Source organism: Castanea sativa, chromosome 1, assembly GCF_040712315.1.
Source record: "Castanea sativa cultivar Marrone di Chiusa Pesio chromosome 1, ASM4071231v1".
NCBI lineage: Eukaryota > Viridiplantae > Streptophyta > Magnoliopsida > Fagales > Fagaceae > Castanea > Castanea sativa.
The window spans coordinates 82,969,149-83,041,237 of NC_134013.1; the positions used below are offsets into that span (position 1 = coordinate 82,969,149).

Below are 72,089 nucleotides of genomic sequence, written 5' to 3' on the forward strand. Positions count from 1 at the left end.
ATCATGCTATCAGTCATAAAGATTTGAATAGATTACATAATTCCTCAATAATGTAAGATGGCTTTCATTTCAATCATAAATTTTTAAAATTTTCAATTAAAACAATGTGTAGGGGTATTGGGCCCAATAAGTATATGAAGGATGGCCCAACGAAGTATTTTGGGCTGGAAACCCAAATCCGAAGACATTAAAATGATCGTGGACTATTTAAGTATCCAAATACGTCCGAGGAGTAGATTTGTCCTCGGATTACTAGGCCGAGGACATAGGAAGAGAAGTTTAGTATCCCTGGGTTATATTATAAAGAGTCCTACCATTATGGGGATACATGGTATACGTGGAGGACGATAGGAAGAACGGTGGAATGTCTAAAAATAAAGCTGCTACCACCGCCCATACATTAAAAGCTCTGTAAATTGATACGCTGGCTGTTTAGATGGAAGGATGGGACCTGAGCATAGAGCTTGGAACTTGGTCCCTAATCCCAGCGGGCTTTAGGGAAGAATGGATGAGACAAGTATCCAAAAATGAGGATTGCAACGAGAAAGTGGAAGGTGATGAAGGGAAAGAGAATGATATAAATAGAGGGGAAGACATACGAAGAAAGGAGGACTTTTGGGAGTAGAAGAGATAGAGTCAATAGTAAATGATAATCAACACTTGTATCCAAACTTGAGAAATATTATAAACCATCCTCGGAAACAATCCGAGGACGATTTCTAAGTCTTACTCTTTGCAAACGATTCTTTATTTTGTTCCATTGGGCCCAAAGCCCGTTCTTTTTGTAATTGTCTAAACCATCCTTGAAATCTAAATTACAAACCCACCCTCTACAAATTCATTGTGAAGAAAGGCCTTTCAAGCCCATCTTTCTCCCAGTCGTGGTTTGGGAATTTGAATTGTGTCCTTACAATTGGCGCCGTCTGTGGGAATTTAGTCTTTAGGGAAGTTTAGGACATCATGGTAGGATCAGAACCACAACGCAGCGCGGAGTCCGTGGGCTCCCAGCGTGAGGATCACTCCTTGCATCCTGATCATGGAGAGAACCGAGAAGGAAGTATACATACTACACACACCATCAGAAGTGCAAGTCATTCGCAAGGAGGAAGCAGAGTTCCTTACGAAAGAAATGCCAGGGCCATGCAGAAGGAGATTGACGGCCTAAGGAGGAGATTGCGTCACGAGAGGAGAAGGAGAACTCCTCCGGTCTCTGACCCCTCTTCGGAGGGATCCGAGGATGAAAATTACAGGCGGAGATCCAGAACTCCCCCAGGTGAACATGTCTCTTCCGAGGAAGACAATCTGCATGGAGGGCGTGGCAGAGACTACCCCCCTAGGGGCTTAGGAAATGACGCAATGGGAAGGGCGTTACACCAAATCTCCAGGTCACCCTTCGCGCGCAGATTGGAAGAAGGGAGGTTACCTCGGCGCTTCACACAACCGGCCTTCACTCTTTACAATGGTCGGACGGATCCTGTGGAGCGCGTAAGCCATTTCAGCCAGAGAATGGCAGTGCATTCCAGGAACGAAACTTTGTTATGCAAGATTTTTCCTTCTAGCCTAGGGCCCGTAGCCATGAGATGGTTTGACGGCTTAAGGGCAGACTCCATTGATTCTTTTAAAGAGCTTACTAGGGCATTTGGTTCTCGCTTCATCACGTGCAGTAGAGTTCCTCGTCCATTGGATTCTTTATTATCCATGGCCATGAGGGAAGGGGAAACCCTGAAAACATATTCGGACCGGTATTGGGAAATGTTCAACGAAATTGACGGAGACTTTGACGATGTAGCAATAAGGACCTTCAAGGTCGGCCTACCAACGGAGCATGACTTGAGGAAATCCTTAACGAAGAAACCTGTCAGAAGCGTACGTCGACTGATGGATCGCATCGACGAGTATAAAAGGGTTGAGGAAGATCAGCTGCAGGGAAAGGGCAAGGCGAAGGTTATCCCACAAGAAAGGAGGGATTTCAGGTCGGACCGATACAACAGCAATAGGCCTGCGCGGGATTTTTCCAGGCAAGCTGGTCACATACCCCCACAAGTGGTCAACACCGTCTTCAGGGAGCCGGTGCAGCAGCTGTTGGAGAGAATAAGGCATGAGCCTTTTTTCAAATGGCCAAATAAGATGGCGGGGGACCCTTTGAGACGCAACCAAAATCTCCACTGCCATTATCACCGGGAGAGAGGTCATACCACCGAGGACTGTCGCACTTTGTGGAATCATCTGGAACAGCTGGTTAAAGAGGGAAAGCTGAAGCAGTTTCTGTACCAACCCAACGGGCGGGGAAACCAATCAGGAGTGGCAAACCATGACGGTCCTTCATCCAGACCACCTCTAGGTACTATCAATGTCATTTTTGCAGCACCTGGTAGGACTGGCTCAGCTCCTTTCAGGGTAATGTCAGTTGCTCGAACATTGGCCGAGGAGTCACGGGATCAGCCAAAGAGGATTAAGGCAAGTGTCCTGCCAGTCCTAAGTTTCTCTGAAGAGGACAAGGTGGGGACCATCCAGCCTCATGATGATGCCTTAGTGGTAACCCTCAGGATAGGGAACTATGATGTAAAGAGGGTAATGGTTGATCAAGGTAGTGGTGCAGATATCATGTACCCTGACCTATTTAGAGGCTTGAAGTTAAAAGTTGAAGATCTTATGCCATATGACTCACCCTTGATAAGTTTCGAAGGGAGAGCTGTCGTTCCGAAGGGACAGATTAGACTGCCTGTGCAATCAGGTCCGGAGGTGGTAGACGTAGATTTCATCGTGGTCGATGCTTATTCTCCCTATACGGCTATTATGGCGAGACCTTGGCTGCATGCGTTAGGGGTTGTTTCCTTAACCTTGCATGTCAAAATCAAGTTTCATTCTGGAGACCAGGTGGTAGAGTTACTTGGGAGTCAGTCTGTGGCTCGACAGTGTGTCACAGCGGCAATTCTGCGTCGACCAGAACCAGATTCCCCGGCCTCGGCTAACGGTGAAGCATAGCAATCAAAGTCTCTTCCCATAGCCGAGGTAGATGAAGCAGTATGTGAAGAATTGGAGAAAATTATCATAGACAATGATCCTGAGAAGTTCTTCCAGGTTGGAGTTCAATTGCCGCAGGAAGAGAAGACAGAGCTGATTTTATTTTTAAAGAAAAATATGGATGTATTTGCTTGGAACGCGTATGAGGCCCCTGGGGTTGATCCGAACTTCATTTGTCATCATTTAAAGGTCAATCCAATTGCAGTGCCGAGGAGGCAACCACCTCGGAGGTCCTCAAAAGAACATTCCGAAGCCGTAAAAGAGGAGGTGCTCAAACTCAAAGAGGCAGGGGCTATCAAAGAAGTGTTTTATCCTGAATGGTTAGCCCATACGGTGGTGGTGAAAAAGAAGAATGGGAAGTGGAGAGTTTGTGTAGACTTCACAGATTTAAACAAAGCTTGCCCAAAAGACTCATTCCCGATGCCTCGGATTGATCAATTGGTTGACGCTACTGTTGGACATCCTCGGATGAGTTTTCTTGATGCATTCCAAGGTTATCACCAGATACCTTTGGCCGTTGAGGACCAGGAGAAGACTGCATTCGTCACTCCTACGGGAAATTATCATTATAAGGTAATGCCTTTTGGTTTGAAAAACGCAGGGGCTACCTACCAAAGGATGATGACAAGGATGTTTGAGGCACAGCTAGGAAAAACTATTGAGGTATACGTGGACGACATGGTGGTAAAGAGTAAAGAAGTTTCTGCACATCTGGAAGATCTGAGCAACACTTTTCAGAAGCTAAGAGAGTATAAATTGCGGCTCAATGCCTCTAAATACTCTTTCGGTGTGGGATCGGGCAAGTTTCTAGGATATATGGTGACTCACCGGGGAATTGAAGTGAATCCTGCTCAGGTAAAGGCAATAAACAGCTTACACCCACCTCGGAATCCTAAAGAAGTGCAAAGGCTAACAGGTATGATTGCTGCTCTCAACCGATTTATATCTCGGTCCGCGGACAGATGCAGGCCTTTCTTTCAATTATTAAATAAATGGAAGGGTTTTGAATGGACCGAGGAGTGCGCAGTAGCTTTCCAACAGCTAAAAGAATATCTCTCGCGACCACCAGTTATGTCTCGACCAGAGGTTGATGAGATTCTGTTTGCATATATTGCGGTGGCTAACCATGCTGTTAGTTTGGTTCTTATCCGAGATGACAATAACATCCAGAGACCGGTTTATTATGTAAGCAAATCTCTGCATGAGGCCGAGCTGAGTTATTTGCCACTAGAAAAAGCTATCTTGGCAGTGGTACATGCTACACGAAGACTTCCCCATTACTTCCAGTCTCATACGGTTGTTGTTCTTACACAACTCCCTCTTAAATCAATTCTGCGAAGTGCAGATTATATGGGAAGAATTGCCAAATGGGGAACTGTCCTAGGAGCTTTCGATATCAAGTATATGCCTCGCACCTCTATAAAGGGACAGGTCATCGCGGACCTTGTGGCGGAATTTGCTGAGCCTTCGTTAGAAGACTATCAAGAAGGCATGGGTAAAAAATCAGTAGGCATGATTTCGTGTGAAGGGCCTCCATTATGGAAAGTCCATGTTGATGGAGCAGCAAATCAGAGGGGATCGGGTATCGGACTAGTTTTAATATCCCCAGAGGGAATTACTTTTGAAAAATCTTTGAGATTGGGATTCTCGGCCACCAACAACGAAGCAGAGTATGAAGCCGTCCTCGCAGGGATGAACATGGTTCATAAAATGGGAGGAAAGACGATGCAGATGTTCTCGGATTCACTATTGGTGGTAGGCCAAGTAGAAGGGAAGCTAGAAGCAAGGGATTCCAGAATGCGAGAATACCTAACCCAGGTCAGGTATATGCAATCTAAATTTGAGTCTTTTCTACTATTGCATGTATCCAGATGTGGCAATACCCATGCCGACTCATTAGCCACGCTCGCGACGTCCTCGGCACAATGTCTACCACGAGTTATCCTCGTTGAAGATCTGTTAAAACCCACTGGGACGGATGGTAACTCCACTCAAATTCTTCAAATTAGGACAGGGCCTAGTTGGATGGATCAAATAGTAACATTTCTCAGAAATGACATCCTACCTGGAGAAAAAGCTGAAGCAGATAAGGTTCGTAGAAAAGCCACTCGTTTCTGGTTATCCGAGGACCAAAAATTGTACAAACGTTCCTTTTCGGGACCATATTTGCTATGCATCCACCCCGAGGCAACGGAGCTACTTTTGGAAGAGTTACACGAAGGGATTTGCGGAAGTCACACAGGAGGAAGGTCTTTAGCTCACCGGGCCCTTACTCAGGGCTATTGGTGGCCAAATATGCAGAAATAAGCGCAAGATTATGCAAAGAAATGTGACCAATGTCAAAGGTTCGCTCCAAATATACATCAACCAGGTGGAGTCCTGAATCCCCTATCTAGCCCATGGCCTTTTGCCCAATGGGGCTTGGACATTGTTGGACCCTTCCCCAAAGCAACGGGAAACAGACGGTGGCTTCTCGTGGGAACAGATTACTTCACCAAATGGGTTGAAGCTGAGCCATTATCAAACATCAGAGACACGAAAGCAAAAAAGTTTGTATGGAAGAATATCGTTACCAGGTTCGGCATCCCTCATACTCTCATTTCAGATAACGGTTTACAATTTGATAGCAAAGCCTTTCAGAAATACTGCTGTGATCTGGGCATTACGAATAGATATTCCACTCCGGCTTATCCCCAAGGAAATGGGCAAGCCAAGGCTGTCAACAAAGTAATAGTGAGTGGACTCAAAAAGAGGTTGGGTGACGCCAAGGGAAGGTGGGTGGAAGAACTGCCACATGTCTTGTGGACATATAGAACTACACCACGAAGATCCACAGGTGAAACACCCTTCGCCATGACTTATGGAGCCGAGGCAGTAATCCCCTTAGAAACTGGGTTCCCAACCCTGAAGAAAAGCTCCTTTATTTCAGATAGCAATGATGATCTATTAATGAGAAACTTAGACTTAGTTGAGGAACGGCGAGAAAGCGCCATGGTTCAACTAGCTTATTATCAACATAAGCTCAAGCAGGGATATGATTCTCATGTGAAACTTAGACCTCTTGGACCAGGTGACTTAGTATTAAGGAAAGTTTTGGGCACGATGAAGAATCCTGCGTGGGGAAAATTGGGGCCCAACTGGGAAGGACCTTACCGTATTACTTCGGTCGCAGGAATAGGGGCCTACAATCTGGAAGATTTGGACGAAAACGTTGTACAACGTCCCTGGAATGTAAATAATCTACGAAGGTACTATTACTAAATAAAAGGCACTTCGGCCGTTCTTTGTTGTAAACTACATTATATTCGTTATCTTCATTCGTCTAAGTATCAAGCTGAAACTTGGTATGCCTGGATCCTCGGACCACATACCTCGTCTAAATTGATACTCTTTACTAAGTGTTAAATAGAACCTAAGTTACGTCTGGTCCTTGGATTATCTACTTTGGGAAAATTAACATTTTAAATTTATTCGTCTAAGTATCAGGCTGAAACTTGGTATGCCTGGATCCTCGGACCACATACCTCGTCTAAATTGATACTCTTTACTAAGTGTTAAACAGAACCTAAGTTACGTCTGGTCTTCGGATCATCTACTTTGGGGAAATTAACATTTTAAATTTATTCGTCTAAGTATCAAGCTGAAACTTAGTATGCCTGGATCCTCGGACCACATACCTCGTCTAAATTGATACTCTTTACTAAGTGTTAAACAGAACCTAAGTTACGTCTGGTTTTCGGATCATCTACTTTGGGGAAATTAACATTTTAAATTTATTCGTCTAAGTATCAAGCTGAAACTTGGTATGCCTGGATCCTCGGATCACATACCTCGTCTAAATTGATACTCTTTACTAAGTGTTAAACAGAACCTAAGTTACGTCTGGTCCTCGGATCATCTACTTTGGGAAAATTAACATTTTAAATTTATTCGTCTAAGTATCAAGCTGAAACTTGGTATGCCTGGATCCTCGGACCACATACCTCGTCTAAATCGATACTCTTTATTAAGTGTTAAACAGAACCTAAGTTACGTCTGGTCTTCGGATCATCTACTTTGGGGAAATTAACATTTTAAATTTATTCGTCTAAGTATCAAGCTGAAACTTGGTATGCCTGGATCCTCGGATCACATACCTCGTCTAAATTGATACTCTTTACTAAGTGTTAAACAGAACCTAAGTTACGTCTGGTCCTCGGATCATCTACTTTGGGAAAATTAACATTTTAAATTTATTCGTCTAAGTATCAAGCTGAAACTTGGTATGCCTGGATCCTCGGACCACATACCTCGTCTAAATTGATACTCTTTACTAAGTGTTAAACAGAACCTAAGTTACGTCTGGTCTTCGGATCATCTACTTTGGGGAAATTAACATTTTAAATTTATTCGTCTAAGTATCAAGCTGAAACTTGGTATGCCTGGATCCTCGGACCACATACCTCGTCTAAATTGATACTCTTTACTAAGTGTTAAACAGAACCTAAGTTATGCCTGGATCCTCGGATCATCTACTTTGGGAAAATTAACATTTCGAATTTATTTCTCTAAGTATCAAGCTGAAGCTTGGTATGCCTGGATCCTCGGATCATTCACTTGGGAAAAATTAATACTTCTTTTCTTTTTTGTCAAAAACATCAGATATTTGCATAAACCATATGCCTTATCTTTACATAGTTCAAACTAGAGATCCAAAATGAAGAGTCAAAAACTCAAAATGCATCACTTAATGCAGTTCCCGGCATAATTAAGCCTTCCTGGAGTATCAATTTCAATTCATGTTGTTGCTAATAACTTTGGTAAAAGACAAAAAGATGATATTTATGGAATGATATGATCAACATAAAAAAAAAAAAAATATATATATATATATATATAAGAGTCATCTAAAAAACAAACATTCATTCTTATATTAAATTCCAAAATAGTACTTTTGCACCTATACTTAGGTATTACACTTAGAGACAAAATAAATTAAAGATAAAGAAAGGAAAGACAACAAGCAAGTCACTGTATCAGCTTAATCTTCAGAGGGCCTTTGGGGTCTTGAGGAGAAGGAAGCTAAGCCAAGGACTCAACGGCAATTCCTTTGCCTTTTGGATCATCTATCAAGGTTATTGGGTTATCTTGATCACCCAACTCATCCTTTGAAGATTCCCGATGATCACTTGAAGGCTGTACGTCTACGAGTGCCTTTTCTTGTGCAGGGTCAAGTTGTTCAGGGGCACCTTCAGGAAGAGTTGAGTCTTCAGCCAAATCACCCCCCTTATCCTCGGATGATCCCTGGGCAGCTTCTTGTGCAGCGTCAGGAATGGAAGAAGCACGGATTGCAGGAGGATAGTAGACACTCTCTGCTTTCCAAAGAGTGGAAGAGGCATCAACCCCAGCTTGGGAAAGTGCCTCATTCCACACTTGGAGGCAGTAGTGCCTACATACCTCGGGAACCTGAGCCTTGAAGGTTTCAGTGACCTCCTTCACGCCTATATCATAACCGTCTTGTTCGGCTTGGTCCCTCGAGTTCTCGGCCTCTTCTTTTGCTTTCTCAGCCCTTTTCTTCTCCTCAATGGCTTCTTCTTTGCCCCTGTTGGCTTCCTCTTTGGCCTTCTCAGACTCGTTCAGATCTTTCTTAAGATCCTCTACGAGCCTTCGTGCTACTAAAAGGTTATCCTCAGCTTGGCGAAGCATTAGGCACTGATCCTCGGCCTGTTTAGTCGTCGTTTTCAGATCAGCCTCTAAACCTGCCTTAGCACTCTCAACCTTAGCCAATTTTGCTGTGACCTCCTGCAGCTTCTTCTTATGAAGGTCCGAGATCTTTTGAGCAGTTTCACGCCTGGACTCCTCGGCCCTCAGAGACTTGTAGGAATTGATGGCGATCTCTTCTGCCCTGTGGGCAGATTGAACGGCCTACGAACAAAAACATATAAAACTTAGACATATAGATATATATAGGAAATAAAAATAAAAGTCAAGGTTTTAGAGAAAACTCACCATTGCAAGCTCCTTCTTCAAAGTCATGAAGACGGTGTGGTCCCTTTTCTTTCTCAGCTCAATCATATCCTCGGGGAGTAACAGTGCCTGCTCCAAAGCATCTGCGACGCATGCCGCTGTCCCTTCATCGGAATTTCTAATGGACGCATCCACGGTAATGACCTCGTCGTCCATAGAAAGGTCAGGAAGCCATACAGGGGCACGTACGGCCGCCTGTTGGTCGGTTCTTCTTTCCGACCTAGTCTGTATGGTGCGGGCCTGCTTTGCACCCTTTTCCACCTCGGGCTCCTTGGAAACAGAACCCTTTCCTACCTCCACAATTTCCTTCCCTTTCGGCTGATCCCTTTTTCTTTTGAGATCAGCTATGTTGGTGCGTTGAGTTTGGGAGGATGGAGGAGGAGGAGGAAGCCTAGCTTCAGGGCGTTTGTCAGCACCCTTTTCTTGAGTCCGTGGGCGCACCTCTTTGGGAGGTTCTTGGACTCTAGGGTCCTTATCAGCGCCCTCAAGGACATCTTTCAGGCTGGGCTTAATCTTTCGTTGAATGCCCATAACGTCAAGTTCTTCAGTAATAACCTTTGAGATTTGGGTAGAAGTGCCGAGGATGGAAGTTGAATCTTCAGGAGAGTAGAGTTGATTAAAAACCTCAAACTCGTCCTCGGAATCTGGTACCTCAACTTCTTCTTCTTCTTCTTCCTTTACAGTAAGGTAGGAAGATGCAGCTTCACCCGAGGTTAAATTTGTGGAGAGAGGAACTGTGGGAATCCCAACTGGAACGAATGGTGGCGGTTGGATTGGTTGGGTGACCAAAGTACCTTGAGGAATGGTAGTCCCCCCCGGTAGCAAAAAACCCTCCACGGCAACGCTAATCCGAGGAAGACGAGGATCGCGGGCTTTAATCACGCACTTCGGCGCCTGAAAGGCTTTAGATATTGGAGTGTAGCCGAGGATCAGATGAGCCGCACGGAGTTGGCCGTCGGTGTGCACGAAGATCTCGGCTTGTAGGATCCTATCCAACCGCCCGAAATCCACAAGGTTAGGATGACGATCCGCTGCGTGTGGATCTGCAAGTTATCCAAGTAAAAATGGGTAAGAGTAAGTAAAAAGACGAAAGATAATAGTATGTAAAAGAAACTTCACCTGGAGTCCCTTCCCTTGTCGGACAGGGGAGGCCGTCGTGCCAGTTTCCTGATATGATCAGGAAGTCATTTTTTAGGCCCTTATTTGATTCAGGCAGACATTGAATTAGCCTGACTTCTGGGTGTCTAGACTTTAGGTAATATTCATCTTTTTTGCTTAGGTGATGGAGGTTATAAACCCAGTTCACGTCGTGGTGAGTGAGCCCTAAGTTCATCTTCTCGTTTAAAGCATCTATGGAACCTAGGATCCTAAAGACATTTGGGGCACATTGGGTGGGAGCCAATCTAAAAGCCCTAAAATAATCCCTAGTCACAGTTCCCATGGGGATTTTCATTCCCCCTTCGATGAACGCAATCATCGGGATTACAACTTCCCCCGTTTTTCTTTTTGTATAATACTCTTCCTCGTTACAGTACCTAATGGATACATCCGAGGGAATTTTGTACTTAACCTTAAACTGCTCTATTTTTTCGTTTGAATCCACCAGGGACGCAAATCTACCCATTCTTTTTGAAAAAAGGGGGTGTGAAGAAGACTAGCTATGCCGAGGATGAAAGACACAGTGAAAAAGAGAAGATGGGAAAGAAAAGAAACAAAAGAAACAAAAAGCTGATAAGGAGGGGAAGAGTATTGAAGAACTTACTTTTAAAAAAGAAGAAAGCACGGTCACCTCGGACAGGGTACTTGATAGACAGAGAGAGAGTACGGGGAGATGAAAAGTGTGGCAGGTACGTTATGTGGTTTCTGTAGTGTGAATAATTTTGAAGAAAATTAGTATTTATATGTCAGAAGGTGCTTTCAAGCGGGGGAATTCCCGCCTCAACCCAGGAATCGCTCTCGACCATTGGATATGTGTCATATTAATAAAACGTGGGGGACATAGAAGCGCCAATAATTAATTCGGGGGCGTTTCGCATACCGAAGCATCGGGAACACGCGATGGGTGATTCAGAAGGTATTTCTGTCAACAATATTGCCGAGATTCTGCAGGGTAAATGGGTCTTTTTAAGTCGAGATTCTATTTTTTCTACCGAGGTGAAAAAATAAAGAAACTCGAGGGGCTATTGTAGGGGTATTGGGCCCAATAAGTATATGAAGGATGGCCCAACGAAGTATTTTGGGCTGGAAACCCAAATCCGAAGACATTAGAATGATCGTGGACTATTTAAGTATCTAAATACGTCCGAGGAGTAGATTTGTCCTCGGATTACTAGGCCGAGGACATAGGAAGAGAAGTTTAGTATCCCTGGGTTATATTATAAAGAGTCCTACCATTATGGGGATACATGGTATACGTGGAGGACGATAGGAAGAACGGTGGAATGTCTAAAAATAAAGCTGCTACCACCGCCCATACATTAAAAGCTCTGTAAATTGATACGCTGGCTGTTTAGATGGAAGGATGGGACCTGAGCATAGAGCTTGGAACTTGGTCCCTAATCCCAGCGGGCTTTAGGGAAGAATGGATGGGACAAGTATCCAAAAATGAGGATTGCAACGAGAAAGTGGAAGGTGATGAAGGGAAAGAGAAGGATATAAATAGAGGGGAAGACATACGAAGAAAGGAGGACTTTTGGGAGTAGAAGAGATAGAGTCAATAGTAAATGATAATCAACACTTGTATCCAAACTTGAGAAATATTATAAACCATCCTCGGAAACAATCCGAGGACGATTTCTAAGTCTTACTCTTTGCAAACGATTCTTTATTTTGTTCCATTGGGCCCAAAGCCCGTTCTTTTTGTAATTGTCTAAACCATCCTTGAAATCTAAATTACAAACCCACCCTCTACAAATTCATTGTGAAGAAAGGCCTTTCAAGCCCATCTTTCTCCCAGTCGTGGTTTGGGAATTTGAATTGTGTCCTTACACAATGCATTAGTAAAAAATGAGATTTGAAACTAAAATTGATCAAGTTTATACGAAGTGCATTTGTAATGTAATATAAAATTAATTTTATTCTTACATTTTTACTATCTATTTATTATTAAATATAAATAATATTATTGAAATATATATATATATATATATATATTAATTTACATATGATTCTTTTGAAACAATTATTCTCTTTACTTCAGTGGAATACTTCTTCGGCTTATAAAGTTAGAAAATTAATTAAAGAAGGAACAGCTTAAGCATTTTAAAATTGAGGTAGGCAAATCCAATGCTTAATCAGTGTTGCAATCCTCTTTACGCAAGTGTTAAGTTCATAGTCTATATGAAAAATCATCATGTAGGGTCATTGGGCTCAGGAATATATGTGGGGTGGCCCAAGAGTATTCTTCGGGCTAGAAGCCCAGTCCGAGGACGTGGAATGATCCGAGGGTGTATGAATATCAACTCATAAGAAAATACTAGGTAAAGAAGAGATAATGTCTGAATAAATATGTCCGATGAAGATTGTGTCCTCGGCGAGGTGAAGCCGAGGTAGGAGAAGGGTTGTATGATATCCACAGGCTATGTTCTAGAAATTCCTATAGGATAGGGAAGACATGGTACACGTGGGGGATAAGAAGAAGGGCGATGGAATATCTAAGATAAAGTTGTTACCACCGCCCCCGCATTAAAGGCTCTGCAACTGATATTCTGGCCGCATTAATGGGGAAGTGAGAACATCAGGCTTGAAACTTGACCCCTATCTCCAAAGACTTCAGGGAAGGTGGATGGGACAAATATCTAAACCAGCGGTCTAATCATGAGGTGAAGGATGAGAAGGGGAAGAAGAAAAAGGGAGTATAAAAGGGAGAAGGGACCTTCGGTAAGAGGGGGGGATTTTTTGGAAGAGAAAAAGAAAAAGTACACTGAAAACCTAACCATCTACAATTGTAATCTATTTTGAGGAACAGTAATATAAACTATCCTCGGATTGTGTCCGAGGAGAGGTTTTTCATTCATATTCATATAAACAACTCATTGTAAGTGTCATTGGGCCCAAAGCCCATCATTCTTTGTTATTTAAACATCATTAGAATCTAGATTTCAAACTCACTCTCTACAAATTTCATTGTAAAAAAGGCTTTCAGGCCCATTCCCTTCTGATTGTGGGTCTGGGCTTGAATTGTGTCCTTACAATCACATTCACGTTTTGATTCTCTCCAAAGCAAATAATATTTAAACAAGGTTTTTTATTTTTATTTTATTAAAGATGTTCCTTTGAACAAGCTTTCTTGTTTGATTAAAGATGTTTAAGTGGTGGACAATTGCCAAGAAGTCAAACATATAAATTGGAAAGTATTAGTGCATTTTAATATTAATAAATATATGATTAAATTTCTTTTGTTAAATAATTATTTGGATTAAACGGGACTAATAGTTGAAAAGAGTAAGAGTTTCAAACTTTCAATAATAGAAACTTAGTGGAGAGAGAAATGTGTTTTTATGGTGAAGTTTTGGGTTAAGTTATGAATACAAAATTAGGTTAATTCATACACGATTTTTTCCTTAATTTAAATAAAAATGTATAAATTTTGTATTTTTTATCTAGCGTCTAATTCATTATTTATTAAAGGTAATTGATTATCGATTAAAAGTGGGATAAAAATCAAATCAATTTTTATTTTATCAATACTATAGTAGGTTATAAAGTACTTGATTTACATTTTAAATTGGTTTAAAGTATATATTAAAAAATACTTATTCATTTTTTTTTTTTTGCCACATGTATAAATTGTTAGTTCCCAATTCTCTTGTTCAGTAAAAAAAAAATTTTATCATTGAGTTAACTAAAAACACTTTTTTTTTTTCTTTTTATAAGAGAAGTTAGCTAAAAACGCCTATTGTATTATCACTAACTAAAAGGAATAATGCTTTCTCTCATTTGTCAAAAAATCTTTGACAATAATGCCAAATTCGGTGTTATATATGGTTTTTTTTTTTTTGTTAAGAAAAAAATTATTTTTTTAAAAAAATTGTGCAAATGACAAATTAAGAAACCAAAACACAAAGAAACGAGCAGAACATTTTGACCATCTGCAAGGGCTGAGGCTCCAAAAGTGACATTGATAGGCCCAATAAGTAGCCTAGTAAAAATTAAATTGGGCTGATACTTCTTGGACCTCAAGAGTTTAAAAACATATACGAGCTGGCTAATAGTGCTACTTTTGTTTTCACCGCATATAGATCAGCAGCAATGAAAGAGTCAGCAGTCAAGGCACTAGCGCAACACATCTTCATGATTACCAACTAATCAACTATACATTAGATCTAGGAGTTCATGTATTGGGTTTTTTTTGTCAAATAAGGGACACATAACTCAGCCTCGCCTGCACTAAAAAAATATTAGTATCTTGATTAGATAGTAAAGCACAATGATAATAATAAAAAGAATGTCATATGTTCAAATTCTATTGTATATAATAATGCCCTCTAAAAAAAAATGTATTGTATACAGTAATAAAAATGGGTTCAAGTTATATTTTGTGTAATTTTACAAGAGTTACACATTTTTTTAAACTATTGAATTATATTTGATTTAACTGTTAAGACCATTTGTGAGTATGTCTAGTAATTACTAATTAGTGAAAAAGACATTAACTATCTATAGCCAAATTCTTCTCTCTCATTAATGACTTCCTTTGTACTATCTCGTTAAGCAAAGAAGAACAAAGGATTGAACTGTACTTGCTTGCAATCATACCAGCAGTAAAGCAAGAAAGAAAATAAAAATAAAATTGATTAAGAGACTTAACTGTATTGTACTTGCTTGCGGCCAAAACATTACAAATTGATATCCTTCTTTAATTACACTGATATCCTTCTCTTATGCTTTTGAGTTTTGAAGTCATGTTCAATGTTAGTTTGGATCTTTTTGTACATATTCATAGCACTTTCAAGAAAAACACATCGCGATTGAGTTGACAGGAACGGTTGTGATGATGATGAAGCAGGCTATCTTGCCTCCTCACATTCATTTTCATTTTCTTCTTCATAAACTATTTAGGAGCTTAATATTTGAAACCTGGAAACTACGACAGTGTGATGCGGTATAATCGCTAGTAATGTTTGAAATGGGTTCTATTGAGAGTTGAGACACTATCGAACAAGGGGAAAAAAAATATATCAAAAATAAAAAATTGCCTCTAGCTCTACAGTGGCATTTTTATCCAAAATATGTTCCAACGCATCGGTAAGGTTTGGGATTTGGAAGTTTTAATTAGATATTGTTTTCTTGATCCAACCGCCCTAATATATATATAGTCCCTCGGACCAATACATGGGTGTCTTTTCTTGCTAGAAAGCACGGATGTGGATTCGGGTTCGAATGCGGTGTGGCGACATGGTAATTTTTGAAAAAGTAGAACACGGATGCAGTGAGATACATTTATTAATTAATTATTAAATATATTTTATTTTTATTTACTATATATTATTAAGCATTTTTATTCATATAATGTTAAATATATATCAATTCAAGAGGAATAATGGATAATAAAGTGAATATATAACTATTAAATGATAAATCTATATTTCAACCAATATATCAAAATCAACTACAATAATCATAATAATATTAACAAATAATAAATATCTAGAATATATTAAGAGTGTTATGCACATTGAAGTGATTTGCTAAATAGGTTAAAAGTCAATAGAAATAATAAAATTCTAAAACTTTAGGGGCAATTTGGATGTTAAAAAATGATCACTCAATAATCCCTAAATATTTCCAAAACCCAGTTTAGCATCTAAAACTCAGTTTTTCAACTTCAAAAACTCAAAAACGTGGGACCCAATGCCAGAAGACTTTTCTTTCTTTCTTTTTTTTCTTTTTTTCTTTTTCTTTTTCCCCTAACTCTCATCTCTCTCTGCCTCTCCTCTTTGTTTTTCCCTTCGTCTTTCTTTGCCTCTTACTCTCTTCTTTCTCCTCAATTTTCTCTTTCACTCTAGCACTATCTCTCTTGGTTTTCCCTTAGCTTTTACTTGGGTTCACTGATTATGGCTCAAATCTCCAAATAGAAGCAAGATCAGAGACATGCGAGACCGATTCCACCCCTCTCTCCGCCCCTCTCCTCTCTTTCATTTCTTACTTCTGGGTTTTGGTTGGGTTGGGAGAAGAAATTTTTAGATTTATTGTGTGGATGAACATGTTTGTGGGTTTGTGTTTGTGTGTTAGTGTGTATGATTGATATCATGTGTTTATGGGTTTGAGAAATCGGTACCCATGTGTTTCTTTTTTTATTTTATTATAAAGTTACCCATGCGTTTCTGTGAAGAAGAAAAGAAAGAAAAAGATAGAAGAAGAAGAAAAAAAAATGGTTGTTGGAGTGAGTCAATGAAGAAGAAAGAAAGAAGTAGAAGGGGAAAAAAAAAAGCCATTGAGTGAGTTTGTGAAGAAGAAAGGAGAGAAAAATAGAGGAGGAGAGAGCAAAAGGTCTGAAGTGGATTTGACTACTCTCTTGTGTTTCTCAGGAAATTACCAAAATGTCATCATAACTCAGTTTTCATAACTTAAAAACACTCAAAAGTTGTTTTCAGTTTTGCTAACTCATCACTCAAAAATCAAAGAATTGAGTGATGAAAACAAAACTTGAAAACACAGGCAAATAGACTTTCTCTCCATGGGACCCACCAGTTTTGAGTTATGGATGTTGAAAACAGAGTGATGAGTGATGAAAACTTGCAAATCCAAACAACCCATTAGCTTTCCTCTTTATTGTTAGTCACATGGGGCTCGAAAAAACTAAGAAAAAAAAATTAAAACACAAAATAGAGAGGCGGACAACCCAAAACAAATAAATGATAGACCCACATATGACACAGTACACACAAAGATTAAAAAAGAAAAAAGAAAAAAAAGAAGAAGAAGAAGAGATAAAGGATGAGAAACCTAGAAGAAGAAGATGAAGAGGCAAGTGGGTGGGTTCCTTCACAAGACCAGAGACCAATTTGTATAAAATTAAGTTTAAAAAAAAAAAAAACAAACAAACAAACAAACTTCCCATGTCCTGGCATATTGGGTCGCATCAGGGAAAAAAATTCATTTGGAATGTGTGTGTAGCCGCGTCCAAGCCGCAAGCTGGGTCCCAACATGTCTAACACGGGTGCAATGACCAAAATGCTACACCCATGCTTCCCAACTTTTCCATCACCCCTCCTAAAATGAAAATGTGGATTACAAATCTTTGAATTTCAAGAAAAGTTAATACAGTAGTAAATATTTGTTCTTAAAAGTCTTAATTAAATTGTGAATTTGATTAGTCTTTTTTTCTTTTTTCTTTTTTTTGCTGAGAACATGCTTTCTTATCAAGATACTTTCATACAACATATCTTATTTGGTTACAAATACTAAATAGGTTTATATTTCTAATAGGTATATAAATTTTTGAGGATCACCAGGCACATAAATTAGAGACATGAATTAATAATTGCCTTTAAAACAATGTTCGCCTACACTTAAAAAGTTTATTATAAAGGCAATTATATTTATAAATAATGATTGAATATTGTATTTTTTTAATCTAAATTTACGATTTGAATTGTTTATTAATACCCAAAGTTATTTAAGCATATAAATTATATTGGTACTACTATTTTTAAATAGATTTTTCAACAAACAAGGTAATTATTATAAAAACACGATTTTTTTATAGGAATTATAAAAACTCCATATTACATTAGTATAATGGTGTTTATCCAAATAGTGGGACGTGAGTTTTAGATTATATAGGAAACTAATTAATTTCATAAACATTGCTATAGAAATCTTACAAACACATATCAAAACTTTAATACACAAATTAAAACAAAAACACAGATTAATTAAAATTTCCATAAAATATTATAGTACGTGAACAAACGTCACACATTTTCAAAAACAAAATAAAAACAAAGAGTCTTAATGTGGAGAACATAAAAGCCGCCCATGTTATTAAAAAACAAAGTATGATAAGAAACCCTTTAAGGCTTAATTTTCCTCTTCCTCTTCATATGTGAAAATGACACTAATGACCATAGGAACAAGGTTTTCTTCTCCTGAACATCATCTGGAATCTCATGTAGCACTCTCTCAATTCCATCAACCTTGAAAATGAAAACATTACGTAACTCAAGGCATTTTTTTAATTCTTAACGAAAAGTGAAGTTGAATATATATAATGCAAACTATACACTACAAGAATAATGTATATTGCAAAACGGGAAAAAAAAAAAAAGAAAGAAAAGAAGAAGAAGTTGCAGTAACGTTAGAGTCATTGTAATAGTTGATACGGAGTGTTGCAATAAAATTTGAGGTAATAAATTTGTGCAACAGAAACTTATGTTGCAATAAACTCCAAATAATTTAACAACAACTTTGATGCAATGATATCTTTATTATAATAGATAATTACTTCATTTTGTCATTGCAATAGATTATAAAATAATTGATACTAACTTATTGCAATGATATATTTGTTGCAGTTTCATGTTTGTCGTTACAATAAATTGTAAAAGATAACTTCGTTGATATAAGCCATTAATTCAAAATTTTTGTTGCAATAGATAGCAAAAATAATGTATATCAATTTATTATAACAATTTCTTCATTATAAGTTATTACAACAATTTTTCCTAAGCAATCGAAAATATAAGTTATTGCAACTTATTATTTTTTATGCAATAATTTAACACTTTTAGATTACTATTGCAACAATTTTAACTTGTAGATGCGATATTTTGTCTAATACTTGATGTAACAGACTTAGTTTTTCTGCTTTGTTTATGGCTTGATTATTGTGTTTTTCCAAATGTACATATTTGATAATCGTCTATTTCTTGTATGGAATATGTTCTCATTTATTGTTTGGATGTAATCTAGTTGTTGTGTGAGTTTTGTGAGGGTGTCAGTCCAAAATTCAAGAGGATTTGTAAAGAGGACCCTATTCAGAATCATGTGCATTTGGTTGAGAGGGTATGTTATATAAATTAATTTTAAACAAAGTCGAACAATAGATGTGGTTTTAACGTGTGTGTGTGTGCCTATATATGTGTGTGTGATTCTTATTAAGTGATGTTATTAATTATTTATATATAGTGTTCCGACTGTGGAAAACGCACTGGTATGGTTACCATTTTGACACAGATAGGGGTGCTGCTGAAAAATGGCATTGAGACTGTTGTCATGGTTCTTGACATCAAGGGATGGTGCCTATTGCTAATCAGTTTGATACTGAATTTTCCTGAACATGTAAATCTCTCTTGATTCTTATAGAATATCAAGCTTAACAAAGTTATTTAGTTCGCTTCATTGTCTGTTTTCAAGTTACTGGAACATCTTCAATTCCTTTCAAGAGTGAATCAGGACAGCCAAAAGATGCGGTGCAACAGCATGATGGTGAGGATGGTGATGATGAGAATTTGAGCCAAGAGGAAATGCATGGATACCATCTTTCTTAGGGGTGTGTCGGTTGGTTTTCTAAGGGTTGGCCAACCGAAACCGAAATTTTCAGTTTGTGAAATTCTCAACCAAAACCAACCGAAGTAATTGGAATCAAATCGGTTTCGGTTGGATTTCGATTTTGGTATGTTTCGGTGGGTTTTTTCGGTTTCCTTTTCATTTTTTTTTCTGATAAAACAAACAAAGAAAAAAAAATTAAACAAACCCAAAATATAAAAAAAGAGAGGAAATTGAAAAAATAAACAAACCCAGAATATAAACAACCAAGCACATGGGTTTTTTTCAAAACCCTAATTTTATTTGCACATAAAAATTGAAAAAACAACATTAATTCAATATTAAACAAACCCAGAATACAGAAGAGAGAGAGAGAGAGAGAGAGAGGAAATTATGGAGAAATTAAAGAGAGAGAGGGTCACCGTGGCTCGTAGATGTCGCTAGCGATGTCATCAAAGATTGGACTCCTCGCCGGGCCAACACATTTGAGAAGCTCTGTCTGTCTATGGGTTCACCAAGCTTTTTCTACTTCAACTTTATAGTGCAGAGAGAAGGGTTTTTGCACATTTGAGAAGCTCCTTGCCGGGCCAACACAAAGTTTGCACATTACAGAGCCACGGACTATGAGAAAGAGAGAGAGAGAGAGAGTCGGCGCAGAGAGGGGCATGGAAGATGGAAATCAGAGAGAAGAATAGAAAAGAATGAGGGTGAGGGAGAGGGCGTGAGGCGGCTGAAGTGAAATGTAGAGACTAGAGAGTAGGGGTTTTTTTTTTTTTTTTTTAATGTTTTAAGTTGGCATAAAACAATGTAGTTTTATGTTATTAGGAAAGAAAAAATAAAAATGTTTTTAGCAAGGTTCGAACTTGGACCAAGTATAGTCACACGTGTGTCTTACCACTAGACTAGCGGTACGTATCTTAATATTTTGTATATAGTTATATTTAATACATTTTGGTCGGTTTCGGTTTGGTTGGAACTTTTATTTTCTGAACCGAAACCGAAACCGAAACTGAAAATTTCGGTTTTCATTTCTGCAAACCGAAACCGAACTAAAATTTTGGACTCAGTTCAATCGGTTTCGGCCGATTTTTTTGGTTCATCGGTTTTTTGCACACCCCTAATCTTTCCACACAAATATGGATGGGTAGGAGTCGCTGCATTTCTTGCAGGTATGAGAATGTGTAATATGTCTACCTTTTTCAATCAATGTCCTTTCACTTGTTGTTCTACCACTTGATTGGTATACTGCACTATTATTTTTCCTTTTATTCAAGTTTTTTGGGTGCGGCTTGTGTCCAGTGAAAGTTTTCACTGGACACGTTGGATTGCGGACATGTGTCCACTCTTGGACACGTGTCCGAATCTTGCTGTGTCCAGTGAAAATTTTTACTAGACACAAGCTCTGCCCAAGTTTATTTTAGTCTTTTACTATGTAGTGGAATTACTGTTCTACTACTTGATTAGTTTACTGAAATATTATATGTTGAAGTCTATATTAGTCTTTGACAAAGAAGTGGTTGGGTTTTGCTGAACGAGTGGATTTAAATATATCTCTCTCTTATTTATTTTCTTTACATTCTTTTATTCATTATATGTTCTAAAAATGTTTTACAGTATGCTTTTATCTTGCAATCTAATTTCTACTTTTTTTAAAAAAATGTTGTGAGAGGAGAATATGGTAATTGAAGAGTTTTTATAAGAAAAAAAAAATTTCCAACCAAAAAACAAAATTGTCTTTTTTAGGTGTGCTCAAAAGAGTGTCGTGTAAAAAAAAAACTGTTGTCTTGTGGATTTCTATATTTTGTTCCACTGTAATTAATTATTAAACTTTAGGGTTTTAATTCCCTCACATGTACCAAAAAAATCCCATGGTCTATAAAAATATGTTTTGTTCCACTTTTGAGTATTACACTTCGGGTTTTAATGTCTCACACTATTTCACATTTACTTTTAGGTATTAAAATGTGACATTACCGCATCATTTAAGAATATATGTGTAAAATAGACTAATAGTGTGAAATAATGTTATTTACCCTATTTTTTTTATGACGTTAGATTTTGAATTTCCTTACTTTTTATTATACTTTATGGCAACAAAAATGTTGGTCGAATGTAGTTTCTTTGCTCTTTTTTTAATAGATTTGAATTCAAGAAATTCTTGTTTTATAAAAACACATTCAATGTCTAGCTCATTACTGGATTTTCTTTCTTAGTCTGAGTTCATACCAAATTAATTACCCAAAAAGAAAAAAGAAAAAAGAAAAAAAAAAAGTTTCTCCAGAACTAACACTATTATTTGAATTATTTCTGCTTGACATTTCATCAAACATTTGCCAATCCCAACTTGATATGAGGCCATTCTGATAGTAATGAATAATAATAGGTCTGCATCAAAGAATCTAAGGCTTGGATGTAACATACCAAGGAGATGTATCATGGACTCGGCCGAAAAAATACCATTCTTTGTAATAGATTGGGTACTAATGTGAGCCGGGTTAATTGGGACATATTTAATAACCTTGCAACCAAACAACTCGGAGGCCGTGCAAATTACCTCATAAAAACTTTGCTGCCTCTCCAAAAGATTCTAAATCCCTTGCTTCTCTAAATATTACAAAAGATTCAAATTACCTTAGCTAAACTCTTGGTGGGAGGTGGAATAGGAAGCATAGAGAAAAAAGGAGAGAAAAGTGGAAAGATGTGCTTTTAGTGGATGTTTGGTTGGAAGGAGGAGAGGAAAAAAATTTGGTGGGGTCCGGATGTTTTCTCCCCAGATCCACCAAAATTTTTTCTACCCACATTAAGGAAAAAACTGAAGAGAAAATGTTTGGACAAAAAACACCCCTCTACGAATGTGCTGGGTTTTCTCTATTTTTCATGGTTTATATATATATATATATATATATATATATATATATATATATATATATATATTTTTTTTTTTTTTTATGAACATTTTGGCTATTTCTAGGGATGACAATTTTTCTCCGCCTTGCTTAACCCATCCTTCCCCGCTTTGCCCCGCTCAGGTTTCCCCGCCCCGCAAATGTGGTGGGGCGGGGATGGGGCAAGATTTTAGCCCACACCACAGGGCGGGGTGGGGATGGGTTTAGACTTTTTAGACCCACCCCACCCCGTCCCTCCCCTTCCCTGCCTTGCCCTGCGTTGCTAAGGGTTATAATTGTAAAATTTGCATATCTTAAAACCCTACTATTTAAACAAACATATCAATATTAGCTAATTTTATTCTACCCAATGTGGTTTTTTGCCTTTATTTTGTTATGTGTTATACTATGAAATTTTTTTTTTTTTTTTAATGATTGTCTTGTTAAACACTTGGATATATTATTCAATTTTTTCTGAAAATTGATTTGATTTGATGGGATAAATTTAGTTGTAATTTCAAGTATATTTTTATTAATGAAATAAGTTATATTAAAAAAATGAAATAGGTTTCATGTTTTCATGGTTTATATATATATATATATATATTTTTTTTTCGCTTTGTTAGTTTTTTTATGAACATTTTGGCTATTTCTAGGGATGACAATTTTTCTCCGCCCTGCTTAACCCGTCCCTCCCCGCTTTGCCCCGCTCGGGTTTCCCCGCCCCGCAAATGTGGTAGGGCGGAGATGGGGCAAGATTTTAGCCCCACACCACGGGGCAGGGTGGGGATGGGTTTAGACTTTTTAGACCCACCCCACTCCACCCCGTCCCTCCCCTTCCCCGCCTTGCCCTGCGCTGCTAAGGGTTATAATTGTAAATTTTTTATATCTTAAAACCATACTATTTAAACAAACATATCAATATTAGCTAATTTTATTTTACCCAATGTGGTTTTTTGCCTTTATTTTGTTATGTGTTATACTATGAGATTTTTTTTTTTTTAATGATTGTCTTGTTAAACACTTGGATATATTATTTAATTTTTTCTGAAAATTTATTTGATTTGATGGGATAAATTTAGTTGTAATTTCAAGTATATTTTTATTAATGAAATAGGTTTCATTAAAAAAAAAATTGTACTAGTTGTAGGGCAAATTAACAAAACATAGAGTTTTACAGCGTGGGGCGGGCTTCGCGGGGCCCTAAGGGGCGAGGATGGGGTGAGAAAGTTTTCCCTGTCACGCGGGGCAAGGCGGGGGCAAGACAAAACCATATGGGGCGGGGACGAAGACTACATCCTTCAGCCCCGTCCCACCCCATTGCCATCCCTAGCTGTTTCCTCTTTTTTTTTTTTTAATTCCTTCTTTAGTTTTTTGTCCTTTTCCTTTTTTCTTTTTTCTTTTTCTTTTTTAAAAAAACTTCCTTCTTTAGTTTTTGTTTCCTTTTCTATACCTTTCATTCGGTTGGTGTTTTTATTTTTATTTTTTTGGTTCATTCATTTTTTTTTCCTAACTTGTTACTTTTTTTTATTTATTAGGGTCATGAAAGTAAATTTATACAAACTATATTTTCTATCCCTCCACTTTTCTACTTTCAAACCAAACACCATGAGGGAAAACTAAAAACTTTTCTATCCTCTCCCCATATTTTATCCTCCTACTTTTCCACCCCTCCAACCAAACAGACCCTAAGCTCTGCATTACCAAATTCCCATGGCTGCCATCAAGGGTGGCCACAGCAATCCACCACAAGCCACCAATACAGTGGTTTTTTTGGGTTAGTCACTTCTCGCTCAACTCCAACTCAAGGCCAAAACCCTGAGCTCCATCACCATCAAAGGCAACGAAGCACACTGGCAATGCCACCATAGGTGGCCGCCAGTTCTCCTCTTCTCTCCCTCTCTCTCTCTCTCTCTCTCTCACATTTGTTTGGGTTGATATTTGGTTTGATTTGTGCAGTGGGTGTGGTAGTTGCTGGGTTTTTGTTGATTTTTGGTTTGATTTGTGTTGTGGGTGTGGTAGTTTTCTGATGGTGGGTGAGGCAATTGTTTTTTCATGGGTGATTTGGATTTAGATTGGTTTTTGGTTTTTTTTGGATTGAATTTAGTGGTGTTGGAAATTTTGGGTTAAGAGGGTTTTGGTCTTTAAAGGGACGCTGGAGACATTTCCGACAAGGGAGAGGATGTCTCTAGTTGTGTGGTGGAGCTTGGAGAAGTTGTGAGGGAAGGAGAGAAGTGTCGAAGGTTGAAGTGTGAGATTTGACGGTGGCTAGTTTGGGTCTTTTTTTAAATCTGACAAATGATGAAAAATGGACCTAATGCCATTTGGTGATTGTGTATAAATTGTCCACGTGTTGTGATGTAATTGGGAACCTAATATAAGATACTGTATCTAAATTTTGCTCATACTAAAAAATATTTATCCATTATATTTTTGTTTGCTCACATGGATAAATTGCTAGTTCTCATTTCTCTTGATCAATGAGAAAAAACTTTACCAGTTGAATTAACTAAAAACACCTATTGTATCATCACTAACCAAAAGAAATAGTGATTTCTCTAATTTGTCGACGAATCTTTGACAATAATGCCAAATAATGTGTTATATATGATTTTTTTTTTTGTTAAAAATTAAAAATTAAAAATTGAGCAAATGACAAATTAAAAACCAAAACACAAACAAACGAGCAGAATTAACCATATGCAAGGGCTGAGGCTCCACAGTGACAATAATAGGCCCAATAAGTAGCCAAGTTATGAGCTGCAAAAGTTAAAATCAAATTGGGCCAATAATTCTTGGACCTCAAGAATTTAAAAAAATATATCACTTATTATAATTCATAGGCCCAACCTCGCATATTCAACAAAGTGCAGATCTGCATAGACCGTTTACAACAACATTCTTATTATTATATTTCTAACTGATGAGTCAAGGGCCAAGGCTACCCTTTTTTTTTTCTTTTTTTTTTTTTGAGAAGAGTCAAGGCTGAGCTGGCTAATAGCGCTACACAGCTTCGTGGTTACCAAATACACATTTAGGAGTTCAGGTAGTATTGGGTATTTTTTTCAAATAAGGGACACATAATTCAGTCACCTCTAAACTAAAAAAAAATATTATTATCTTGATTAGACAATAAAGAACAATAATAACAAACAAATGACATATGTTCAAATTCTATTATATAATAATAATAAGGGTTGGGTTTAAGTTCCACATAGTGTAACTCTAAACAATATTACACTATTTAATAATTTGTTATAAAATTCATATTTTGAAAATCTCATCGTTGAATTATATGTTCTATATATTCTTAACATTCACGTCAATTGGGTATTGTTTGCCATTTAATGTATTAATTTTGATGTCAAATAATCAATTCATAATTCTCGTGGTAAAATCCAGGATATGAACACCTCATTAAGATCACCAAATCATCGCTACTGTTAAATGTTTCTTTACATAAGCAAGGTTACAACCTAGCAAATACTTTATTGTGGTTGATGTTGGATCCACCCCTTAATCAGCATTTAGTAGTGCTATACTTTTTTATTTAAGCAGACGATATTTCAACAACAAAAAGTATTGTTTTCACACCCCCTTTCACGTGAAATGATATGTGTTGGTCTGATATATATATTTTTTTATTTCCTTTTTTTCTTAATAGAAAAATGTTTACTTAACAACAAAAGCTAGGCAATACAAAGAGCCTCTTTCGAAAATTACATCAAGTAGATAGGAGGCGAAGATGAGGGATGCATGAAATCAGGATTAAGCTTGCTTTAAAATTAACATCCAATACTAAATTAGCCAATATCCATGGAATAGTGACATCTAGAGAGGTCAGATACTGAATATAGACTTTACAGTCACTCTCCTAGGGACAGCACAAGAGAAACGGGGATGTTGAAACAATACTTTTGGGAATTGAATTTCAGTTAAAATTAGAGGGTGTAATTTTTAATTTAAACTTTAAAAAAATTTCAATATTGCATTTGTAACATTTTTAAATATTTAAGTAAGGTATGTGGTGAATTTTCAAAAACAATACTACCTTTTAGCATTAAATAATAGGGTAAAATACAAAACTGGCTCCGCTAAGTTTCTTCAAATTTCATTTTAGTCCTCTAACTTTCAAGTTTATTCGATTAAGGCTTTTCCATCAACTTTTGTTATATGTTTTGGTTAATTTTTCAATTTTATAAATTTTTCTTCAAATTTTATAAATTAAAAAATTCAATTAATGATTAAAAAATATTTTCCAGATTTTTTTTTCAAAAACTTTTAACAAAAGTTAACGGAAAGGCCTTAATTAAATAAATCTGAAACTTAGAGAACTGAAATGAATGAAATCAAAGTTAAAGGACTGAAATTAAATTTAAAGAAAGTTAGAGGGTCAATTTTACATTTTAGCCTAAATAATACTCAGGGTTAGAAATAACCTAGAACTGGTGATAAGTTGTTTCTATTCAAATAATTCACTGTAACTATGTTAGAGACTTTTTGTTTGATGTTGTTGAGCTACGAAGGAGGATGATGGTCCATCTCCATCTGTTTATATAGCTTCAATTGCTGCTGTTTCTCCATTTTCGTAAACAAATATAAATTTTCCCTGTATTTGCCTTTTCTCTCTCAGTTGTGTTTTATCTGTTTGTTGCTAAAATCATTGGTTATTTTGTTATTTATAGTTTTTATTCGTAAGTCAAAGCATAGTTTTTTTTTTTTTTGGAAAATGTAACTCAAAACATAGTTGGTTTGATCAGCCCATCAAGTTCTCACCAAATTTATTATATGCCTTGTATATACTATTTTCATCAATAAAAATTTGAAGTACTCTTTTCTCTTTTATGAGTTTTTTAGTTATTTAGAAATTTATTATTATGTCCCTATTAGATAAAACAAAAGGTAACACATTATATTTTTATTAAAAATTTGTGTATAAACGAATACTTCATTTAAAAAAAGGCACAAGAAGTTCAAAAACCAAAACTATTTTCTTTAGAAAAAGAGGATAAATTCTTAAACGTAGCTCGGTGATGAGCAAATAAGAATGGGCAAAAATTTGTTCAAAATAAAGGAATATTTTTATAAAAAATGCAAAGAATTTGTGTTCATTTTCTTATTTTTTCCACATTTTGGAGAGATGAAGTTTTGATGAGTCTAGCAAGAAAATAGGAAGGCCCTACCAATTTTCTCGTCTCTCCCTTCTGACGAAACATCCTTTGCAATCCATTTTTCTTCTTTCTTTTCACTTCCTTTTTTTATCTAAAAAATCATTCCAACGAAACATAGCATAAACCTCAAATAACAAGTGAAGGCATCAACCCGAATGTGAAGAACCTATTTCTTCCTTTCCAAAGAAGATACGAAAAAAGAAATCACGAGAAAAGTAACCACTTCTAAGAATTATAGGTAGCCTTATTCAAAAGTTAATATTAGACCCATTTATTCATGAGCCTATCACTCACAAGTAGGATAGGCTCTTAAGCTTTAGGTTTCTTCAAAAGGACGTGGACAAATGTAAATGTGACACACAACACAATATAGTATTAAAAGTAAAGTATCGGAAAAGATTTTATTCATACAACGTGGTCTCATCATGACAAAATCATCTCTTTATTCTTTTCTTTTCTTTTTTAACTAATCATCTTTTTCCTTCAACTTTTATTTTCTTTTTCTTTTTCTTTTTTTCCTTCCATTGGTCAGGAAAAACACATTAAATTTTACATTTTTACTACGAAGGTTGGTGGCCCAAAAAATTAAAGTAGTGGTTGGCATTGGTTATTGGTATAAATGTATAATAGCTTTTTGGTCCCCCTCACACAACAATTGTTTTATTTACCCCACCTTCTTACCATTTTTGGCTTATTCATTTCTTGATCTTTGCTCAATTTCCTAAAGAAGGTATGAGAGAGAGAGAGAGAGAGAGAGAGAGAGAGAGAGATATATATATATATATATATATATATATATATATATATATATAACCTTTTTTTTTTGGCAACAAAGAAGGAAATTTGATTATAGTATTTCTAGGATGAACGAGAATATGAGATAGCCCACGAGACTCTATATAATTACGTGACCGAGGTGCATGGTGGCTCTGATTTATATATGGGTGGGTGGGCTGAGGTCTGTGAACTAGCTTCTATTTGCCTTTTCTTTTCTTATTATTATTATTTTTTTTTTGAGGAACAACTAACTTCTATATGCTGATCTATTATAAATTGGCCCAACTAGGCTAGGCATTATTTGTGTGAGACCCAAACCCAGTTTTAACTAGCCATAAATTTAGTGTTACACATAATCAAACCATTTATATAAGGTAAAACTTAGCGACAATTTAGATTAAAAAAAGAATAGTCATTTTTACTAGGAAAAGTTTATTCTTCCTAAACCTTATATTTTTAGTGTAGGCAAGATTCAAAATTTAAATGTCAAATCTCTTGCACAACTACGATTTAATTAGCTAGATCTCCACAACAGCCTTTGTCCTTACAGTAATTTATCCTAAAACCAAAAGAATTATGCAATCCAAAACAGGCTACATAAAAAGCGACACACTAGTATAACATGACATGCATTTGAGCTGTCATCAACTTGGCTATTTTTGGACTGGGTGCCACTATCAGTCGGCCATTTGGGACACTAGTTTTAAAAGTCTTCTTTCTCCATTTTGGTTACTAGCTAGCCAATGTACATGTTTCTTATATTGGTCATTTTTGTAATGAACATTCAGCATCACAAACCTTATCCTAAGTTCATAACATATAGTATGACTTTTGTAGTGCATTGATTCACAGCCAATGCCTTGCCGTGGATGGACTTTGAGACACTGAATCAAGCCAAGCTTTGGGCCCATCCGTTGAAACTGGGCACAGGTTTCTTGGAGGAGACACTTGGTGATAATATGGTGGACTGTCAAATGTACCACTAGTAGTAGTACGGCATGGTGTGTGGCACTCCTTGTAGTTTTGGCAAATATGGGGGTTAATTCATGTTTATTCAATCAAGGTTCTGAGATGCATAAATGTGGGTGGATAAAGTGAAAAATCTCAATCCTGACTTGCTTCTCTCATTAAAGGCTAGCTATGAAAACCTCACCTTCTTTGTGATTCTATTATCATGCTTCCCATTATATTTAAAAGCTTTTGATGTGGTTTTCTTTAAGAGAAATTCTTTAATTAACACAACCCCCCCCCCCCCCCCCCCCCAAAAAAAAAAACTAAAAAAGAGAGAAATCTGATTTCTCATGTGAAAATATTAAATATGATATTTTTATTATAATTATTGGAGTATTAAACAAGCAAAATTTAATTTCATTCCCTTAACAAAAGCCCTTTGTCTGTCTAACAATTTAAGGCATAGATTTGTTTTAGTTATCTCTCTTTCACTTCATGCTCAGTTGTTCACCAATTAATTAAACTTCTAAACATCAGAGTATCTGCAAAGTTTTAAGGCACAAGCTTCTTGCTTTTCAGTTTTCATCTAGCTAGGTAACACAACAGTAAGCTCGGGTTAATTTAGTAGCTAACTTAGTACTCTCTCTCTCTCTCTCTCTCTCTCTCTGCTTAGCAAAAGAGAAAAAAGCATCTCTCTCTTCCTCTATCAAGAGCACGAGTTTGTTCATACACAGTACTATCTTGTAGATGAGTATTGTACACATTTATCTTTGAAAACTGCCAATGTTTCAGTCACACCAACAAAAGCAGAACTTTCATATTCTGAAGATCTGGGTCGAAAACGATTTGATATCTTTGCACCCTTTTTTCTTCTCTATACACTCAGACATTTCTAAATTCGTCTTCATAGCCTTTCCTTCTCCAGTGCTTCTTTTTGTTTAAATTTGGAACACAACAAAAGCTCCTTTGCTAGAGACACCGTGACACCCATCATTTTTGCGTGAGATATCTCGGACTTTCACATCCCTTTACATTCTTTATTGTTTTCTTTCTCTCTCTCTCTCTCTCTCTCTCTCTCTCTCTCTTCTTCTTAAGTTTGCGATATGGTAGTAAAATTCTTTTGGTGTGTGTTTTATTTTACAGATAAAAAGAGCTTTAATCAGGACCCTTGGCTTGATTCAATCTTTGTCTTGGGTGAGCTGCCCAACTTTCTCTTCAGGTTCTCTCACACTTTCTATCTACTCTCCTTTTTTTTTTTTACTGTAAAAATTCATTGCTCCTTCTTTGACTTTTACTCAGACATTTCTGTTCTCTGTTGGTTTTTTTTTTTTTCTATGGTAAAATGATTCTCTGTTGTGGTGTGTTGTGTTTAGTCTCTATAACCTGTATTTTGAGCTCAAAAAAATCATGTTACATTGCATAATATTCACCTTACTCCCTCAGCCGTACACGTGGCAAACAATCTTGATTAGTTATATGGTGCGGTGTAGCTGGCATATGTAGTCACACGTGTAAAAAATGAGCTCCGAACTTGTGGAGTCCACCATTTACCTTTACACCTTTTATATATATATATATATTATTTCTGCTAAACACCTTTACATATATTAGTTTTTAAATCAGATTACTATACCTTTATATTTTTTGGAGTGAGATACACAATCTTTTTAATGAAAGTACAGCAATCATGTGCAGTGTCATTGTGCCAGTTTGCACATCACTTATTAGATTGACCACAATGCCCTTCACTTATGTTGAATCAGCATAATATCTTTGAAGGACATTGTTGTCAACTTTCTTTTGATATTTATTATTTGTTAGCTTCACTTTTTCTTTTTTATAAATACAATAATATTTCAATCTTTTGACATCACTACTCTTTATCATCAAATCAAAATCATTATTTATTGTTGCTGGTAAGAATTGAACCTCGAATCTTTTTAAAAACTTTACCCACTCACTTTTGTAGGCAACTGTTTTTTTTTTTTTTTTTAACCATCTCTTGGACGAGGCACACTTGTTCATCCATGCAAGTAAAATGAAGAGACCATTAAAGGGAAATTCACGTCACTTCTTCTAGGCCGAAGCCACTTTTCTGTTAAATTGGATACGTGAAATCCGGGGTGCTTTTACCATTGATTACCAAATGACCTAAATACCCCCATTTGTTTCCAAAGTCCTTGTATGGGACCCACAATATTATAGTGCTGGCTAGTTATTATATTTGACTATGGTGTCGAACACATTTCTTGGACAAAGGGGCTATTTTTATTTTTTATTTCTAATATTAATTTTTGTATGGTTTTAATATTTATGCTGCTTCGCTTGGTCCTCACACCCCCTAGAATCTACAAACGAATGTTGGGCCAAGAACCACTGTTAACGTAGGGTTTGGTGGCGGTCTCGATGTATTTAACATCGGCTACTGTGCCTGTTTGGTCAGGTAGAGTCAGGCCTCAGTATTTTAAACTGCTATTAAAATAATGACTTTTTTTGTTTTTTATATAAAATATTGGGTTTTTTATTTTTTGTTCTTCATTTTCTTGTTTTTGAAGTAAGAATTTGAAAAACAATTTCAACATAGAAAAAGTTTGTCCATGTTTTAATTTCATATTCTAGAGCAGGACCCCAAAACCAAATTGGAGAGAGAGAGAGAGAGATAGAGAGAGGGTGTAAGTGGGAATTTGAAAAGTTGATAAAGGGTAGGCAAGGAAACTAGAATTGGACAGTGATTGCTTGCGCAAATCTAGCTAAAGCTAATCTGGGCTTCTTGGACAAGCAAAGGGAAAGTGGGTTCGAGATATGAGGGTTAAGTGAAACCAAGCAAAGCCATTGCCAAACCGTACATACACATTTACTTGGCCTCATTATGTTTAGACAGACAGTCCCAGCGTGGGACAGAAGACACGCCCACAAGGCAATCCTTCATGGCCTCAGCTTCTTACAACACACACAACTATTTCTTCTACAAATTTTGCTTTCTTATGATAGGACAATAGAACCCATCACTCAAAAGGAGGTTCTGTTTCTCAAAGGAAAGCAGAAACTAGAAGAAAAAAACGTACAACTCTATTCCCATCAATATGTTATATCCCATGTTCACTAGTCCTTTACGCTTTACAATTCATGTTCATTTTGAGTTTTTTTGACCAAATATGTGGCTACTCTCACTCACAATGTTCTATTTCAAGCTTCTTTTGAAAGATTTTGAAAAAAACCCAACTTTTTTATTTTTCTCATTTTGTATGTGTGTGCGCATTTGTATTGCTAGGCTTTGTGGTGAAGATCAGTGGCAACTGAAGCTGTGAAGAATGGAGAAGGCTGTGGTTGTCACAACTTGGAGAATGCTTGTGAAGCAAATGGGTTTCTTTGGCTTATGTGAAGGTTGGGCTGATTCTGGAATAAACCCCATTTTCAAAGTCCAATCTTTGCAACTCGCTCTGCTCTTTCTCTTCTGCTTTGCCTTTTGATGATGGTGTTGGTGGTGGTGATATTGGCGGGACGGCTCAATCTCTTAATTTTATGATATAATTTTTATTTCTTTTTCTTTTTTCTTTTCATCATGATGTTGTCCATATTGAAAGTTTATGCAAATGTTCTTTCTAATGACACTAACTTGCCCTTTTGGTTTTGCATTTGTGCCTTACTGCTTCTTGAAGAAAACCCCAAAATTCCTTCATGAAGCAAAGAAAGAAAAAGCAGCAGATGATAGATTTTATGCAGTAAATATGGGGCAGACAACTCTGTTTAGGAGTTGGTGAGTACTGAGTAAAGCTTTTAATTTTTTGGGGTCCATTAATCTGCAGAGCATTCAATGTTAAAGCACTGTTTTATCATCAATTACAAAATTTTCTGTCAGTCTTTTGCTTCTTTCTCTTTACAATGTATTTTTTTGTTGTCTCTTGGAATTGATAGCTAGCATTAAATTCTACTAGGTACTTTCATTTTCATTATGTATCATACTGGTGAAGCAAAAAAGTTATCCTTGGGGATTTCCTTTCCAACTATAAGATGTTGAATTCTATTCATAATTTTGGTTTCATTTTGAACTGGTTTGTAATGTTCTTTTAGATCTATGATTTTGGGTATCGGGTGTATCTGAGGTGACAATGCAAGAACCGTAGGGTCCAGTTATTAACACTGAAACTGCCGGTCTAGGTGTCCTAGAGTTTGCGGACTAACATAGAGAGAGGCATTTTGGATAGCATAGCAAAAAAGACTGAGCAAGAAAACAGAAGCAAAGACAAACAAAGTTGAGGGTTTGAGTGATGGAAGGCCCTCATAGTCCATGGAAGTGTCCTATCAATTGTGTGCACAGCAATCTGGGTTCTCTCCTGCTTTTGGTTTTTGTATGCATGTGAAAACCTGGCATTTTGTTTATTTTAGCAGCTTATATACAGACTATTATTTTCAAAAGTTCTGATATATATCTTTTGTGGGTCCTGGAAATGATGGTATTTTCGAGGAAAGTGGAGTTTGGGTGAATACAAGGATAATTCTTAAGATTTGGCATTTGTGATTTGTGATGGAAATTCAATTACCATTTGGTGAAATTTTGTTTCCACCCTTTTTCTTCTCTGATATTTTGGCTCTAAAAAGTTGGACAATTTTTCTTTCAGCCAGAGCTCCAGTGTGTCTGGATTATGTTTTCGTTTTTTTTTTTTTTTGTTCCAAGGATTGTGGAGCTCGTTAGTCGTAATTAATATTTTGTATGCCATAGTCTATGCCTTTATTTTCGTGGATTCTGCACATTTTCGTTACAAAATGTATTTGAGATTTTTTTTTTTTCAATTAGATAAGTATATATAAATTTGCAATGTGACACCCTCACTGGAGTATCAGTCTGATATTTTTCTCCAATGTTTGTACGGTGAATGCCCACGTATGCCTACGTTTTGGAGTAACAAACTCTTGTCAAGAACCACCCTCACTCTACCGAGAAAATTTATCATGTATCCGATATGTGTTCACCCTCTTACATGCTGTGAATCCTAAAGTATTTTACTCATGTATCAGATGTGTATTCATCTTTTCTTATGGGGTGAATCTTATAGTATTTCATAATTTGCTCCAAAGATTTGTTGGAGAATGCCCACGTTTTTGGATAACAAACTCTTGTCAAGTACCATTCTCACTCTACTGAGAATGGTAAAATCATTTTCAGATGACTAAGTTAAACACTCTTCAAGGTTGAAAATGCTTCATGTCCCTAAACACCATGAAATGTTTTTGAGTAATTTTTTAGACCACAACTAATCACCAAAAAATAAGTAGTTTTCCTTGAAAATGTTTTTAATAAAAATAACTGAAGCAAAGCTAGGAGAAAAATGGAAGAATTCCAAAGAATATAAATTGGAAAATTCTGTGCAGTGTGTACATGGTTGTTGGGCATCACCTATGCAATGGATGAGAGGTTTAATACCTTTAAGTTGAAACGTGCGCTTTAAATACTTTCTTGGTTGTATGTTTTAATAGATAACATATTAGATTGTAAAATAAACTAGTTATATAGCGGTAGAGAAGACATGATTCGTACCTCACCATTCTAGCCACTATTTTGGCCTCCTCAAAGTTCACTTCGAGTCTCTTTTAAGATTAAAAGTTTGGTAACCTAGTTTCCAATAATGATAAATATATGAGAATAGGAATTAGTACTATAAAGAATGTAAGAAGTCGTAATAGAATAACATTTTTAAGAATAATTATTATTATTCATTTGTTTGATGATAATATGGTAAGATGATGGAATATTTTAGTTAAAAATTTTAAAATACTCTATATAATTAGATTTACTTTTTTTTTTTTTGGATTCTCGCTTAGCTGTCTATTGCATAGAAATTTAAAAATTATATAATTTATAGCAATGAGGCTATAAGTGATTGAAAAAAAAAAAAAACTATTAAATTGATTGAGCCATTGAAGAAAATATGTTAGAGATCATTTGGTAAGAAATAGTTATTACTTACTACTCATTTGTAAAGAATAACTATTCCCTATAAAGAAAACACAACTAAACAATATAATAGTTTTTCCAACACCAAATACGTGAACATAAATAAAGGCTCTCACAGGGTTGGGGTACACGGACAGCCAAGATCTCTAATTGCATTGTAAATTACTTATCTTGATATCTTGTTCCACCGGTTTTTTTCTTCTGATAAAGTCTTGTTCCGCCAGTTAATTTGTGTAACTTGACGGTTGACACTAATCCAATGTTAATCTACACAGAAATCCACTTCTTTAAATAGGGAAATTTTTTCCAAGTTTTTGTTTATATGGAAATATGGCATTGTTCAAGAATCATTTACATAGCAAAATTCCCAACTTTTGTCCCCTTGTTCTTGTGTATTTCCTCTAATTTGCAAATTTTACATCTCTGTTTAATTCAGTCGTCTAGTCCATCTCAGAACTTAATGACAAGTTTTCACATGTCTTTTTGTGCTACTGTTGTCAGTAATTTTAGACCTTTCTTTTATGTTAATAAAAGCCATATTTTATTTTCAGTAAATAGACTAACCACCTCCAGAATGATAATATAAACCTAAAACGGCAGATATTTGCTTGTCATGCACCAGTCAGAAACAGAAGCCAGTAAAGGTAAAACAAGGTAGCTTGTCTACTTCAAATGTAAATCTAGAAATTGCAAAACTTCAGCTACTGATATAAAGTGAGGCTTATACCTAAAAAGAAAAAGGAAATACAGTAAGGCCAAACCAGGAGATAAAAACAAGGGAAAGAGATAAATCAATAAATCAATAATTAAAAAAAAAAAAAATCCTAAGGAAACATCTAATATAAATGTCTTTATTTTGTTTGCAAGCTAATAGATGTGATCCTAAAGTGTCAGTCCTATTTTGCAATAAGAGAGTGAAAACCATGCCTGCTGTGTCCAAGTGTCTGCTTCAAAGTACTAATAAGCGAAAACAAAAATTACATCCACCACCATACACTTGCCAGTCATGGATAAGTGAAATTAAATCTTCATTTTGAATATGCAAATTTGCAATCAACAATAATACTGGACAGAACCTCATGACAAGCAGAAGGATAAAAAAAAGAGGAAAATTTCAGCATTTTCTTTCAAGAACAAAAAATCAAAAGCACTATTCCTATTACTCAGAAACAATAGGCAAACAAGTATAAAACAAAATGATACTACACAAACAATAAGAATCACGCTGAATTTAGCCACAAAGCTCAAAGTAAATTAATGTTAAGCAACTTAAGCTTGCAAGAGGTAATTGGCCTACTGCTTTACAGAAAATACACCATGCTAAAAAAAAAAAACAAAAGAATGAATTAATATTAAAATATAGTTATAGGATAAATTATAAAATAAAAAGAAGGATGTAGAGTGTTTTGTAGAAAAAGAGAGTTTTTGAACCGGTAATTTAGTCAAGGATAGAAAACCAGATGTAAATACTCTTACAATTGATTGATTGTAAGATTGATTAAATCAACTGTATCTTTCTCCAAGACAAGAGCCAGAAAGAACGCATGGCCACAAACACATGATATGGCTACCAGCTACCAAGACAACAATCATAATCTGATGTATATTTCAATTCAGCTCCAAAAATTAACGATCTAATAAGTCCCATGCCGCATATAAAAGGAAACGTTCACTCAAATACATGCTTATACATCTGCCTTGTCACTTGAATCAGCTAGGACTTCATCTCCGTTAGGGAGAGATGTCTTACATATCATAGTTTGGTTCATGCTTTTTACAGTGTCCAACATCAATAATCAATCACAGGAAAAATATTTTAGCACTCCTCAAGGAGCCTAAAATTACATTTAAGTTCCTCATATAAAATTAAAAACAATAAGATTCTGCACTAAGATGCAATTGTCAAAGATTGGTGCAAACACTTGAAACATGTGGGAAAATTGGGGGGGGGGGGGGGGGTTTCAAATCTGGTGCCATGCAATAGTGAACTAATAACTGAGATTGAAACTTCAAAAATCACTTTTAATCTCAACAGTTGAATCAGAAATTTTTTGATTTTTTCACCTTCCTAACTTACATCTCAAAAACACACGGTAATTACACCACACAATAATTGCATGAGATCTAAATCTGAGTTGGGGAATGCATGCCCAGTACCTATTCTATAGGGTAGAATTAACCTACCCTATATAACTCTAGCAAATCAGACAAAGGATAAAAATATAAACTAAAAGGAAGGTCAGGCCCAGTTTCTTCAGAATCTCAAAAGGCATTAAACGTTAAAAATCCTAATTTCCAAATGAAAAAGACATTTCAATAATAATATGGAGGCCACCTAATAAATATAGTCTTATAAGCTATAAGTAGAAATGCAATAAAAAATTCAAGAAGTTACATCGGAGCCTGAAATAAAGCATCCAAAATATACTTGAGAGGCAATTGTAAAGGCACAAACATTTGGGCCAGCAGACAGTTAATCAGTGGCAAACAGGCAATGGAAAGGAGAACAGGAGGAATACATGTGATAGGAACAACTTAACCATAGGAAAATCTCTCAGCACAAAACACTGAGTTTCCTTGTAAGAGTACATGGTGTAACAAGGCTCTAAAATTTGACAGGTTACAATTTTATTGGTAGACTTATGTTGCATGTGCACATAAGGTTTTGTTGCATGAGCTGAAATCCATGTTTTTGATATCATTGTCGGAGTGATTGCACTCTTGGGAGTGTACACATTTGGCACTGACATCTTAGGTTGGGTATACTTGAGTCTTGCTTGCCCATTCTTTTAGGCTTGACATCTTAGGTTGGCTTGAGTTGAATTGTGAGTCAACTGAGTATCATCATAGGCACTGACTTCCTTAAAGAGTTGTTTTGCACAGAAACCTGAAGGCATTCTAAGAGTGATGGGGTTTAAGGGATAGACCGATTTTAGCAAATCAATTTGATTAAACAAATAGAAGTTGAACTTGGTGCAAAAGTTATGGATCTTCTCAAGTCTAATTCTTTTGTCAACAATGGTTGAATCTTTCAGTGTCCGGGAAGCTAATTGCTGCATCGATGTTTTAGCCAACTATGGTTGTAACCAATGTGTAGACTGTAGACTTTCTAGTACACACATTTCAGTGAAAAAAATTACAAGTTACATGAAGGACTAAAGTAGACCTGACCCTTATTACTCCCATTTTTGAGTGAAAATGCTTTATAAGAGGTAACAGAAAAACCAACTCAGTGATATTGATTTCAATGTTAATAGAAGTACTCATGGGAGTAATGCAGTGCATTTTTTCTGAGAAAAACCAACTCAGGAAAACCACCATTTGTACATTTCATATGAGAATTTGACTATATATTATAGGTGAGGAAGTCAAGCAGCTCACAAGACACTTCATCACTAGGTAATCAAAATTGGAATCAATAGGGCAATGCAGTGCACGGATAGCAGAGTATAAAGAAACGTATCTCATAAGTTTCCCCACCACAAATTAGCAGTAACTTTCCATGTGTGAATATAACAGAGGATGGGAAACAGAACAATAAGTAGGAAAATGAAGAAGAGAAATGGGAAAATTTTTCTAGGACACAGAGTTAAACAACTGTGAGCTGGTTGACTTAAAACTTAGAAGTAAAGCATTGCAAAAGAAGCAAATAGAGGGGAGAAGCTGGTTGGCTCAAGGAAGATCGCGATACTTTCAACTAATTAAAGTGAGTCATATTTAATGCAACATTTTTTAAACATACACCAATTTACCCAGATGTTTTGCATGGCACCAACAACTGCAGCCAACACCCCTACCATGTGCCATTAGTTCCAAAAATTGTATAAGAATCACATCTGCACACAATCTTAGACAACTCATGTAGGCATTCTTAAACAATCATTAACATACAATGGCAACAAATCATGCATATCATCTTTTTCTTTTTGTATATTTTTTTTATAAATACAGCTTTTGCAGCCATACAGAACGAAACTCATGGCTTTACCTCCACCCATCATTCATTGGTGGAGAAGATGAAATTAGGTCAAGAGACCAATTAGGTCACAAAATTTATTTAAATTCCAACTCCAACTATAATATTTAACAATTGAACAATAGTGAAACCATAACTATAATCCACAAACTCAGTACAGTATCAATTTCACTAATACAAATAGCACTTTTTGCAAAGTTCACAACAATAGCTCTGCAGCTCACTCAGTTCTCATAGTAACAGAAACCCTCTAGAGCTGAATCTTAAGTAACAAAGCATCTTAATTAATTATCCCACATTATTGATACAAAATCGAATATCCATAATTTCCACATGTATAGTGTGTGTGTATATAATCTTAAGAAAGATAAATAACAATGACATAACAACAACAAATATTTAATACCGAAATCACATTCGGCTTAATCACCTGAAATCATTGCTCCACATGCTGCAAGTACCACTTATAGGTATCAACAAGGCCATCCCTAAGCGAAATCTTAGGGGTCCAACCCAATGCAGCTAGCTTCGAGCTATCCATGAGCTTCCTAGGAGTCCCATCAGGCTTGGACGTATCCCAAACAAGCTTCCCCTCAAACCCCACCACATCCTTCACCAGCTCAGCCAACTCCTTGATACTGACCTCCTTCCCACTCCCAACATTCATGTGCCCTAAGCCACTGTAGCTCTCCATCATGAACACCACCGCGTCAGCCAGGTCATCCACGTGAAGGAACTCCCTCAAGGGACTCCCAGTCCCCCATACCACCACCTCCTTCGCACCCTTCACCTTTGCCTCGTGAAATCTCCTCATCAATGCAGGCAAGACATGGGAGTTCTCGGGGTGGAAATTGTCGTTGGGGCCATACAGATTGGTGGGCATACCCGAAATCGCATCCCAATTGTATTGAATACGATAGGCTTGGCACATTTTGATGCCAGCAATCTTAGCCACGGCATACCACTCGTTGGTGGGCTCTAATGGGCCAGTTAAGAGCGCATCTTCAGGGATAGGTTGGGGTGCAAATTTGGGGTAAATGCAAGAGGAGCCGAGGAAAAGGAGCTTGGAGACGCCATGGCGGTAAGAGGAGTCAATGACGTTGGTTTGGATCTGGAGGTTAATGCTGATGAAGTCGGCCGGGTACGTGTTGTTGGCATGGATGCCACCAACTTTGGCAGCTGCTAGGATGACAAATCGAGGCTTCTCAGTGGCAAAGAAGGATTCAACATCATTTTGGCGGGTGAGGTCGAGTTCCAAATGGGTGCGAAGGACAAGGTTTGTGAAGCCCAGGTGGCGAAGCTTGTGGACTATGGCAGAGCCCACAAGCCCGCGGTGGCCTGCTACAAAGATCTTTGCCGATTTGTCAGAGAAAAAGGACAAGGCAGATCCTGCACAAAATTTTGAGGTTATTGTTTTATAGACAAAGAAGTGGGGGAGGGAATTAGAGTTAGATTTTTTATGATTTGGGTTTGGGGGATAGGGAGTGTTTGGGTGGAGAGAAAATGTGAGGAAACAAATTGTGAGTTTTTTATCTTAGTAAGTTGAAGTTTAGGTTTTTATGAGATATTATTCCAATTCTTCATTTCTTTTCTTATTTTACATTTTCTCAATTATCAAATTCACAAACAAACCTATATATATATATATATATATATATATAGAGAGAGAGAGAGAGAGAGAGAGAGAGAGAGAGAGAGAGAGAGAGTACCATTGGAAGGGTCACCCATGTTCACACGAAAGCTATGTCGCTGTCTTGTCTATGCTGGCCAATTAGAGAGACAAATATGATAGTTCTTCTGAGGAAAACTGTGCCTTACCCAGTCTATGCTGAGTGAAAGAAAATACCCTGCAAAATAAGTAGAATAAAAGTAAATCAGCAACAAAAAATTACAAAAACCTCAAAGATAAATTATAGCAGGATAGTGGGAGCACAACAGTTCAAGTAAATACTACTTTACAAGCATTCTAAAACAGCAAACTTGATTTCAACATATCAACAACAACCCAACATTTTACACTTGTACCCAAAATTGAAACAACAAAATCATCCTCATACCCCTAATAAACAACAAAACCCGCAGCTAAAAGCATCTTTCTTTTGCTTTCAACTAAGTACTTACTATTCGAGACACAAATAACCAATTCCTATCTTTAAAAAAATAAAATCAACTTAACCACAAACCTAAAACAAGATGATCTGCTCAAGTCACCGTGTCTCAATTATTTACCAACTAGTTTTGAATGAGAACCATTATCAATCTGTATCGATACTTCATATCTGTACATGCAATATACCCAAAGATAACAGACTCCAACAAATTAATGCAATTGCAGACTAACAATAAATAAAAATGATAAAAACTGAGCCAAAAACACATTACATTATTTTATTTAACTATCATTGAAGGAGCAAGTAGAGTGGTTTATGAAAGTACAGTTTTTTAGTGCAAGCTTTGATGCAAGTCCTTTACTGTGTCATATAAACAAGAACGGATTTTCCATTCAACACAATGCAAGTTAGTTGATATAGCCCGGAATTAGACAGCTTTATCATCATCAAAAGAATCCTTTAGTCAAATAAGATCCACTGGAGAGTTGGGTTTCTTTAACAAGTGGGAAAACCCAGATTTCAAATGATTCCACCAGTCAAACATGCACACACCAAACTGATGAAATTAGTTTGTAACAATTCTAAAAACTGTAACTCAAAAACCAATAAATCATGCAGTAGAAACTAAAAAAAAAAACAAAAAAACAAAATCCTTATCTTCTAGGACCAAACTAAGATGATCCAGACAGCAATTGAAAAATTAAAGACTTTATTTTTTTTGTGCCTATGAATGAAAACATTATTTGATAATTGAAGTCCAAGACAATTGAAGCAACAAACTCAGAAAACATAAACAAACATGCAATGTAAACGAATTGTCCACACAACAAAGAATCTCAGCTCTGGGGACGAAATGAAGCAGACCCAGATTAGCAATTAGCAAATGAATTCAATGTAGCTTAAAAAATTGACAAATCATGAAATGGAAACCAACAAGAAAGAAAAAAAAAAAAAAAAAAAAGACCCAGATCGAAATTCAGCAAATGTACAACAAAGAACACTCCAAGACCACTAAATAATAAAAAGAGAAGAAACCCATATGAAATAAACTAATGCAGGCTAGGAATCTTAGATCTCAGCTAAAATCCTTCATCAAATTAGCAAGAAAAAAAAAATGGAAATAGAAGAATGGTGCATACGAGAGAGAAGTGTGTTCTGCTGTGGGCTGTGATGCGGGCTTTGCGAAACCAGCAAGTCGGTGGGCAGGGTTCAAGAGACTGTGGAGACACCGCCGAGGAAAGGAGCGAGAGAGACGTTGAGAGAGGAGGGGGTTTCTGTGTCTCTGAATGAGAGAGAATAGGCTGAAAATGTTCTAAATAAGTAGTAGTACTATCCTTTTAACAATTTCATTTTAATCTAAATTTTAAAGAATTAAAATGTAACAGCTAAAATTTTTATGGGATTGGTATCAAATAAAAATTTATGGGATTGGATTATGTCATAGAATCAAACCAAATAGACTAATTATAATTAAAATTTTGTTCACTGGAAAAAAAAAATTAATCAAAACTTTTGAAAGTTAAAATTAAAAATTGAAATCTCAAGGTCTAAATACCCTTGTGTCTAAAAAATATATCTAAAAGTCGAAACTCAGTGAATATATGGCCAAGTACCAATTAAAGGAGAGTAAATTGTTATTTACCTTTTTTTTATATAAAATATTTTTTATTTAACCACAACTTTCGAGAAAATACTTGAGAATTAGAAAATATTTTTTAAACAAGAATATTTTATGTTAAATTAAATGGTTGCTCTTAAAAAAAAAAAAAAAACTAATTATCAAAAGTCTTTTTATTTTTTTTATACAAGATAAAATTTATACTCTAGCCTAAAATTTGATTGCATATGTGTGTGAAGCTCCCTTATGGAGATTTGAACCCCAGTTCTTGCTCCTCACACTCCACAAGCATTTATACTTGTAGAGTAACCACCACACCAAAGATGCGCAGTAGTCTAATTAACAAAAGTCTTAAGTGTATTAATTAAAATCGAAATTTTTATTGCAATCAATTTTTTTTTTTTTACGGAGTCATATTATATTAAGTTAAAAGTTATGTGTTTGCTTTTATAACTTTCCAATGCAATAGGACTCACTTTATTCCCCTTTAACAAGTACAATCAAGCACCCGTAACTTACTCCTAAAACAAACAAGCATAACTAACTTGATACTGAAACTAACATCCAAACAAATTTTCATGTAAAGTAAATAAACCATATTCTAATGATCTATGAATTTTAAGTACAAAATATGAAAATTTCAAAAAGAATATTCAAGTCAAGCAATTTGATCCAATAAAAACCCTAGAAAAATAGGACTCCAAAACCCATCCATGTTTTTAAAAAAATTAAAATTAAAAAAATATAAACCTAATTAGTAATTTTGTATCTCAAGAGGCATGAAGAATACTTTTTAAACAAAAATGTTGGAATATAAATAATTAAATAAATACTATTCATTTGATATTTAAATATTCATGAAGTTCACTTAAATTTATCTGAATTAGGCCTTAAACTATATATCTAGCTTACGAGTTGGTATCTCATGCGCCAGACGAATGAGACCAGCCTCTTACAAGCAAGTCTCATGTGCCTAACGCATGAAAGATTTTTCTCTAACCTACATTATGCCTTAAAATTTTTGAGAAATACTGGAAACGTTTGCTTTCATAGTTCTTCTAAGCTCGTTTTGTGCTCATTGTTTAAAGGTGGTAAGGGTTGTAAGAGATTACATTCGATTGTGTCCGAATATTTTTTGGAATCGTTCTTGCAAGTCTCTCAAACGAATGGTGACATTCCTTACATTGGACTATTTGTAAAGTTGTAAACACTCCCAAGACCCAAGTTGTTTGAATCCCTTAAGAAACTTCCTTCGTCAATTCAACAATCAAAAGAATTGAATTATTGGGATCTTGATGTTGGGCTTGGGCTATCTTTTATCTGGACCCAATTGACTAACTTGGGTATTTAGAATTAGGCTTGCCTTTTTCATTGGTCAGCCCAACATTCAAAAAGCCGCGGATCAAAATATCCAGCCCGTGGAGGCCTAGGATCCACCTTTGATTTGCTTGCCATGGTCAAATCAAATGTGCATTGAATTACAATTTTTTTTTTATCAGGGATTACAAACTTTTCACAAATCAAAAACTCAGTTTTCACTGAAAGTATTGTTTATATGCATAAAAGTTTGTTTACTTTTATTAACTTAGGATTAATTTGCATGTACGCACACCCACATATTAGGGCGTTTGTTAATAAATTATTTTTGCTAAATTTGAAATTGTTTTTTATGAAAAATATAAAAAAAAAAGTCAAAAAATCAATTTTTTTTTTTTTGGATAAAAATTTTCTAAAAGTATTTTTTAAACAAATGACAGTAATGCATCTCTAAACGAAATTCTCTCTCTCTCTCTCTCTCTCTCTCTCTCTCTCTCTCTCTCTCTCTCTCTCTCTCTCTCTCTCTCTCTCTCTCTCTCTCTCTCTCTCTCTCTCTGAATGAAAAGGAAAAGAAATTCACATTACTGGCTCACTCATACGCCCATGCACAAAGAAATGTGTGTACGCATTTCATATAATTTGGCACAAAAAGGATGATATTCAACATATTAACAAACAAAACAATATAGAAATACAGTCATGCATAAACTATGACATTTTTCATTTAACTCCAGTCAATCGTTTATAAAAACATATACAAATCATGATGCATACAAACCCAACCCATCTTGAAGTCGCATCATTGCCCTAATCTTACATATTAGTAGTTCACCTAATTAAAGATATTCCCTCATGCAGCAGCCCCTATCTAATTATTTTTAGCCTGACCTTTTGGACATTAATTGGTAAAATCATTTAATTAAACAGCATGAAAACATCAATCATAGCAGCTGTCCTTGTAATGTCTTTGTTTCCTAAATAAAGTGAATTGTAAACTCCAATCCATCACACTTACTTTGTAAATTTTGTCACGCTTTAATGCACCCCAAATCACCTTTTGGGATTATCTTAGTAACTTCTCATCATCGATCAAATGATTTAACCAAATTTGGGTGCATGCTTGTATCTAATTACATGTATAGCTTGCAAAAGTCTAAAAGGAAATCCAAACCACAAATGGATGTTCAGATTGAGCGAACCACGAGTAATATTATCTAAAATATTATTTTTGGTATATTTCATTTAAACTATAAAATTTTAGAATGATTCATTTCAAATTCTAAGTTTTTACGACCATGTTTCATTTAACCCTTCTATCACAAATTTGTTAATCTCACGTTAAACATCTTGTGTGGCTTTAAATGAAATGATTTCAAACTTTGAGGTTTAAATAAAAAATACCAAAAAATCTAAAGTTTAAATAACTATCCAAAACTATAGCTTTAAATAAAATTATTTGCAACTATAAGGTTTGAACTTTGGATACAACTTATCAAAACTGCAGTAAGGTTTAAATGAATATTTCCTAAAACATGAATATTAAAAAAAATAGTTGGATTGTTACTATATATGATATTACAACCTTATATAATTTATGAGCATCTTTTCTTTCTCAATTTTTTCATCTCAACAATTTTTTATTTACATTATGAGGGCAATACTTAAAAATAAGTATTAGGGAAGAAAAATGATAAGAAAGTATGATTTATCCTAATTAAAGAACAAAACAGTGATTTATAAGTATAAAGCATTCTCCCTATAACAAACTATAGAGTATATTTGAAAAAAAAAAACACTATAGAGTATATCAGCGTAACATATTTAGCACACCATGTATTCAACAAAATAAATTTCTTGGTAACAAAACATAAAACATCACACTGTAATAATCCAATTATTTTCTATTAGGCAATTTTAGATCATTTTCATTTAAATGTCATCATTTTGGATAAATTAAATTTAAAGTTGGTAGTATCAAATAGTTTTATTTAAACCTTATAGTTTCCAATTGTCTTATTTAAAATTTAGTTTTTAAAATATGTCTTATTTTAACCTTAAATTTTCACAATGCGTTATGTAAGCCTTAGAGTTTGAAATATATATTTTTTTTTTAAACTAGCCTGCAGTTGATGCATGTTTAACGAGTAGTTAACATATATGTGACAAATGGTTTAAATGTTTTAAAACATTTTAAGTTTTTAATAGAATATTTTCAAAGTTTAATGTTTAAATAAAACATATCTAAAACTCTAAGTTTTGAAAATTAACTTACCCAATTATCTTTCATTTGTTGGAAACCAATAACGATGGCAATGATCTATATGTAATGTTGAGTAGCGTTTGGAAAATTATTGTTCTCAATCTTTTAAAGAGAGACAAATAAATGGGTGATAGTTCAGTATGATTTGTTATAGTACATCTTTATGTGCAAAAGCAAAAGTAAGGGAGCTAATAATAACATCATTATTAGCTTTATGCAAAGAGATTTGAAATGTGAGGCAGAGATAAGACTTAAGAGAAAGAGATTCATGTAAAGATAACATTGAAAAAGCAAAGTTTATAAATTAAAAATAAAATAAAAAAACATTGAAAAAGCAAATTGTTTGTCCCATTTCAGAAAGAATGGTAGTAAATAAAATAGGAAAAAAGTTTGCCAAAAGGACCTCTTTTTTTTTTTTTTTCTTTTCTTTTTTCTTTTTTTAAATTACTTTCTTTCTCACTTCCCCCACTCTTGCCAAGACCTATCACCACTCACAAGATTCACAACAACAAAGCAGCATGCCATCATATACAATTTGATGGGGCTGTCGGCCCATATCACTTGTCATCAATCACTCATTTATCAAAGAGATTTGGTTTGATTTTTTATCCTATGATAATTCCATGCAACATCTTCAACTTTTGGCTCAAAAGGAACGAACGAACGAAATGTGCCATCTCTAGCATTTCTCTAACTAATATACCTAATACCTATTCACATTTGGACCACAGGATATTCTGACTGTGATTTTGTGCACAGCCAAATTTGTAGGACATGCTAAGTGTGAACTCGCTTAATCTAAATTTCTATAGGAAAAAAGCAAGTAAATAATTGGATTATGGAAAAAAGAAAAAAAGGATATGAACATTTCGACAATCCAATATTATCAATATTGACAATAATCTAATAATATGTTATAAACCTTTTTTTTTAGAAGAATATGTTATAAACTTTGAATTTGAATAGTTAAATATCACATTATTGTGAGAAAAAAAATTGCAAAATATGATTGGTATCACCACACATATATATTTCATCCTTTAAACATTATAAACAAAGTCCATATAAAAACAAAAAATGCTACATTCACAACATTTTCACAAAAACTTATAAATAGTAGGTTGTTATTGATTCAAATTTGAATTCATAATTTAAATTATTTTTTTGTCAATTCATAACAACAAATAACAATTTACTACTTATGATTTGTCGAGAAAGTATTGCAAAAATATTGTGAATACATCTATAAGAATCAACAATAAAGGTGATAAATACGGTAAAATAGCTTAAAATGTAGCATAACGATAAGAATACCGAAATTGGATTCAATGTACGGGTTGAGGCCCAAACTCGTGTAGTTTATTTTCATTTATAGCCATTAAAATAAAATAAAAAATAATATTTTCCTGATATCACTCCTTTTTTTGTGGCTCAATATCTATCAAAGCAGCGGGTGTATAGTATTCATTCATTAAAATATTGCTTGCATTAGAAACAGTTTGGATTGGCTTTGCATAAACTATTTGATTTGGTATTGCAATTTCAACTTGTCCATTGCAGCAAGGAATAAGGTGCATCTCTCATAACTATTTGCTCATTTCTTCGATGCTTCCGAAAGAGAGAGTAGTTATGCACTACACGTTTAAATCTAGACCTTAGAAAACATTCAAAGCACCAAAGTACAAATCTCAATGAATTATTATTTCCAAACTTTAGAGAGATTTCGAAGAAGTCACGAGAAAGACCATTTGATGGTCGTTTCACATGGAAGATAGAGAGCTTTTCCAACTAAGCCTAAGGGAATCTAGCATGCAACCTTATCTTTTTTTTTTTTTTTTCTTTTTTTTGGGTGAATGCATGCAACCTTATCAAATACGCACACCATAGCATAGGTTCTTTTTAATGGGTCATTAGGATTAGCTTTAAAGTTTTTAGTTTTTTAATTAATTTATTTATGCATACTTTATTTCTTTAAAGTACATTTTCTTCTTTTACAAAATAGTAAATTTGTCCATTTTCAACAAATTAACAAAAAGCTAATGTAAACAATCATATGTTTAGACTAAAATTTCATCAACTAATCAAGACTACAATTGACCAAAGTTGAATAAATATATAAAAACACACTAATATTTTTCAAACTTTGCCGTCCTAATATCAATAAATTTAGAGAACAAAGAGACCGATTTGACATCTAAATGCATTTTACCTAATCAAATATGATGGAAGAGTTAAAGAGCGTAGATAAGAAGTGTGAATACGTTGGCGCCGTTGGGCATATTGTGCAAGAATTTCCATTATACTTCTTTCTTGGAAAATGACAATTGGGCAAGTCAAATTTGTATACCGATAGTGCAATTTTATTCCACACCAGACCAAAAGAAATATAAAAAACACAATAAACAATAAAGGCCAGAAATTCCAATGGAAAACAGTACCAAACAACTCCATTGCTACACAGCTACAATGACCATTGGTCAATGCTCTTTTATTCCAAGTAATAATAGACCCAAAGACTAGTAAAAAGATAACATAAAGACCATAGAAATTCTAATGAAAAAGACACACGACAGACCCAACAACTTGAATTACCAAAATGCCACTCAACAGACTGACTGGCAGTGACTGACTGACAACTGACACTCTGATTGGCTTTGGCTGTGGCCCCAAAAAAGCTTCACAAAACGTAACGACACGTCACCAGCTCCTCTTCTTCCTCCACCACAAACTCCTTCCAGCAGTGCATGACAGCTTTCGCTTTTGCTTTGATAGGTGTGCGCTCCACTGTGCACTCCTCTGTAGCCTTAGCCTCAGCCTCAGCCTCAGCTTTATTCTCCGCATAAGTTATGTACACCAGGAAACACCCACCTGGCAATTCCTGCTTCACCACGTTCTCACACGTGTACCCCTCCACGTCAGCAGAAACAAACTGGGAACCATTAGAGCACGTGACCGCCACAGAAAACTCGGCCGGGCCAAAACACTTGAGCACCCTCTTGACCAGAGGCTCGAACCCAATAGCCTCGGGGTCGAACCCCATGGCCTCGTAGCTTGCGTAGCTGAACCCATCCTCTGGGGTCACGTGCACGGTAGAGTAGCTAGACCCTTCAATTCCATTCATTGAGTACCCGCACGGGTCAAACTCGAAGTCACAAATCACGTGAGTTGGAATAATTTCATTAATCCCGGACTCTTTGGTCATTTCACATGCCCCATTGCTTCCCGATTTTTTGAAAAACACGGACGCGTTGTCGCGGTTCAACTTAGTCATGCACATCTCAAGGGTAATTTGGGTATTTTTATTGTTCTCAATGTCTTTACTCGCCGCCGAGTAAATGTGCCAGTTACGGTTCGGAACGTTGGGATCGCCGATTACGTAAGCCTGTGCGTCCATGTGCCCAAAGTACTCGTTCAAAACAGCGACTTCCTCAGTGAAGTTACGGTGAGGGGCAGGCTGGTAATTTGGGAAAATGAAACTGCCACGAGAGTATTTAACCGAGGACACAGTGAGTGAGAGTGAGTCAGCGAGTTGGAGAATCGGTGGGATCGACAAGAGAAGTTTAGTGGTCCCGCAGGTTTTGAGGACTATTTTGAATGGGTAGACGAATAGGCTTGATTCTGACAGAACGTACGAGTCGAACTCGGAGTTTGAGAGGTTGGAAACGATGGTGCACTGAGCTGGCTCGAGAATGGAGTCGAGTTGGGCCCGAGTCAGGGCTCGGAGACCGAGTCCCTGTGGATCTATGAAAATGGATGGCTCGGAAAATGAGATTTCCAAGCGTTTTTCGAAGCCTTCGAACCCTATTGGTGAAGGTGGTGGAGGATCGTTGAAAATGCCCATTGCTTAAAAAAGAGAAATATTTTGTTTAATGCAAAAGAGTGTGTTTTTTTTTTTTTTTTGGTGGTTTTTTTTGTTTTCTGGGTTTTGTTTGGCCAAAGAGAATTCAGATTATTGTTCTAACGAAAACGAAAAAACGAAAGGGAAATCCTATTCTACCAAACAAGTCATCTCTTGTATCGAATATCAGGATGGCTTCCTCACACACTGCAACAACAAAAACAAAAACAACAAAAGCGTCACAAAAACCGATTTTCATAACACAAAAATGAAAAAGGGCTCTTAGTGTTTTTTGAGTTTGATTCTTACGTTGGAGTAAGCAGCAGATCTGAACTTTTCGATGCCACCGTTGGGTCTAACGTCTTCAATGATGTAACCGAGAGGAACTTCGTATTGTTTAGAGCCACTACTACTGCTAGACTTCTTTTTACCACCTTTGGTCTCCATTACAACATTCACGCTTCTGAAATTCAAAACACCCATATTACTATTTCAATTCTAAAGAATGAATCTTGAATATCCAAAACAACCCCCATTAAATTTTCACACAAAAAAGATTATAACTTTAACAACAGAGAGAATAAATATTGAATATTCAAAGAAAAAAACCGTACATGCAGAGAGTGAAAAGACTTACTTTTCCTTTGAAATTAATCTGCGGATGGGAAAATCAGAGATAATTTGGTATGATGAAGAAAACCAAAATGAGATTAGAGATCCAAGGAAAACTGAAAGATGGGTAGTCTTTTGATTGATTTGAAGGTTACAAGGAGAGACAGTAGGCTTTGTGTTTTGTGAAGAAGAGAAGATAGCGGAAAGAGAGTATTTATAGAGGAGCAAAAACGTTACCCTGGGCTTTTGGAGTGGGCTTAGTGAAAAAAAAATAGGATTGTTTAATATAAAAAGAGTGCTTGTAGTAAAACCAGAATAATCTTATCTCCCTCTTTTTTATTTTTTATTTTTTATGAGAGCAAATTAGAAATCTTATCTTATTTTTAAAAATTAACTTTTAGAAAAATTACATCTAATACTTTATGGTAACAAATTAATTAAAATAGTTTTTAAAGTAACAAATTAAACCACTGTTTTTTAAAAAGTAACAAATCAAACTTTAAGAATAAATTACTTTTTAACCAATTTGACTATAATCTTGTAACTTAATTAGTAAAAACTTCTTGATATTTCGCTAGTAATCAATTAAGAAAAACTCAACCAATTTAGTGGATTGAGATTGTCTTGGAAGTTTAGTATAGGCTAAAGTTTTAATTTGTTACTTTTTGAAGTTTTGATTTAATTTGTTATTTGTTATGTCCTTGAATTTACTATTTATTATATCATGTTAATATGTGTCTTTAAAACAATTATTAATATATCATCTAAAACAAAATTGACACATTTTTTTCATGAAAAATATTTATAAAAAAACCTATCAAAAAATAAATTATTTTATCATTTTCAAACAAAATACTTTTAAAATTAGTTTATAAACTAATATCATAGAGCATCAGTTATCTTTTTCCAATAAATAATTTTGGAAATATGACCAGATTCATGAATCCACCCACGTGAATAAATTGCAAAAACCGTGAATAAATTGCACTAAACGTTAAGACTGATTTTTTTTTTTTTTTTATAGTTTTGTGTGGTAAAAACTCACAAATAACTTCGAAACTGGATCGGAGTATTTCTGTTTCTGAATACCAAAAGCCAACCTTTTGCTTTTCAACAAGTATTATATTCCTATAAATTAATAAATAACAAAATAAGTATTATATTAGCTTTGAATTAATAGGATTCTCGAAAAAATTAAATTAAAAATGGGGGTGGGGGGGGGGACCAATTGTAGTAGAGCCTTGTCACACACGTTCAGAACAGATACTCCTAAAAGATGATAAACTTGTTTTAACCCTCTATGCAAAAAAAAAAAAAAAAAAATCTTAGGCAACACATGAGGATTGGCTTTTTTTTTTTTTTTTTTTTTTTAAAGAAAAGAAAAGAAAACTTTAGCCACAAATACTAATTAAACAAATATATCATTCGGTTACAAATACTAATTAAACATGTTCATATTTCTAACAGGCATGCGTATTGTTGGGGATTGTTGGGGATTGTTGGGCAAATAATGAAATAACAAAAGACATTGATTCTCAAAAAAAAAAAAAAAATTTAATGGCTTATTAGAGCCACAAATTAATTTTTGCCTTTAAGATAATATTGACCCCTACCTAAATAGTTTGTTAAAAGGGTCAGAGGAATATTCGGAGAATTTATGAGAATTTCTTCACAATGGTGTAAAATTTGAAAAAAAAAAATTTATTACATTCATGTATATGCATGAGACTAAAAGCTAATTATCTACTATTAATTTTAATACTTATTACTTTATTAGTTATTATTATTCATTTTTATAAGGTCATATAAATATAATTCCTCAATTTTAAGCATGTAGTTTTCAATAACACATCATACAGCCTTGCAATCTTAAGTAATTTCACGGATAGTAAAATAGAAAAAGTAAAGGGATTAATGAAAAATAAACTCATTGATTTGAGCTAGTATTGCTAACCAGTTTTAAGTTAAAGTCTTTAATAGTTAAATAAGAGATTTAAGGTTCAATTCTCACTTACACAAAAAATCAATTAATATTTTGATTTAGGGTCTGTTTGGATAGAACTTATTGCTGAAAACTGAAAACACTGTAGAAAAATAATTTTTTAAGGTGTAAAAAGTACTATTCATGTCAAAAAGTACTGTTTATTGGCCTAAAATCACTGTCCATGGCCAATGAACAGTGACAAATGCGCTTGGGAAAAAAAAAAAAAGGGGGGGGGGGCCAGACGTGGATGTGGACACGCAAACGTGCTATCCAAACGTCCTCTTAATAATAAAACGCTATCATCGAAAGTGGACGCTATAGGATGAAACTCTCTAAAAAAAATAAAAAAGTTTCAAGCTTGAAGTTATGATGTAAGATTGGTTTATTATTATTATTATTATTATTATTATTATTATTATTATTATTATTATTTTCTTTCTTTTAGAGGAAGGGCATAAGAAATATAAGTTAAAATCCTTGAATTGGTAGTGTAACCTAGCTAGTTGAACTATATTAAAATTTATGTCTAAACCTGCTTTCACTTTAGGTCATAGCCTAATAGGGTACATGGATATACAAAAGAATATCCTCATTGTGTATTCCAGCCTTGATAGTTAGAACCTCCCCTCCCTAAAAAACAAATTACAAGGCCTAAATTCGGCAGGGGGGGACCGAATTATTTGATTCAACCAGTTAATGATGAAGTTGTCTTACTTTTTTTTTGTTCCATTCATCCTTAATTTGAACCATCATTTTAGTTGAATTAGACTAGAACACATTGAATTGGTTAGTTCACTAGCTAATAATTAAAACACCATATTAAATCAGTACATCGTGCAAAGGCGATTACTGATCGACCAAACCCAAATAGATTCATACAAAACACTAATTAATGAATAAAAATAGGACACACCAATGGTATGCTATCGTCCTCTGAGTCCTATCTTTGCTTTTTTCCGCCAAAACATCTGCATATCTATTGGCTTCACCATAGTCATGATGTTGAACTACTATATCTATACACTGCATGTTCATTGCTTCCTTGCAGTACTCCAGCACAAGTAGTGAAGACAATGTTACGGACAAATTGCCCAAGGATGCGAGTGATGAACTGATGATATAACTAACGAGGAATGGAATTGAAATTTTTTGCTAGAGAGGCTAGATTTTGATGTCAACATATGTATCCTGTATACACACACATGCATGTATATTGAGAAATGAGTAAACTAACAACACCGTAAGATTATTGAATTTCAATTTTTCTTTTGAACTTCTTAATTTTTTTTATATAGGTAAATTTTAACGTAATGACTTTTGATTAGATATTATTCTTTCATATATGATTGTATAAATCTTAATAGGAAACATACAAAGTTACGGATTTTTATAACTTAATCTTCGTTTACTAAAAACATGAATGAAAATTAAACATTTGTATTGTTTCTATAATATATTTATAACTATATTCTCATAATGAAATAACTTTTGTTTCTTTAAATGTTCAAAACTCTTTAATATTTGAATTTTAAAAAATGTAACTTTTTTTCTTAGGAAGGAGCTCATAATTTTTTTGGGGGAGGCACAATTTTTTTTTAAAATGATTTGTTTGAGTAAAAATGCATTTTTCAAAATAATGAGAGCATCAACATTAGTTGTGCTAAAACAAATGTTATTTTGACACATCAAAAAACTATTCTATCTATTTTAACACATTGTTTTACAATACATCCTATATTACATCTTTTATTTTAAGATTACAACACATTAAAAGATCTTAAAATAATAACCCCTATAGTACCAAAAAAAAAAAAAACATATATACAAATACAAAAACAAACACCCAACAACTCAACCACCATCGTGGCCACCACTAGACCACCACCAAAATCAACCCAAGCTGCAAATAAAAACCAACAAACCATAAGCTGCAACGCAATTCACCAAACCCACCAATTAAGACCTAGCAGCCATAGCGCAACCCAGCCCAAAACCACTATCACCCACCACTGAGTTAGGAATAAGTGAGAGAGGACGAAAGAGGAGAGAGATCAAAACCCACCACCAGATCGAAACCGACAACTACCCCAAACCCACCACCACTTGTCAAAACCAACAAAAACCCAATAAAACCACCAACAATAAAAAACCCATAATTAGAAGAAGTATGCAAAGAGAAACAACCCAACGACGGCTGTCGAGGCATGGTGGCTATTGGCATAACAAAGGCTTCATCCTCAGCTGAGTATGTAGTGGAGAGAGGAGGGAGAGTGAGAGTGAATGATTAAGAGAGGAAGGGAGAGGAGAGGAGCGGCCAAATGGGATGAGAGAGAATTGAGAAGAGAAAGACTTTTTTTTTATTAAAGAGAAAGAGAAAGTCTAATAAAAAAATTGTCCAAATATTATAGCTCATGCCAAATTTATTTGATATTTGACACATTTAATGAAATAATTTTTTTTATGTTTACTGTACTAAATGCTAATGCACAAAGTAGTAACCCAATTCCCTAACCATGACAAGCCTACGAGAAAAATACATTTGTAAAGTTATAGTTATTTGTTTATTTGATTATCATGAACATATAAATATAATTGATCTATCCAATGGTAATCAGCCGACCACCTTTCGGTTCCATGAGTGAAGTTTTTTTTTAAGAAGAGATGGAACTTATCGACAAGTTAGGTTTGGTGTGAATTAGTCAATTAGGAAGATGCGAGTTCAAATATAGAATTCATATTGGACAGTCCTATGTTATGAGTGCACTTTTATGATTAAACTTGACCATGGAAACATGGTTTGCCTTTCCTAAAATATAATGAGACAATGTAACTCTCGAGTCTCACCCCTATCACTCTATGATTTTTGTATATTATTTATTATTTCAACCCTTAACTCGAGTTATTTTGACTCCAGTCACGTTTTGATCGAGATCTGTTTTTTCATATTCTTCTATTACTTTTGTCCGCTAGTGAAAGGGGCAATAAAACCCTACGTAGGACACTCAAGTTTTAAAATAACTCTCTCCAACTTTTTACCTTACTCTCTTAGAGTAATCTTCTTTGACCTAAAGCTGTCCTCTATATATCAAAAATTTAAAAGTTAGCTGGATGCAATGATCCTGGGGTCTGCTAGAAAAAAAAAAATTTAAAATAAAAAGCTTTATGCACTTAATCTAAGTACATTGGCCTTAATTGGTTGGCGCTTATAACAAATTAGCAATCAATATGCATTGTATGATACTGAAATAGAAGACATGGTGGTCAAGGATAAGTATGATATTCAAGGTGGTTACCTGAGTTTAAGAAGTATCACATCTACAATATTTTCATAACAACTCATAAGTGGTAAGTAATTATTAGTTGTAATTTGAATTCACAATTTAATTTATTTTTTTATCTACTCATAACAACTTACCACTTATGATTTATTGTAAAAGTGTTGCGAAAATGTTGTAAATACAACATTTATCTTTATTAGATTAATGAAAAAATATAATATATTGTTCATAAATTATTAACTGATCTATTTAATTTCTTGCAAGTGATAGGAGGTTTTGGGAGTGGAAGTCAAACTTCTCACCGTATATCGGATATGTCATTAGATTTCAAATTCCTTGGCTTAATATTGACTTATCTAATATCATAAATCACACAAATATTATAACGTAAACCCATGCACATATAGGCACATAATATAGGCATCTAAAATATATATATATAGGCATCTATAATATGGCCATTTTATGTAGGGTTTTTACATAGGGCTACGTACCTTTCTATACAGGGTTTTTACAAAATATCACTTTGGACTATGAGTCTATGACATGAATATTAATTTGGATTGTAGATTTTTAATTTGAACAATTAACCCATTGAATATTAAGTTTGGGATAGGGCAAACAATATTCTATTGAATCATAATGGATTAATTGGCAGCCCAACCTTTCATATGTAATCTATTTAATGCCGTAGGACCAAAGCTGTATTTGATATTTTGATTCTAACAATCACTAGACTGTTCCTCAAAAAAAAAAAAATAACAATCACTAGACAAAAAAAAAATTCCGCCCCGTGTCCTCTTTAGAATCATTTGGTGAAATTGTTCCATCAATTAGTAATACCGAATGCTTCTTTGAGTTGGGCCATATTTGTTTATGCAGGTCAGATTTTGAGGCTGTACTAGCCACTTTTATTGAGAATCTAGTCATGCAATATGCAACCAAGAGGTAGGGAATCCATCAGTTAAAGCCTACACAACTAATACATGGTGCACCTTTCATTACACCGAAAGAGAATAGAGAAAAGTGACCATCACAAATATTTTAACAACAATTTGGCAGGTTCTTACCTGTTGTTACTAACGGCAAAAAAGTAATTTTAGTGATAGATTCAAATTAGAACCAGTAACAATTTACTACATAGTTAGCTTACTACACAAATACACACAAACAACTTCCACATTAGAAACCACCTACAATGAATGAATCAAGGAATCAACCCAATCCCTTCTCAATTTGCTTCTCAATTTCCATCCTTTTTGTCTAGGTATTTCCAGATGAAATTCTCAATATCCTAGACATGTGAGTAGCTAGCACGTACACTAGCATGTGCTCTACATTCGTTTGCCTTTTCCCCCTTTATTATGATTTCTTGACCCGTTGGCTCCACCTGATCACTCACATGAAATTCATTTGCAAAGACAACATTTTCCATGCATTGCGGTCGACGACAATAATCTTTTTAAAATAATTATGAAATTGTTGCAAATAAATATTTATGAATTTTTCCTTATTTTAATTGTAATGTTTTGAACTTATATAACTTGATGGTTGATGTCGAATTTAATAATCTTGGGATAATGGCACTAATAGATTGAATAATTATTAGGAGGGGGGGTTGACTAATTCGGACATTCTTTTTATTGTTGTTATTTGTTTCAAAGTTAATTTGACTTGAATGATTGTATACTGTATTAATTTTGTGAGAGATCACCAATTAATTAGGATATTTGTGTTTATCTTACTAATTAATTGATTAATATATTTTTGAAATTACCAGAAAAAACTCTCAGTAAATTGACCCAAATTAAACCAATGTGAGTCGAATGCAAACCCTACCTATTGCTTGGTAATCCTATCCCCCATAAGAGCTAAGGTTACCATCCTTTCCGGATCTAATTTACCTTTCTCAATGCATGACATGAGCCTCTTAGAGCATTCCCATCAAAGCTTTTAAAATTTTTAGCATTTAACATCTTAAAAAGCCACTTTATCAATTTTAACAACTTGTTTTACAATATACCCAATATCAAAGGTTCTATTTTTTTACCATTTCGTTTAAAATAATGTAAACTACTCATTAAAATAATAAAAAACAACTACACAAACCACATTTTCCACCACAAACATTAAAATAAGATAAAAGCTCATTGTATCTCAGATTGTATTTTTTTTAAGTTTTAGCATGTTTGTTGTAGCTTGTTTTTTGGTGCTTTTTACAAACTTGATGTTAAAATTTAGCATTGTCACCTCAATCTGCTGCTATGGTACCAAGTTTTTTTTTTTAAAGACATTTTAGAACCACTTCACCATCTATATATGCCTTTAATGCAGCACTACCATCTAGTAATAATATGGGTTGTTTTAATGCGTACAGTAAGGTGCTTGTTAACAACAATTTTTTTTACAACTTTTTGTCTACTTTTTACATTTTTTTTTATCCTTTAGACAATTTTTAAGCAATTCTTTATCCTTTTTGACAATTTTTTAAATAATTTTTTGTCCATTTTATTAAGACCCATATAAGAAAATCTTAACAAACACCGGTGCTTGTTAACATTTCCTTAATAATATATCTAAAGGCCATCCATACAAAATGTAATGGATAAGTTGCAAATTTTGGGCACAATAGTGGCTAGATCAATGTTTATTGATATAAATTTTTTGGTTGTTTCACTCCTGGAAGAATAGTTGAAACTTGAAAAGTTTTTTAAGTGGGTCATAAAGCCGGGTTGCTCGGGCATGATTGTGAATATTTGTGATACTTTGGTACAAGCACTTGGAAGCAAAAGCTTACTACATTAATCTTGGCCCATATGCTATAATAATTATATAATAAGGGTGGCAGGTCCATATAATAGGGGGAGATCTCCATCACTAAGGTGGTGCTTGAGTTTTTTTTTTTTTTTGGGCGGGAATATATATATTATAGAAGCAAAAGCCGGTGTATTTCGGAATAATAATATCAAACCTGCTATTTTATTCGGTCAAACAAATTAAAATTTGACTAAGGTCGATCTTGTGTTAATCTTGTTTGAAACAACTTCTCACAAGCTCTAATACTCTTTTTTTTTTTTTGTCAATGCCATAACTGGAATCTCCTTCTCTGGCAACAGGAAACAAAAAGAAACCACAAGAAAATGGTTTCACATTGTCAAGCATTATAAATATAATTGGTTTATCGGATAAGCAAAAAAGAAGTAAATTTTACCCTAATCATAGTGTACAAAAGAAATTTGGATTTTTGTGAATAAAAAAAAAAATGTTAACATAACCCTTCTTGTATTTTATGCTAGTGCTTATTGTTATCTATTCGCAAATAGCTAGTGAGGTCCAAGAGAAATCCATTCTCAATATTACAAGTTTATATAATCCATAATTGATTTAAGATTGCCAATTCTATTTTGTATTCCTTTTAAGCTGCACTTAAATTTATCCATCGTGCCATCCTCCTAAGCATCCACTACACATATATGAACAGGGCGGAACATAATGGAATCAAAAAATGGGAAATGGATAATATGTAGATGAGAGAGAGAAAATTAAAGTAGGTGTGCAAATATGTAGATGAGAGCGAGTGGGAGAAAGCAATGTCATCATTTTTTTTTTTTGGAAGGGGTCATACAAATTATTTGTTGACTCCCAATTAAATTAAACTTACTAAAATTAACCAAGGCTGCAAATTCTATCAAAGATTTGAGTACAGAGAAGAAAGAAGAAACAACACTAGCTTAAGAGTTATTTCATCTTCAATAACATACGCAAGAAAATCATTACCGTAATCCTTTTCTTTTCTAACTCGTTTGTTTTTTCTTATTTCTTTCACATCATCAACAAGGTGATTAGAAATTTTAATAGAATCATGTGACAAATTTTCCTTATTTTTCAAAGGAAACATATGCTCAAAGAATATGCCATTTTTGGGTTCAAGAATATTATATGATTCTAATATATCACTTTTGATGACAAGAAATCTATAGCACAAACTATTGAAAGCATAACTAATATCTCATTTTTCAGTATCGCTTTCAAAGTGATTTGAATACTTTTGACTTGTGATTATTTTCAAATTATTGTAAGCTTTTTAATCATCCTTAGTTGACATATGTCAAACTTATCATTGAGATCACGAACCAAAATTTATTAATAGGTACAAAATAAGATATCTACCGTTCTACACCTATATATCAGCCACCCCCACTTCCCAAAAAACAAAAGAGAGATTGTCTTTCCATTTTCCATTAGCCCTCCAAATTAAAGTCCAAACCAAAACTATCCGTACACTTCTTAAATTTTGAAAGTCGTGCCTATTCATATATATATATTAGGCTTGACATCTTAGGTTACCTTAACTTGAATTGTGTGAGTCATTTGAGTATCACCATAGGCATCGACTTCCTTGGAGAGCTTTCTGCACAGAAACCCCAAGGGTTGACAAAGGCTTTCCCAAAGTACTAGCTCTTTCATTTTTCCAAACTCGTCTGAATTTATGCATATGTATTGTATTGTGTGTACTTTATAGAAAGTCCCCTCATCTCTTCTCTGTGTAAGTGTGGGGGTATTTAATCATGAAAACTGACGAGAGTGAGTTTGGGTGATACTATGTTGATATTATAAGTAACTAAAGTATGGCCTAATATCAGAATATGCAACACAAGTGTGAGAAGCATGAGAAGCAAGCATCCAGTCAAGCCTTGAACAGAAGCAAGACCAAGTGAAGCTGCAGAATTACATAACAGAGAAAACGACTAGTAGTTTAGGACTGATACTACATGTAGCATTGTATTCAATATTGTTAGTGACTTAGTTACCACACGTGAGCTGGTTAGTTATTTTAGTGTTCACACGTGTAAGATTCAGTTAGTACAGTTTAGTTAGTTACTTGGTTAGTTACTTAGTTTTAGTTACTTTGCACTGTATATATAAGCTGTAACCAAGATATTTCTAATTAATTGAGAAGTATTTTTCCAACTCTCTAATACCTAAGTACTAGAAATTGCAACGGGTTGGAGACTGCATTAGAGTGAATTTTCTACGTCTCACTTTAAAAAAATAAAAAAAAAAAGTCATATAGCCGCGTTTTTAAAACGCGGCTATAGCTCATAAAAACGTGGCTATAAGACAATTTGGTCTATAGTTGCGGTTTTTTAGGCTGCCTTTACAGTTGTGGCCTAAAACCTGTGACTATAGGCAGGCCTGAGGGGCCTATGGCCCCGTTTTTGCAAACGCGACTGTAGATCTACACCAACAAGCATCTTTGGCTACTTGCCTTGTCCCATCTCGTCCAACTACAATGTTACATTGAAATTTGAACTCGGTGCAAAAGTTATTGTGGATCTTCTCAATTCTAATACTTGTGGTAGCAAAACTCTATCAAGTCTGTTGTGTGACTGTAGGCTGTTGCTGAGCAAGTTTGAAACTTCCAGTGTCAAGCATGTTTTCCGGAAAGCTAGTTGCTGGACCGATATTTTAGCCAAATATGGTTGTAAAAAATGTAAATAGACTTTCTAGTTTATTCTGCTCCTCCAGTCCACATTATTTTGTACTTAAACCTGGATTTCTTCCAGCTTGTATTCAGACGAATCAGACCAAGCGATCTTGGCTAATAGTTCTGTTTATTATATATATATATATATATATATCCTTTCAAACAAAAAAAAAAAGTTTCTCCTCCATATATACCAATAAAAATTACTCCTCCATTAAAAAGGAAATCATCTAAAAATATTACTTAAGCACCAGCGCCCTAGCAATAGATGATGCTTCTGCAATAACTCATGAAAAAAATGACATGATGATGCTCGCACATTTTAGTTTAGGAATAACAAGTTTCACAAAGAACTAAAGAAGACCAGTGACTCATACGACTCCCATTAAAGAGTGGAAATGCTTCGTATAAGAGAGTGGTACATCACAGAGTAGCAGAAGACTTACTGTATGTGAAATGAAGAGCAATTGGGAAACAGATTAATTTAAGGTGGGAAATGAAGAGCAATTGGATATCATTACCATACCATGGCAAGTACCGACAAAAATTTCACGCATATCCTCTCATTTTATTTTATTTTATAAAAAGAATTTTGTACCCATACAGAACTAGACTCATGGCTTTACCCTCCGCCCATAATTCATTGGCGGAGAAGATGTCATTATGGAAAATCCTACTACAATTATAATATATAACAGTGAGCAATAATGAAGCCATAATTATAAAGCAGAAATGATATGTCCACAACATTTTTACAACAAATCCTAAGTGGCAGGATGTTACTAGTTGTTATTGTTGGGGCAAAAAAGTAATCTTAATGTTAGGTTCAAATTTGAACCAATAACAACTAACCACCTATGATTTGTTATAAAAATGTTGTAAAAATGTTGTGGACGTAGCACCTCTCTTTCACTAATACATAATAGCACTTTCTGCAAAGTTCTAACAATAGCTCTGTGGCTCACTCTGTTCTCATAGTACGTAACGGTAGGTAACCCTCTAGAGCTGAAATAAATAACAAAGCATCACAAATAATTATCCCACAATATTACTCGTACAAAATCGAATATCCATAATCCCCACATGTATCTGAGTGTATATAGTTTAAGAAAGATAAATAACAATGACAAAGCAACAATAAATAGTCACAACTGAAATAACATTCAGATTATATCACCCGAAATCATTAATTGCACCACATTCTGCAAGTACCACTTATATAGGTCATCCCTCAGAGAGAAATCTTTGGGGCCCAACCTAATGCAGCGAGCTGGGCATGTACCAAACGAGCTTCCCCTCAAACCCTACCACATCTTTGTGTGTTTTGAATCTTTTGAAGAAGCGGCAAAGTTTTTAAGGTAACTTGCATGGGCTCCGGGTTGATTTGTTGCAAGGTTAGTGAATATGTCCCAATCAAACCGGCCACTCTAATACCCAATGCCTACCTATTACAAAGTATGGGCTTTAAAGTGCTGGCCAGGCCCGTGATATATATATATCCTGGGTCCGTATCTTACATCCAGGCCTCAGATGAATGCGGACCTATTATTATTCACTGTTAACAGATTGGCCTCACATCAAGTTGGGATTTGGTTCGATTTGAATTTGTTTGTTGGGATTGGCAAGAAATAATGGTGTTAGTTCTGGAGAAATTTTTTTGATTCTTTTTTTTGGGTGGTTTTGAACTCTGGACTAAGAAGGAAAAACCAGTAATGAGCTTGACAATGAATGTGTTTTTATGAAACAAAAATTTCTTAACATTAGAGTTCAGGGCGATAATAATATAATAAATTAAAAACAAACAAACAACTACATTAGACCAATTACATTTTGTTGCCTGATAAAAAAAACATTTCAGTTGCCATAAAGAGAATAAAAAGTAAGGAAATTCTAAATTTAACGTCATCAAGATCACCTAACTGAGCAAGAAGAGTTGTATTTATACTCTACTAATATAGCTCACTTTGATTGGGTGTGTTTGAATTCCCAGGTGCCATATAATGAAATTCAAGGTACTTTTCTCTTCTAATGCAGCTCACTTTCTTCGAGATATTTATACTATATTACTAATTCTAATGTAGAAGAACAGTATCAAAGTCAAGAAAAAAAACTCATCTATTTGTATATTTTTATCAAGTTTCAAGGGTAGTGTTTTGAGTTTGGAGCCTTAAAGAAAAGCACCTACAATTACTCTTCTTATGTTGAAGGAATTTTTGAAAACATATATGAGACAGTATTTTTCAGTTGCCAGTTAAGGCTTACAGTTGATGATCCTAGGAGTGTGCTGACCCGACCCAATCCAACCCGCCGGGTTGGGTCGGTTTTTAGGGCTTGGTGGATTGGGTTGGGTTATAAAAAAAAAATTTGTAGCGGGTCGGATTGGGTTTGGATCATAAAATTACAAACCCGTCAAACCCGACTCGACCCACCCATATTTTAATATATATTTAAAATATATTATATATTTAATAAATATTTTTTTTAAGTTAAAACCCAGCTGTAGAGCACTTCATCAATTCGTACAAACATATATAATATAAAATCCTATTACTTTCTTTAATATATATTTAAATATATTATATAATTAATAAAAAAATATATGGGTTCAATTTAATAATAATAATAAAAAAATGTCCAACTCTTGGATTCACCCCGACCCAACCCGACTCATGTGAGTTGGGTTGGGTTGGACATATGTGATGGGTTGGATTGGGTCGAATTTTTTTTGACCCACCATGGTGGGTTGGGTCAAAAAATTCCCTCAATCAGACCCATGCACACCCCCTAGATGATCCAATTACAAACAAAGGGATAGCCTTTTTCGTAGGAATTTTGATTACGTAGCCCCCACATAAAAAACAGCCAATTTTTTTAAAAATAAATAAATAAAGAGGGTTTAATTAAAGACAAAAAATCTATTGTTTTGTGTATAAATATAATGATTTATATTGTCCCAAAAACTAAAACTACCATCAAACAATAATACACATATAAATATAATGTTTTGTGCTTAAATTTATGTTGACTTCATTTCAGATGAATTTGGTAATTTTATTAGCCTTGAGGGTCGTTTAGTCATTTAGTGTAATATTGGATAGATTCTATAATTTCCATGAAAATGTAAGCAATTTGAGCATGGTTTTGATAACTTGGAGTGCCTTTTGGCATTTTCAATAAGGTTTTTTTTTTTTGAGAAAAGCATTTTCAATAAGTTTGGATAGCATTTGTGCAATTATTAGAAGTTTGAAGATATTTGTGCAATTCTTATGATGTGATGGGGCTTAAGTGTAATCTCAAAAAAAAAAAAAGAGCCAAAGTGTAAATATCACTGTTTTAAAAACCGGACCGGACCGGCCGGTCAGACCGATTCAACCGGAAAAACCAGTGTAGTCCGGTCCGGTTAAAAGCATCAAAGCCGGTCAAAAACCGGAAATTTTTTAAAAATCGGTTTGATGTCCGGTTCGGTTTTTAAAACCATGGTAAATATATGGAGTGTCAGGTAGGGGTTTACTGTTTACAAAAATTTAATGAAACTGGGGGCACTTTCTGAAATTCAAGAAATGTAGGGGAAGTTTTGGGGGCTAATGAAAATGAAAGGACACTCTTGTAATTTTGAAAAAGAGGGTGGCTGATGAGCCAATTTAATTTCAGGCTTGATTTTATGGACATGTACTAGGTCAATTGGTTTCGGGCATAGTAATGATTTATTTGAGCTTAATGCCTTAATCGGTTGATGGGAAATAATCAAATCAGGGCTTAACATAGTGCACATGTGATAACTAACTCTAAAGCAACCTTTTTTATTTTTGTAGTTTTGTAGAGTTCTTCAATCCACGCTTGAATGAACTGAAAGTAGCTTGGTTTAAGACTCTAGGCACACAAACAACTCAACAACTCATGTTATGCGTGTTTCTCTCTATCTCTTTGACAACGACTATAAAATGTCTTTTATATGCTATGGGACCCTAGTATACAAATCCTTAGGAAGCCAAGTTATTGTGGGCAGAAGACTGAATTTTAAATTCAATTTACCCGAGACTCAATAGATTGAGAGATTTTGAGTAGGTATTGGGATTTATAGTTTCAACTATTCTTGAGCAATCTTATATTTTCAATAATACCACTTGTTGTACTTTTTGAACACTATAAAAACTAACACTCAATTACATATAAATTGCATTTTATCTATTGGATATGTCAATCACATAAAAGATGATCCTTACACAATTACATTGTAACAACTAGCATGAGCATGGGAAATCATGCTAGTAAGGAAAATCACAAAAGTGAATCAATATACTCATGGTCTGTTTGGATAGAACTTATTGCTGAAAACTGAAAACTGAAAATACTGTAACAAAATAATTTTTAAATGTGTGAATAGTGATGCGGGACCCATTTTTAATAAAAAAAATGGCTGAAAAAGTATGTGAACAGTGCGCGCACCGCGCATATGTCCCCCCGCAACCGCAGCAGAAACGGAAAAAAAAAGAAAAGAAGAAGAAGCAAAACGTGAAAACGCAGCAAATTTTAATCTGTATCCAAACGCCACCTCAATATGCTCCCGCGACATGCGCATATGTTAACATGTTTTGTCTTGGGTATTATGTGGGCCCCAAAGTCCAAATAGAACACTCGCAATAATTTCTTCTATTTGAGTATGAATCCTCTGGTCTAATGCATATTGAATTTAGGGTCTATTTGGATACCGCTAATTGTTGAAAACTGAAAACACTGTAGCAAAATCATTTTTAAATGTGTGAATGGTTCCATGAGACCCAGTTTTAAAGAAAAAATTGCAAAAAAAAAAAGGTTTGTGGGTCCAGTGAACAGTGCACGAGATCCACTAAAAACATAGGAACGCAAACGTTGTATCCAAACGGATACTTAGTGTGTTAATTTCATAAATATTATGCAAAAATAGGCATGAACGGAAAATGTTCAAATAAATATAGTTGACCTCGATCCATCTATATCTAAAAGCTAAAGCGTAGTATTTATTATTGCTATACTTTAATTAAGCCACATTTAGCAATTACGTCATCATTTATTTTAAAAATGACAAAACTTATGTACAATACTTTAGGTCCTGTTCCTTAGATTCTCCTCTTAAGATTCCGTCATGTGGCTACTTAATTTAAAAAATACACTTCCAGTCCTGAGAAAAAAGCCACGTGGCAGAATCTCAAGAGAGGAACCTAAGATACAGTACATAAGTACAGTACTTAAGTCTTTTAAAAATATGTATATAAATATTAATGTATGCAATATTGCATTACATCTTTAATCATTCTTGAATCTAAATGTAATTTATAATTAAAGAAAAAATACATGTAATTTAAACACCTTGGATGGAGACACCATTTATTTATTTGTAGTTTATATTCATTTGAAAAAATTCTCATTTCACTATTGTATTACAAATCCTTGGGGGCAAACCTAATGCAGCGAGCTTCAAGCTATCCATAAGCTTTCTAGAAGCCCCATTAGGCATGGACTGTTAGACATGTCCCTAACGAGCTTCCCCACAAACACCAACACATCCTTCTTCAACTCAGCCAACTCCTTAATTCTGACCTCTTTCCCACTCTCAACATTCATGTGCCCTAAGCCACTATAGCTCTCTATCAACGAGGAACTCGCTCAAGGGACTCCCAATCCCCCAAACCACCACCTCCTTTGCACCCTTCACCTTTGTCTCATGAAGCCGACTCATCAATGCTAGCAAAACGTGGGAGTTCTCGGGTGGAAATTTTTCAGGGCCATACCCAAAATTGGGTCACAATTGTATTGAATACAAGTTTGGAACATTTTGATGCTAGCAATCTTGGCCACCATAGCAATTAGGCATATTTACACACTTTTAAATAGACTAATATGGATTCTCAAAAATTATAAAAAAGACTAATACGTGTGATTTTTGTGTTGAAATGTGCAAAATAAACATCTTAAACTATTTTACATACACTGATGTGAGTGCTTTAGGTAACAGCAATCAAATCGACATCATTTTGACATTTGTAGTCCCAACCCTATAATTGGTTCAAACAAAACGAGGTCCTTAACATTGATTCTTAATAGTGTCCACTAATTTCAGCAGCATTAAACCTCAAATTTCTTCTTCTTCTTCTTCTTCTTCTTCTTCTTCTCTCTCTCTCTCTCTCTCTCTCTCTCTCTCTCTCTCTCTCTCTCTCTCTCTCTCTCTCTCTCTCTCTCTCTCTCTCTCTCTCTCTCTCTCTCTCTCTCATTGCCGTTAAAGATTGCTAACATATTCCCTCCCTTTCTCAAGTCTCAACCTTTGGTTTTCTTCTTCAATTAAACAAGCAAATATTACCATCTTTGAGAACCCTATTGGAACCTCCATTGTCAGCGACATCTCAATCAAATAGCATCCCTATTCATGAAAGAGGTCATGTTGATCTTAAATCTTATAATGCTCAAGTTGCCTATAGTAGTATAAACAATTAAAACATCACATTAAGAATCAAATATTTACACATCCATACACAAGTTTAAACCACACCTACTTTTAGATTTTGTTTAAAATTAATTTATATAACATACCATTTCAACCAAATGCTTGTCATCTTGAACAATGTCCTCTTTGCAAATCCTCCTGAATTTTGGACTGATAGCCCAACAGTGCTCACTCTTAAGCTGGATTACATCCAAACAATAAATGAGAACATATTCCATACAAGAAACAGTTGATCATCAAATATGTACATTTGGTAAAACACTAATCAAGCCATAAACAAAGCACAAAAATCATTAACCATCAAAATTGACAACTCTTTTCTCCACATTAGATGCATGAAAATAAAATTAGTTTTGGTTCACAAAAAAGTTCTATTATAATTAAGACATGTTAAGATTCTTAATAATCTTTAATTTTGCTCTTAACATCCAATTAGATTTCCAAACAAATTATTTTACCAGATTTGCTTGGTTATATCTTCTTGTTAATAAATCTAAGGTTCATTCCAAGTTCTTACTTTTTAAGGCTATGGTAGAAAATCAATTCTCCACCCACATCAAAATACTCAGATTAGATGAAGGTGTTGAACAATGTCACCGCTAATGCCTTTGAGTCTAATCTGTCTACTAGTGGTATTGCTCATCAAATCTCATGTCCTTATACCACTCAACAAAATGGTCTAGTTGAGAGAAAGCATAGACATTTCATTGAGACTACTATCACTATGCTTTCTCACTAATCTTTACCTACCCAATTCTGGTCTTATGCACTTCAAACTACTCTTTATCTCATCAACTTACTTCCAACTTCTATCTTAAATTCCATCTCACCATGGACCAAATTATTTGGCTACTTTCCTGATTTGTCCCAACTTACAATCTTAGGTTGTGCTTGTTACCCGTATATCTCAGACCATATTCCCAACATAAACTGGACCATAGAACTAAACAGTGCATATTCACACCTAAGGGTTATCTATGCTATGAACCTATCTCTGAAACTATTTACATCTCTAGACATGTTCTCTTCAATGAGTCCAGAATTCCATCTATTCCCGCTAACCATTCTTCCTTCACTTCTTATTCTTCTACCTCAAATCCAGCATGGTTTTCCAATTTACTATATAACTACATTCTACCAATCAACCATCTGCATTGGGTCCATATCCAGGTAATCCTAATCCAGGTACTACTCATTCTACTACTATTGCACACCCTACTCCCACATCCACTGCATCTCATACTCCTACACACATTACTCATGCATCATCTCATACACTCATCCCTAAAGTCACTAATCCACCCTCTATCTCTACTACTGAACCAAATATAAACTCCCTTTAATTCTTGTTACTGCACTTACCACCACTCTACCTACTGTACTTGTTACAAATCATCATCCTATTCAAACCAGATCCAAGAGTAGCATAACCAAACCAAAACTATGCCATAAAGCCATTTTGGATTATACCTACACAGATCTGACTAAAACCTTCAAGAAAATCTGAATAAAATAATCCAACTTCTTGTTTTGAAAAATGACAATATATATATATAGACACGCATGGATCAAGAATCGCAACAACAATGAAAAGAAAGAGAAAAACTACCACTACAAGAAAAAAGACTTAATACAACGAAAAAAGTCGATGCAAGCCGTTGTAATAAACTCCGAGACAATAGGTTTATGCAACACTAGATTTTTGTTGCAATAAATTCCATATATTGCAACGATTTACTTTGAAAATCTCATTGCAATAGGCTATTTTTTATTAATTTTTTTAAATTTAAAAAATAAATAAATCATTTTTTAAATAATAATTTTTTCATTAACCTGTTTTGCAATTCAAAAACCATATCTAGATACTATAATAACAAATTAAAAATATGCATAAAATATGAAAATTTTGAAATACTTCATTTCAATACATATGTCAAAAAACACAAATATATACACAACTTGTTGAATTTACATCCAAACACATAGTCTCAAAAAGTATGCAAAAATCAATACAACATGAAAGAAAAGTTTCTTCCCGAAGGTGTTATCGAAGCATGCTTCACGATCATGTCATTGACTTACCACCTATTTTGGAAAGAAAAGAAAAGAAAATAAGTATAAATTTGAAAAACATCATATATATACAACACAATGACAACAATATACACCATCATTGATTCTAAAAAAAACACATACAAAACAATACCGCTTGAAGACCATACAATTAAACAAAGAAAAATCAAATTAAAATTTAAAGAAAACCAAAAAATTACTTGAAAGTTAGAAAGAAAGTCTTTAAACTGAGAAAGAGTCTCTCCAAGGAGACTATGAATTAAGAAATACTGAAATTTGAGAGAGAAAATTTAGAGTTAGTAGATATGAGAGTGAGATGGAAATTTGAGAGACAAGTTTTGTATTTAGTAGATAAATTCGAATTTTGAGATACGCTTAAGAAAGAGGGAAAGTGAAATGAAAAAAAGAAGAAGAGAGAGAGAGAGAGAGAGAGAGAGAGAGAATTGAGATGAGAAAAACATGGAGATAAACGTGGGTGAGAGAAAGGGAAACTAAGATTAAAAAAGAAAAAGAAAAAAAATAGGAGATAGAGGTGGGTGAGATAAAAAGGAAAACAGAGATGAAAAAAGCAAGAGATAAGCGTGTGTGAGTTAATTTTGAGATGAGAAAAAATAGGAAAATAGATATGGTGAGAGAAAGTGGGAAATTGAGATGAGAGAAAAAAAGGAAGACATGTGTGGTGAGAGAGAAATATTGAGATGAGAGGAAAAAAAAAAGGGATAGACATGGGTGAGAGATAGGAAATTAATGAAAAAATGTAGCGTCAATTTCTCAAATTTTCCCGCTACTCAATTACTCACCTCTATTACATCAACAAAATTTGATGTGAAATAAAGATTTAACTTATTACAATAATGTAGTTCGATGTGAAATAAAAAATTACCTATTGCAACAACATATCTCAATGTAAAATAAAAGTTACCTATTACAACAACACATTCTAATGTAACATAATAATTATTGCTATAATTTCATATTGATGTAATAAATTTAAGTTACTATCACAACAAAAAAAACAACTTGGAGATGTAAAAGTATATATATTACTTCTATTTTTTTTTTGTTGCAATAATACTTGTTGTACTATGTCTTTTTTCTTGTAGTGTACCTCAAAGAAAAAACCGTAACAGAGAAATATAGAGATTTATTTTTTTAGGTTGAAACAAAGAAGAGAGAAAGCTTGTAGCTAGAGAGCGGCCTTTCTTTCTTTCTTCTTTTCTTTCTCATTTTTTCATGCGGCCTTTCTTTCTTTCAGAGTTTCAAGCTTTCTTTCTCATTTTCACAGAGAAACTCTATCGGGAGTTGGACTTGGACTCTAGCTAGGTACCCTATTTATTTAATAGTGACTCGAAACTCAAAGTTATCTTGATGTTGAATGTGATTGACTCATCTATCCAGCCAGCTTCAGGTTGGAGGTCCGTAACACCAGTCATCTCTGCCGTGAACATCATGCAGTACATCGTTGACATGTTGATACCCTAGCCCTAGCAGTGTTGGTAGCTCACTGTTCAACAATCTTCACTCTCCTCTTTTCTCTATCTTTTCAATCTTTTCAACTTGTTGTTCTATTCAATGTTGTGCATTTTGTAGCGTACAATGAGAAAAGACGCGTGGTTTAGGAGTGCAGGCAGGTGTGAAAGACGAGTGGGCTTAAGTTGAATTCAAGTGACTATTTTCAAGTTGAATTCAAGTGAGATTTGGTGAGTCTTTTGGTTGAATATTGCAGAAAATCAAGTTGATTTGTGATATAGGTATTGTTCAAAGTTATTTGGGAAATTGAGGAAAGAGAGTGAATTTC

General features: G+C 34.8%; 2 protein-coding genes and 1 long non-coding RNA gene across 4 annotated transcripts; 1 reads left to right on the forward strand and 2 right to left on the reverse strand.

The window, feature by feature from the left end:
• The first annotated feature begins 31,972 nt into the window (after nt 1–31,972).
• Nucleotides 31,973–33,725, forward strand: LOC142644300 (uncharacterized). 2 transcript variants are annotated; one of them, XR_012845939.1, is made up of 3 exons: nt 31,984–32,366; nt 32,577–33,062; nt 33,377–33,725. It is a non-coding gene; the product is annotated as an uncharacterized LOC142644300 (long non-coding RNA). The 2 variants fall into 2 exon arrangements; XR_012845938.1 differs by lacking the exon at nt 33,377–33,725 and having other exon boundaries at nt 31,973–32,366; nt 32,577–33,336.
• Nucleotides 33,726–39,310: 5,585 nt separating this feature from the next.
• Nucleotides 39,311–42,663, reverse strand: LOC142622934 (GDP-L-fucose synthase 1-like). Its single transcript, XM_075796502.1, has 3 exons — nt 42,485–42,663; nt 40,944–41,081; nt 39,311–40,623 (listed from the first exon to the last, which is right to left on the reverse strand). Exons 2-3 carry the CDS (start codon nt 40,960–40,962, stop codon nt 39,671–39,673), a joined length of 972 nt encoding a protein of 323 aa, XP_075652617.1. The 5' UTR covers nt 40,963–41,081; nt 42,485–42,663; the 3' UTR covers nt 39,311–39,670.
• A 6,331-nt stretch (nt 42,664–48,994) lies between these two features.
• Nucleotides 48,995–51,252, reverse strand: LOC142615832 (S-adenosylmethionine decarboxylase proenzyme-like). The gene is made up of 3 exons (XM_075788690.1): nt 51,016–51,252; nt 50,688–50,841; nt 48,995–50,585 (listed from the first exon to the last, which is right to left on the reverse strand). Exon 3 carries the CDS (start codon nt 50,379–50,381, stop codon nt 49,218–49,220), a length of 1,164 nt encoding a protein of 387 aa, XP_075644805.1. The 5' UTR covers nt 50,382–50,585; nt 50,688–50,841; nt 51,016–51,252; the 3' UTR covers nt 48,995–49,217.
• Between the last annotated feature and the right edge of the window lie 20,837 nt (nt 51,253–72,089).

Coding starts and splice junctions, on each gene's coding strand:
- LOC142615832 (XM_075788690.1), bottom strand. CDS start 50,381: ATGGGCATTTTCAACGATCCTCCACCACCTTCACCAATAGGGTTCGAA.